Raw genomic sequence first — 72,089 nt, forward strand, 5'->3', positions numbered from 1 at the left:
TCGGATGAGGGGCACAAATGTTAGTGCCCCAGGTTTACCTCTGAAGCCACTTGATGTTAATAACTGAAAGTAGAAATGCAGAGTATTAACTAATTTTTAGTTTTGTGAGGTACAAACTGTACATTTACTAGACTAAGATGAGCTTTTGTTTGCTATGCAATAGTGACAAATGTGCAGTACTAATTGGCCTCACACTGTAGGGTTCTCTGACACATAGGTATCATTATCTTGCATAATTTAGGGTCTGTTTTTCATATACGTAGCTGGGCCTTGATTATGAATGTTGCTGAAATCAGGTAATCTTGTAGAATGAGAATTTGGAGAATTTTTAATTGCAGAAATAATTGCACTAAATTAGTTGTAGGTTGAACAAATCAATCAGATTAAAGTTCTTGAATTTCAGCTAATGGGTTGTGGTAGCTATAGTAATACTAATGTTTAGATACCAGACCTACTTCTTTACTGGAAGTGAAAATATGTACAATGAAATGACTTGTGCAATAATGGCCCACTGGAGAGTATTGTCACCTCACAGCAAGAGGTACTCTAGTTCAAGTCTCTGTTGGGGTGCCTTTTGTGTGGAAATGCATGTCCTCCTTGTGTTCACATGGGGTTTCCTCTAGTTCTCGCATTTCCTGCCACATTCCAAAGTCATGCAGTAGATGGATTGGACACTGTAAATTGGCCATAGATGTGAGTTTGTGTGTGAGTGTGAGGTTTAGAAGAACTATCGCGGCAGGGCTAGCCACCCGGCGGTGTAACCTTGGCTCTAGGTGAATGTCATTGTTGAAGGTACACCCCAATCCCATGTCCAAAAATAGGAAAAAGGGGTTGTACATGGATGGATAGCTCTGTTGGGTACTGTGACTCAGAATGCGGTGAAATAATGTGATTCTGACGGACAGATACAATAGTGCTGAGATATGAGAAAATTAAAAAGGGGATTGATGTTGGGGAGGATAGGAATGGGAGTCAGTGAACAGGACACAGTCAGATAACATATATATGTTCAAAAATATGGCTTGTTTAGCATGTATCTACACTTGTGAACTCTGATAAAGATTACATCCTCATGCCCCAGTGTCTGTTTCAAGAGACATTGTCCTTAAAATAGTGGTTGTATATTTTCAGCCTATAGAGATACAAAGAGATAAAATAAAAAAACTTAGAACACTTTTCAGCAGATAAAGTATAAAAGATCATTTCACAATGTTTTAATTACAAAACATTTCAAGTGAAAAGAAAATCACAACGTGAGAATACTGCACCACTGTAATAAAAAGAACACCCAATAATTTTTCTTTGTGCAACCATTTGTGAATAGCTGCTTGAGATGCTACATGCTAAGGTCACCACACTACAGTTATAGTTATTGCTAGTACGTAGCAGTGTAAAAATACAGATAAACTTTGCAGACATTAACTAACTATAAAAACAAGCCTCTACACATACTGAATAGCACAGCAGTGCAACTTGCCCTATGCAGTTATGCAGCAATGCTCTGCCATTAAGGAATTCATAACTACGCACATTCTCTCAAGCGCAGTACCTCATTACCCTGAAATCTGTGTGTCTATGAACAGCACCACTGACTAGCAGAACATCCATGCAATGAAGTGCTATACCACATGCAGGTGGTGATATGTCCCAGACAGTCACACACAAACACACACACACACACACACACACACACACGCATAGTAAGTATACATGCACTAGCAGTAACAGACCTACGCTACTCACCATACTCTCCCAGGACTCCACATACATGCACATGGTGATACACACACACACACACACACACACACACACACACACACACACACACACACACACACACACACACACACACACACAACTTATCCACATGGGTAACTAACCACACTGAAGTGACTCTGCTTCACTTGGTGTAGACAACAGTGCCAGGGAAGACTATATTGCACACTTACAAATTCTGTAGCCCTGTTCTGCACAGACCTTGTGATACAAATGTGACATGTCTGGTGAGAGATATGCTTGAAGGATATCTTCACTGAATCCAGTCATGAAAACAGTCCAGTTATGAATTAGTTAAAACAGCTATATGTGCAATCTTACATGTCTATGCAGTAACAGATGTCAGGGTGCTAAAAGGTTATGGGAACAGAATCTTGTATTAAGCTTGGAATGTGCTGTGCATGGTGTCTGTTTATCCAGTAACAGATGTTAGGGTACTAATGTGTGCAATTTCACATGTGTATGCAGTAACAGATGTCAGGGTGTTATGGGAACAGAATGTTGTATTAAGTTTGGAATGTGCATGGTGTCTGGTTGTCTGGCCAACACCCAGTTACTATGCCACATCAGCTTAAGGGATGCATGACTAAAGTCATGTACAGTTGTTTACACTACAGTCCTGCCTGTATAAAAGAAGTTTTCCAAACAGCAGCTTGAAATCTCACCTGCGGATGGATGCACCGCGTAGGATTTATGCTTCCAGATTAACTAATCTTTGGTCTGACTATTCTGGAATTTCCCAGGCATTGAAAGACTCGAATGAAGTTTCATAGTTTAACTGGTGATGTTCTTTCTTTTTCTTTTATTGTATTGTATTGTATGATGGCATGCATTTTGATATCTAAGTAAAGGATTGAAAGTAACTGAAGTGTTGAGCCTCTTCTTTATCCTTGGTAAACTTTAAGTTAGAACATTTGCGGAATAGAAGGACAATAAAATAAAACAGACCTAGTATAGACATCTATGAATCCCACATTGCACAAGTCTCCTAACAGGGCTGCATAATGTGACCACATGAATCCAATTCACATATACTAGAATATATCAGATGGATTTTTTTTCTGTCAGAATATTGTTGGATTCAGCAACTTCACTGAACACTGTCCTTTAATCTTTTTAATCACTTGGTGGTACTTTAAAAGGCACCATCTATCACTAGTTGTAGTTACAGGGTGATGCACTTTTCCTTCAAATAACTACTTCCACATACCGAGCTCTCTCTCTTACCAGTTCAGTCTATCTAGATGGCGACATAATATAACTAGTCCTCTTTTTTTTCTATTTAATCACATAGCTGGCAGCAAACAGGACATTTTCCTATAATTACCTTCAAGTTAAATGGTGACAACTGTCAGTTATGGCAATGAATTTTACTCCAGTCTAAGATTCAGCATAAAATAAGCTGTTGCAATCACACCATATATACTGGGGAATGTAAAAACAAACAATATTGGTGGAATGCAACATTAATAAGTTATATGATTACAGTATTTATTTTGATTTTTATTATTTTTATTTTACATTTGTTAACCGGGGAAAGTCCAATTGGACACATATCTATTTTCAGCGGAGGCCCGGGGAGAAAAGCTCCAATAGCATGTCATAAAGAAATTACACAAGAATATCATACAGAGATAAAGGTTCCATAGAAACATAAGTTATGTATAGATTAACAATTCCTTTAGTAAAGTCAGCATACAGCATTCTAGTAGTAGGGTTTATATAGAATATAAAATATAAACACAAGAAACATTTTTTTTTGTCTTTCTAAATTATGAGTACTCTCAATATTTTGTTACAGAAATAACCAGTGATTATTAAGCTTTACAATGAAAGGAATTAGGGGACCTTTAGTAGAATCCTTGAACATGGTATTGGTGCAAATTAACCTGGGGAGTAGCATGAACAAAGCCAATTGTTTGAGAAGTGGCTTCTCAGGAATTTCTTAAATTGAATAGTGGCGGTAGTGGAGGTTATTTGGCTAGGTAGTGAGTTCCAGATTTTGGCATTAGTGCAGGCAAAGAGAGATTTGCCAACATCATTTTTGTGTCTGATAATGCTTATTAGGTTCTGAGAACTAGATCGTAAGGCTCTGGTAGGGATGTGGGGGTTAATTATATTTTGAAGTGCAGGTTTTTTTTCTGGAAGGTAGAAGAGATTATGTGCTATTGTGAGTTGATTAAACAGAAGTAGTTGAGGTAGCTTGAGCCAATTAAGTTGGTTAAGGGCGAGACATTGGTGGAATTTGTATGAGGTTTCAGTAGCCAACTTGGCTATTTTGTTATAACAAGATTCCATTTTGTTCATATCACTCTGGCAGAGATTAGTAAGGATGGGAGAGGCATAGAGAAGGATGGATAAGAGATGAGCTCTTGCAATAGTAGCTTTGGTTTGTTTAGTTATAAAGTGTTTGTTCCTATAGAGAAGCCCTAGTTGTTTATTAACTTTCTTAATGGTTTGTGTTATATGCATGTCAAATCTGAGGTTACTGTCTATTTCTACACCTAAGAGTTTAGTGTGTGCAGTTGGAGTGATTTGAATGTTATCTTTGGAATGAATGGTGAAAGTGTTGTTGAGGGGGGGAGCATGACCTGGGCTGAAAATAATTAATTTAGTTTTTTGTGGTTAAGAATAAGTTTGATGTTTGTGAACCATGTTTTGGCTAGAGTAAAAGTGTTTTGGGTGAAGATTTGCAGTTCCTTTAAGGTGGGGGCAGCACTTATAAGGGTGTTGTCATCTGCGTATTGCACTACTGATGCTGTGAGTGAGGAGGAACTGATTTGGTTGGTGAAGAGTGAGAACAATAGTGGGCCACGGATGGATCCTTGAGGGACACCTATGGATACTGGTAGCAAGGGGGACAGCTGGTAATGCCACAGGACTGCTTGCTGTTGACCAGATAAGTAGCTAGTAAACCATGATATAGTGGAGGGGCTGAGGCATAGGGTAGATAAAGTTTGGAGAAGAATGTTATGGTCTACCATGTCAAAGGCTTTAGATAAGTCTAAGAAAATGGAAGATACAAACAGTCCCTTGTTTCTATTGTGGTTAACTATATCTGTAAATGATAGTAATGCTGTGGTGGTGCTGTGGGATTGTCTAAAGCCATGCTGAGTTTTGGAAATTAAGTTGTTTTGTAAGAGGTACCGAAGTAGTTCGGAATGTACAACTCTCTCTAATATCTTGGATAGAGGTGAGAGTATTGTGATTGGGCGGTAGTTGGTGAGTTCTAAGGAGTTGTCCCCTTTGTGCAGTGGAATAATGTGTGATGTTTTCCACAGGGTGGGGACTTTGAATTCTGCAAGTGACCTGTTTATGAGGATGGACACGGGATAGGCTATGACATCTGCTGATATCTGAAGGAATTCGACTGGTAGGGTGTCAGCAGCTAGTGTGGTTGGTTTGAGTTTCTTAAGGAGCTTTGAAATAATTTTAGTGGGCACAGGGTGTAGGGAAAGGTTAGTGGTACTGTTCTGAGTAGTAGGGTGGGTTTTGCTAGCACCTGGTATAGGGCTGCTAGTGGTATTGAGGGCATTGGTAAGGGTTTGGACTGTTTTGGTAAAGAACTTGTTAAATTGTGTGGGAATGTTGTCATGGTTGTTTGGTAGTACTGGGGTTGGGGTAGTGGCTTTACCTGGATGGATTATGCCATTTATTGTAGCCCAAAATTTCTTAGGGTTGTTGGCATATTTTTCCTACATGTTTTTTGTAGTAGTTACTTTTGTCTATTTGATTTCTTTTTTGGCTTTGTTTTGAAGTTCTTGGTAGGTTTGCCTCAGATTACTGGTTTTGTTCTTTTGATATTGACTCCAGGCCAGATCCTTCTCTTTCATTGTAGTCTTAGTATCTTTAGTTAGCCACGGAGCATAGTTAGCTTTTAGTCTTATAGTTCTGGAGGGGGCATGACAGTTTAGGATTTGCAGGAAAGTGGAGTTAAAGTACTGTATGGCATCATCTAGAGATAGTAGTTTTAGGGGTGTCCAATTACAGCTTTGTAGTAAATTGATGACATCAGTTGTTTTAAAGGTCTTTTAGTTACATATAACTCTGAGGCTGGGTTGGCTTATGTAATGGGGTCTGCTCTGAATTAGGTAGGTTGGTTGGTTGGTTGATGATCACTTAGACTGTCAGGTAGACAGCCAGAGTGCCATGCTAGAATGGAGTCAGATAACAGAATCCAGTCTAAGATGGATTCACGTTTTGAGGTTTTGTCTGTTCTGGTTGTGGTGGATATAATTTGGGCAAATCTATGGAGGTTAATGTGGGTAGTTGGAGTGTGACTAGAGCAGTTCAGCCAGTCAATATTAAAGTCACCTAATAGTACAGTTTCTTGTGGCATGAAGTTTGAGATCCAGTTTAGCAGGTTTTCCATTATAGTAGTGTTATTGCCTGGTGGAATGTAGCCACTTGCAATAATGATATGTTTGTTTGAGTTTAGTTTTAATTTGGCAAGGATTAGTTCAACATCTTTGATTTCTTGGGTGTTATAATCAATTTGTTCAATGGTGAGATGATTTTAGAACAATATCACTACACCAACTCCCTTTTTCTCTACTCTATCTCTGCATATTATGTTATAGCCAGGGACTATAATCTCATTATTATGATGTTCTCGTTTAAGCCATGTTTCATTTAGCACTGCTATTTCTGGTTTATATACAGCTAGAAGGGCGTGAAGGTCCTGGATTTTGTTAAGTATACTTCTTGCATTTATGTTAATGAAGAGGAGAGAGGAGGTAGGTCTATAGTATAACAGGTTTGGCTGATTAGAGTCTGTGTAGGGTGTTGTGGTGGGCCCTGGATTAGGGTGAATGTCACCACAGCGAATGAGTTTGTGGAGTAGGTTAAGATACAGTTTAGTTAGTTTGTGTAGTAATTTAGTATGTCTTAATGAGGAGTGAGGGTTCTGACTTACAGTTTGTAGTGGGAATAAGAGACTGATCTAAAGGAGGTGAGGTCTAGTGGTGTGAAAGGGAAGTTACAAAGTTTCAGGGGAGTGGATAGAAGTTCAGTTTGCCATTGTGGGGGGGTATTGATATATAGTTGAGTGTGGAAAGAGGAGAGGTAGGAGAGCAGGAGAGAGGTGATGATAGTACATAGGTAGAGTAGTGATTTTATTAAGTGGGACTGTTGTTTATAGTTCATCATATCTGGTGAAGAGTGTTTAAGGGTAGTAACTTAAAGTAAGTGGATTTGATATACTAATAATGAGTGATAGTAAGGGTGTGGTGAAGGGTGTTGGCTTGTAAGTGATATGTGTGGTGTGAAACTCTAATCGGGTGGGAGGGAACTGATAGAGGGTGTGGTGTATAACTATAAATGTAATTTATATGGGGTGGGTGGGAATGGGGGTAGGGTAAGGGAGCAGAGTGAGCGTAGTGAGCGGAGTGGGGCAGAGCCAGTAGTCGAAGACACTGGAGAGTTTGGGAGACTATCAGTGTTATGTGAAAGAGAGCCTATTACTGCAATATGTATCCTATATGGGTGGAAGGTAGGTATGTGGCAGTTAAGTAACCTTAGACTAAATTCAAACAAAATAGTCAATAGTAAAAAAGTGAATTAAGGAATATAATAAATATACTCTACCCACATTAAAGAGTCTGTCAAAAAGTTCAGCAAAAATTTGAAAGTTGCTATAAGGAAGATCATAGTGGAACACAAAATAAAATTAGCATCTGCAGTCAAAGCTAATCATAAATCTTTCTTTAACTGCATCAGATGGTTAAGAAATAAAACTCTAATGCTCTGCATTACTACAGAAGGGTACCACCCAGTCTGAGCCAAAAGATACTGCTGTCATATTTATAAATAAATGTGTTAACACCAGAAACTGAAGCCATAGCTAGGGAGGGACAAAGGGGATGCAGCCTCAGATGGAAGCTCTTAGACTGTAAAACCAGTAGTGGAGAAAATATGCCAATTGGTCCCTGCAAGTCAACGATGCAATGACTTTTGCTGTTTATCTGGGCATGACAGCAGTACCTGTAGTCATTTAACCAGTCTTGACCAAGATTGCAGCCATTTAGATGATTTTTGTTGCAGGCATGTGCTCTAAATAGCATTTCTCCTCCTGTAATCGGAAGCTCCTTTGCAGGCATTTGTCTGCACTGGTACAGAGGTAGCAGGTTAAATATGTACTTTGCCAAGCCCTGCTTGTAGTGATCCTTAATGGCTTTGACTGACTTCCATAAAGAGGAAGCATGTTTCACTGTAAAGTATCTAGGAGGGTTAAAACTGTCTACTACTACTGAACATCAGTCGTCTCCTTTAAACTTGTTTGCAAGCCCCCCCCCCATACCTTCTCCCCAAACTTATCACCATTCCTCACAGAAAAGAGAATAATATGACAAATTGCCATCTCAGACTTGGTGTATGCAAGGACATTTTTTCAACCATTCAGTCTCCGTATTTCAGAATTCACTGAAATATGTCCAAACAATTCAGAATGTCTACTGAATATTCACATTTATTTGTATTTGACCAAATTATATCATTGGAAAAGGAAAAGAAAGGTTAATTTTCTTAGATGGGAGATTAATGCTTGGGATTGTAAAGGTAATATTGACAGTCAGAATTTCTTTCCCTGGGCTAGGACTTGGATGTACATCCCCTGATAAACTTCAGAAGCTTCTGACCCATGATATCTGGGAGGCAGATTTAGTCTGAGTTTTACTTTTTTTGCAGTGCAACTGGGTCCAATACACTGGTTAACCCACTACATGGCACTTTTTTACATAATATTCACATGACCTTTCTAATTTATCCACAAAACCTTTCTAATTTAACATACTGATTACCCAGTCTAAGAGATATGAGGTGCCTATTACATTTGTTTGTTATGGGGAGAAAAAAACATTTCATGTCTCAGACACTGATGGCACTTGTCTAATGGCATTTTGTTGTCTGTTGCTCACCATTTTCAGGAAGTAGCAAATTTATTAAAATAGAAATGAAGATCCTTAAAAGAGAAATTGGGTTTAAAGAAATGTAATGGAGTAGACTCCCCCAGACCATCTATCCATATGTCTATTGATCTTTAATTTATACATATAAGCATACACAAATCATTTAAGTAGCTGAACTGTTATAAACTGTTACAAGACAGATAAAACAATGCGCAAAGCATTCTGACCACAACACACATACATGCTCATATTTTAAAGACTATGGCTTGACTTAACTTTGCTTTATGGAAAAAAGCCATTAAGGGTACAGGCAATAAGTGCACACTGGGGCCTCATTGCCTGTACCCTTTTAGTCAATACATAACCTTCTCAAGTGGCACACAACCTTAGGGGATATGTTCACAAATGTGTACAACTGCATTTGTTCAATAACATGGATTTGAAGGATTGGGTTTTGCTTTAACATGCAGTGAAACCACAAACATAAATAAATAACCTTTAGCAGCAGGATAAACTGTATGCTTTGCTAAAGTATTACCTGCAACCTGCTATGTCTCTGGAGATTTCTATTGGAACAGGACTATCCGCACTACTGATCTTGCTACACTGAAGTGGATTTGCTGGAGTATGTTCCATTTCATAGTTTTGAATAATTAAGTATATGGAATGTTGCAAAGTACCTAAAAATAAATGTCATTTTCTTCTGCCTGATATCTACAAACTGTAGTCAGGAAATGAGCACACATTCATCTGAGCTGCTATGAGGAGAACCATTCTTGAATCATTTACAAAGTAGCAGAAAAAGGAACTCTATAAATAACAGAAGACAGATTATATATAGATAATTCTATTAAAGCATAACTAGAACTGTCAAATGCGTTGATAATCTGCCATGTTGCTTTGCAAACTAACTGCCTGCACTACCGTGCTACCTTTTGTTTAAGTTTATGAAGCATGCATGTTGAGTGACTTGTGTCTTAAAACATTTGACATTTCTGAAAAAGATAACAGTCCTTCCTACTGCAGTACATCTAAAAGAGATCAGCTGCAAGAAATTTAGCTTACAGTAACATTAGCTATGGACTATTCTAAGAATTCATGCAAGTCTCTTGTAATTATTTGTTTTTGAAGGCTGGACACAGGTTAAAAGAAAACATAATTCAGAAACAATACAAGAAATTGCATTTGGCACTTCTTGTTATTGTCTTTCAGCTTTTCCCGGTTAGGGGTCACTAAAATGTGTAAATCAGGAGCTGGGATATATACCAAGGACAGAAAAGTCTCCTATCAGGCTTATTGTATAATGGATTCTGGAAAAACAAATGTATCGACTATTGTGAATAAAGCAATAAGGCATGACAGGGCACATGTTATTTTGCTTTATTTATGCTTTGTTGACTGAGTTAGTTCCCCTGGGTCATTAGCCTTTTTCAAGGGAGACCCAGTAGTAGTATTTTATACTACTAAAAAACATTGTTGTTGTACCTTCCAAGAACATCCTCTTTGCATGTCTTTAAAAAACAACTAGACACTTGGATGGGTCCCACGGTATATATCTCTATTGAGGAGTCTGCGTTTTGAATGGCCTTTGGCCTTTGCGCAAGAGCAAATGAACTACTGAACCAATTCTTGGAAAAAAGGGAGGGGGGCCTTAGTAAACATTCAAAGGTGTGTACTGACTTCAAAAAGTCCTTGTTTTTTGGAAAATGTACAGATTTCTGAGAGAAGTGGAAACTGGGAAAAAAGGCTGGAATACTGTGAATTGCAATGACAGTTCTTATTAAATGCCTCTTAGAGCCCAGGGTTAAATTCATATATTTCTGTTAGTAGAGTCTTACAATTAAAGGCACTAATTAAACTTGTAACTTATTGTCTACAATTAATTACTTAAGTTTTTTTTTTAAAATACAAGTGTATTTTAATGTCACGAAAAGTGTTTGTATATGTTTTGAATTTTAACCAGTAAGTTAGGATATTTTAGCATTTACCATATGACTGTCTCTTTAAAAATGGATTTGGGAGCTTTTCATTTGATGTCTGATTTCATTTGTCATGTGATTACATTGGTTATTTGAAACAAAACTGAGTGCATGCATGTACTTCTGATGAAGTTCTTAACAAGAGTAGAGCAAAAGTGTTAACTCTAGTAATTAATCTATTTATTTGCAATACATTTGCACTGGGCATGAATTCAAATTGGTTCTTGGAAGGCACAGCAGTTTTTATTGGATTACTTGTTTGATTATGCTGTGAAGCATTTTTTTATGACTAAGGGAAATTTGGCGAGGGTATCGTGGAACTTCCTCTATTCTTTTTGACAGGTGCCATAGGATCTTTCACATACACCTGAGCTACTACCAACACAAGTAGATGGGACCTCATTTTAATATTTTATCCAAATTACAACACATTCATGTTGCACTTCAGTATTTGCAATCCATCTACCTGTTGTGGGAACAGAACCCACAACCCTCTGCACAAAAAAAGCAAGAGTGCTACCTGTTGGACCACTGACACTGATATATAGTTGCATTAGTAAAACATATCAAATGAGTCCTTTACATTCTATACAGGAGTTCTGTGAGCAAATTATAATATTTACCTATACTGAACTATTGTTATACCCACATAGTAATGGCAATTTTTCCAGCTATTAATATTTTCCTCGAACAGTCCTTCAGAAGATGGGTTTTATATCTTTTAAATAATTTAAGGTGGTTCTTTCTTTTGTTCTATAGTTTATTAATAATGGTGGAACACTAGGATAGTTTGTTTTTGAATTTCTCATGATACTTGGTTCTTATAGGGACTGCTAACTCTATACATTTTTCTAACTACGTGTAGAATTCCTTAATAAAGCTTGCTGATATATTATGGTTTAGGGAGGTGCAGTCATAAGTGAATTTTAATATTTAAGTAGTCGAACTGCTATAGAACAGTCAAATCAACATGCAAAACATTTAACAATATCACTCATACGTACTCATATTTGAATATGTATTATAGTAGGTTGAGTTTGGCATGTATGTAACCCTAACATTCAGTGAGGTTTGCTGTTGGAGTTTTGGAGAGTTTAAAATTTACTGGCACACCTTAAGAGGTATAAAATGAATTAAGTGCTATGATGCATATTTCACTGGTTATTTTGTTTTTATTTAGGAATTAAAGGTTTCATTAACTTTTTAGTTAAACCACGGCCCAAAGAAATTTAGAATTTCCCTCAGTGACATCAAGGGTTTGTCCATAGACTTTAATGGATGCATTTCTACATCTGTGGGGAACATATCCATTAAAGTCTGTGAATGCATTTCATGTTTTTACTGAGCTGATGTCACTGAGATTAATGATCTTTAACTTTCAATGGCATCAATGTGGGGGAAATAAATTTAATGAGTGCAAAAATGTAATGATTTCTAAAGGAAAAACATTTGCTGATCAGGCAAAATTGCTAATCGGTGCTCTATGGGTAACATAGGATGGAGCTAAAAGGTAAGTCGTCAAGTATGACAATACACTTTAAAGGAGACATCACTAGTCTATGGTCAGACTTCTCTGGGCAATGAGATATCACAGGAGTAGTGCAAAATGTAGCCATATTTGTAGAATCGAGTCAAGAAAGCTGTGCCCTCCAGCAAGTTTATCTACCAGCTGTTTAAGGGAATTTTTGTTTATTAAGTCTAGGAATTTGTGAACATATTCTACACTGGAGATATAGGTTTATTGAAGGATAGTTAATGTCACTTTGCTAATATGGAGATCATCAGGGTACAAAGGAGGTATTCTGTAACAAGCTATTCGTTGATAATTCCTAATGTGATCTGTATTTCAGTGAGTGCCATTAGTGAGTCCTTAGGGATTTGCCTCAAAGTAACACTTTCACTGACAGATATGGTCACTTCATCGCAGTTGCCACTGAGCCTGAAGGAATGAAACACACAAAACTCTGGTATACAGAGAGTGATCTCTTTACATTTAAACCAAGTTTCATTAACTGCACAGACAGGGATGCTTTCCAAATGCAAGACTGACAAATTATTGTTTAGACATCTGGCATTAAAAAGAGACGCATTAATGCAATTTGATTTTGGGACTGATGTGTTAGCTTCCTTGGAATGTCCATCACTTGGATTCTGCCTAAAAATAGGCAATGAAGGGAAGCAAAGTATTACCAGTATACATATCCTTAAAACAAGAAATGCAGACCATCTTTAATGAAGTAAGTTGGACTGTTGAGCATCTTGTCCCATGCTGATTTTACTGTATCCCCCAGCTATTTGACTAATTACCAAAGCCTATTATCTTTATTTGTATCTAGGTATCATTCAAGGATTCCACTCAGAGCTACTGTCTTATCTGTATTTGTAACACTCCTGGAAGGTCCAACCATATCTCTCTGGATATCCCTCAGTGTTCTACTTTTCAAGTAATTTACTCCCACGTGCACTACTACCATATCATAGTCACGTGCACTACTACCATATCATAGTCATATTTGTCAAGAGTTAGGACTCTTGTAATTAGGGTTGCCACCTTTCATTGTGGCTAAAACTGCAGTAAGGCCACACCCCTCACATCACTAGTAACCCTGCCCAACCCGCCCTCTCTCCCACCCACATTGCGCCCATTTTATGACATCACCGTGACATCGCCTGACGGGAACACCCTCTTTTTTCCGTTCCAGATGCCTTCTTTTGGCTGATTTACTATGCTTTTCTGTAAAAAAGCATAGTAAATCAACCAATTTACAAACTCCGATAGTCTGTTTCCTTTTTTGAAACAGAATACTGGAGTTTGTACAGTGTTTTCCAGAATATCGGAGAATCAATCTGATTTCTGGACAGTCTGGAAAAAAAAAGGAGGGGTGGCAACCCTACTTGTAATGTCAGAGATCCTGACATCTGAAAGACAATTCATTTTAACCTTGTCCAGCCTTGTGACTGGTAAGTCAGTGTGCCTGATGATGCAGCTAGTTTGCACTAAAACATTTCTGTTGGTGCTGTGGTTCAAAGTGATAGATAAGGAATGTTTTTGCTTAGGGTGACTTTATTTCCAAGAGACTTTGGAAGTTATTGTTTTATAGTCTCAACATAACACATCTTGGTGTGATTAGAAAAACATTGTAAGAGAGGTGCATGAAGCTCACAGGAAAAGTTCATAGGTGAGCGGAAAGCCTCCAAACTAGTTAGGTATTTACACCTCTCACAGATGGAATTATTAGAGTTGGGTATAAGTTCATTAACTGTGAGTGGAAGGAGTTTAGGTTGGCAACAGAGGTGAAACTAGCAGGCTGACTTTCAGCACTGTCTGGTTCTTGGGTATTTAGATGAACAAAGAAAATACAGTCAAAGGGGAAGAACTTCCCAATTTGATCCACTTGTGCTCACTACTATGAGCATACAAGATGGGATGGGAAGACTTACCAAAGATAAACTTATAGAAAGAGCAGACAACTCAAAAGCCACAAGTTTAATTAGAAAAGCAATGCAAATTGATGTGGTGTATGTTCTGTATGCTGGTTCTAAGGAATACAATGGGGGAGTATACTAAAATAGTTTAAAGAGAAAGTGTTCAGATAACAGGACATAAATGCTTACTTACAACAGCCAATAAACAAGGAGAGGGAGGAAACTTGCTAAATTATAAGGGGCAGACAACAACAGATAACTATATCAGCGTGAAAGAGTGTGAATATTCTTAGATGCTTAGCTCTGTAACTGACTGGAGTAGAAGTGCCTTAAAACAAACACAAATCCTAAACTAGGCTGTCATTCAGCACATAAGAAAGAAACTAGGGTTTAAGCAACAGTTAGACCACTTAAATAGCAAAATGCATTGCAATTGTTTATTGGAATTACAATATAGACTTACAGACCTTAGTTAAACCGGATACAAACTGTTAAAATGAAATTAAGAACAGATCAACAAATGAAAAACCTTCACTTATCTTTGTTGCTGAAAGTATTGGAATTATCACAAACCAGCAGTACTGCAAAGGAACACAGCATTAATAGTCTGAGATGATGGGAAAATTCTTAGATGCCTAGCTCGGTAACTTACTGGCCTGGAACTACCTTAAAACAAACACAAGTCCTGAACTAGCCTGACTGTCACTCACAACATATGAAAGAAACTAGAGTTTAATACCGACAGTTAAACCACTGAAATGGCAAAATTAAGTGCAATTACTTATTGCAGTTACTAGTATACATTTAAACACTATAGCTAAAGCAGATAAAGACTGTTAAAATTAACTTAAAAGCAGACAAACAAATGAAAAATCTCTACATATTTTTGTTGTTGAATGTGAAACACAAGCACATGAACTCCAGTCACAATGGTGTAGTCATCTTTAGTATAGTTGAAGCCTTTCACGGCAGTTGTACCAAATTTTAAACATCAAGGAGAAAGCAAGGCATCAATAAATAAAACTAAGACCTTGTATGTTTGTGCGTGTATGTAGGTAGGTGTGTTTTGAGTAGATGTTCTAAATTGGTTCAACACTTACATCCTTTTTATATTTTGGATTGAAAATATTTCTTCCAACATGTTTCATATCCTTCACAAACTTGCAAACACTGGGCACAGGAACTATTTTACATATATAGTCATAAAACAAAATAAAAACATCTTAAGCCCATGTTTTCAGCACAGCAATGCTCTCCAGGGGTGTGCTGTAATAAGCAGCCCTTCCAGAGATGCTGAGTTCCTACATCTGTCTCATTGAGTTATGTAATTCTTCTCCTGTAATGTCCACCCTATTTAGTATGACTGTATGCTTCATCCAGGCCATAAAAGAATTCTGCTTCAGCCTTCAGAATAAAAAATCTCAGTAGCCCAATAAGTATCCGAAAATTTATCAACAAACTAACCCTCACAGATGTCAACAATAAAGATAATCACTGGGACTGATATTATCTGTGAAGAACAGAAATCGATTTGTAGGCTACGGTGTGGATACTTTACTATAAATAACAAATACAGATGGTCCCGACCGCTGACATCAGCCAGCTTTACCGTGACAATAATTAACTCTCATGCACATCTACATCATTTGGTCCAATTAAAGGAGTTTGAGGGAACGTCGAGGGCCACTGTCCCATATAAGCTGATTAACTGATAACCTTCCATTAGCCTTCATAAAAATGGCATCTTGTTTCACCAAGCCCGTATCCTCATGCATTAGTAAAAGCATTTATGATGGCATCATACAAGAAGCCAGAAAGCTTGCAAAAATAATCACAATATTCAAAAGCGGAGACCCTCATAAAGTTAGGAATAACAGACCACACAATGACACTGCAACACAGATGTAATGTAATACCTTTATATTGGTGGATCAACTTAGGTTTTGCAATTACTTGCGCTTTTGGACAGGCAAGAGCCCATTGCTGGAAATTATTAAGTTAATTATGTTAGAAGTGTGACCACCTGGGTATAACATACACAGGCTGGATCGTGTTTCCAGGAAGGGGGGTGAGTTGAATGTGACCATAGATGTAACACAACCACCTCAGATTAATAACTCTGAAATTCTTGCCACTAGATTGCAAGTTAACAAAAGTAAATGCATTAATATCATCTGCATGTATATTCCTCCAGGTAACAATATAGCCACACCTAAAGATACCCTGCACTGGCTATCATGTCATTACCCCCAAGAAACCCTACTACTCAGAGATTTTAACATAGACTGGGGCACCTGTTCCTCAGAATCCCCATCTACCTATATTAACCTGCATGCATTTACAAAAGTCATAACCACCCCTACCAGGTTAGGTAAACCCAACCAAAAAGAAAGCATACTCGACTGCGTACTCATAAATAGTGACCCCCAACTGTACACTGCTGGTACCCTCCCCGATGACCTAAGCGATCACCTTCTCACTTATATAATTAAGCAAAAAAAGCCATTAATCCCCAACAACCCTTACGCAGAAAAGTTAGAAACAAAAAAGACTTTGACCCTGCCAGATTCCACCAGGAACTTAACTCATGTAACTGGTCTATTCTAAAACACCTCCCCTTAGAGGAGGCAGTTGTATATTTTAACAAGAAATTTCTTGAGATCCTTGATTTGCATGCACCTACCCATTTAAAGAGAACAAAAGCAAAAACTGCACCATGGCTTTCTAAAGAGTCTAGACTCAAAATTACCAGTAGAAACAAATTATGGGCTTTATGGCACTCTACTAAAGACCCCCAAGATCAAGTTAAATACAGGCAATCTAGAAATTAAAATAAAAATCCATTTTACAAGACAAAAAACAATACTACTGCAACTTACAGACAGTAAATCAAAACAATCCTCAGAAGTTTTTGGCAGGTTTGAATAATGTACTTCATCCTGGAAAAACTTCTACCCCTATCCCCACTGCTACTATGTATAAACCCCCCGAGGATGTTTCAGATAGTTTTAACCGATTCTTTACTGAGACAATTCAAGCCCTAGCTAGCCAATTACCTCCTAGCTCCCCTGGTCCTGAAAGTATCACCCGAGTCTATATTAAAATAACAAACGTTTACTTACCCGAATACCTAAATGCCAACATGTCTTCATCGAAACACAAAAACATTGATCGCCCAGAAGTGTGAAATCGGAAATGTTGAATCGTCATGGTTGGCCCTTCTGCGGTATAGCTCCATAAGGTAAGTGTGTGATAGTTACGGACCTTAGAGTTAGGGTGCGGGTTAAGGTAAGTGCATAGATGGTAACGTATGTTAGATTTAGTGTAGGGTTTTGTTAAGTGTATGTGTGTGGATGATTTAGTTTGTTTGGGTATAGCTTTTTAAGGTAAGTGTGCGATAGTTACGGACCTTAGGATTAGGGTGCAGATTAAGTTAAGTGCATGCATGGTGGTGTATGCAAGATTTAGTGTAGGGTTAGAAGTAGGGTTTAGTTTAGGGTTAGAAGTAGGGTTTTGGTTAGTGTATGTATGTGCTTTATTTAGTTTGCTTGTGTAGGTAGTATGTAGTGGGCGGTGGGGTGGGACAACTATGATGGTTCGACTTTTTGAATTTTGCGGTTTAGGGCGTTCGGTGTATTTGCGGTTTGTGGAATATGTGCCGGCGTTTAGGTATTCTGGTAAGTAAATGTTCGTGCTTATAATATAGACCCGTATCACCCCTACAAACCTACTCTCATTCAGCTTCCAACCAGTGTCCACGTCACTTATCCGTACCTTGATCAAAAAATTAAAACCCACCACACTCTCTACTGATCAACTCCCTGCCGAGTACCTTCAAAAATCATCTGATGCTAATGCCTACCCAGTATCAATACTAATTAATTGTACCATAGTATTAGCTAGAATTCCCACCATTTGGAAAACATCCTATGTAATCCCACTTCATAAAGGAGGCAGCTCTACTGCGTTCTCCAATTATAGGCGAATAGCTATACTCTCTCCACTTGCAAAGATTATGGAAAAATGTATACACAAACAACTCATGCACCATCTAATCCAGAATCACCTCATGGCAGATATCCAACATGGCTTCCTTCCATACCACAGCACTACTTCAGCCCGACTAGCCTTAACCAACACCATAAACCATAATCCTAACAACAATACATATCCTCAGCCCTCTTACTGGATCTTTCCAAGGCATTCAACATGGTTGACCACCAACTTTTAATACACAGCTTGCAAACTTTCTGTCTAGATACTAAAGCCCTTCAATGGTTTAAATCCTACCACAATGGGAGACAGTAGGCTGTTCTTTGGCAGGGCAAGCTCTCTAACCAACTACCTAACACCCTTGGAGTACCACAAGGCTCCATACTAGGGCCCCTGTTATTTTCCATCTTCATTAATGACCTGTGTACTCTCATCCCAAATGTCAGCTGTATCCAATATGTTGATGACTCGACCCTGATCTGCTCGGCCACATCTCCTACAGACTTATGGTCTGCTACCCAGTCCACCTTTAGTACTATAGAACACTGGCTCTCCGAACATTGTTTGATACTAAATCCCCAAAAATGCTGTTATTCTCACCAACACAAAGGTCTACTGCTTTTACCTTTACCATAAATGCAAATGATGGAACAATAATCTCCCCTGACCCCTCTACAAAACTATTAGGTGTCATTATAGATAATAATCTAAAATTCGACCTACATGAAAACCAATCGATCAAAACCATCAATAAAAAACTAGGGTCACTTTACAGAATAAAAACTTTCCTAACCCCCTACTCTCTAATCTAAATAAGACTGTACTTAACAATCTTTCAACCTGCTATAACCACATTGCCAGGTTTGCCACTGGGCTACCTTTTAGGACACACCACTGCATCAATCTTAACCAGCTTGGGTGGCTTGAACTACCCAGTCTAATCCAATATAACCTACTGATCATGGCTTATAAAATCCTTTATAATCCAAATAATACTCTAGCACTTAAAATCTTATCACCCCCTATAACAATCTGCAACTGCTTCGATCCTCTAACAGACTACCAATTCAGACAAGCAAAATTAACAATGCAGCTGGGGATTCCCCTCTTTGCAAACTTTGTAAGCAGAGCCTGGAACTCACTTCCAGCTGATATTACTTTGCTCTCCTCCCTTGGTCAATTTTAAACTAGACTCAAACAACATCTGGCACTAAACTGGCTATGCCACTGTATCAAGCCTGGCTAACTCTAATCTAGAATGTGTCAAATCTATTAATCAGCTTACTGTTGAATTTACCTCTGACTTTCACCAGGGAGCAACTCTAACTTGTGGAACTTGTTTATTCATGTTTGATTATGTAATCATTGTCAATATCATATTTGTAACATGTTTTGATAGTTTCTATTGTTTCTGTTTATCTTGGAGCTTTCCTCCCCGGGCCTCAGCTGAAAATGGACATGCATCCAGTTGGACTATCCAGGTCAACAAATGTAAAATAAAATAAATAAATAAATAAATAGATACCATGCTGAAATATCCATTCCTGCCTAGAACTGGAAGTGCTTCATTTACTTCCAATTGGCTAAAAACAGATACTTGAAAAATACTGGTGTGTGACAAAAATGTGTAGTTTGGATGTTTAGTATGACCTTACACCTCAGAGACGGGAGCTGCATAGGGAGCTTAGTTAAATGTAGATAAGGAAAGCAAGAAGTTATAATTAATCATTTGCTAGTCTAAACAATCAGTCTTTGTGAAATGGATGTTTAAAAAAAAGGTCTTCCTTCTACTGGCACCCCCAAGTCTGTTCTGCCCCTGACCCTCCTTTGTTTTATTAAAAAAATAACAACAATGCTTTCTTCTTTTAAACTGTATCAAACTGCTTACAGCTCTCATTTTAGTTAAAAAAATATATTTTTATAAACTGTAGCAAACTGCTTGCTACAAATGTAACAAACAGTTGCTATAGTTTATACTCTACCTGCATCGAGTGCTATGACACTCATGTTTTAATTAAAAAAATTCTTCTTTAAACTGTAGTAACTGTTTGCTATAATTGAACTAAACAGTTGCTATAGCTTATACCCTGTTTGCAGAGAGTGCTATAGTTCTCGGGTTTAAGTTAAAAAGAAATATTTTTTTTTACTTTTAAACTGTAGCAAACTGCTTGCTACAATGTAGAAAGCAGTTGCTACAGTTTTGACTACACATGTAGTGCTAAAGAGCTCAGGTTTGACCTCAGATGCAATAAAACCAGTACTGTACCGGAGATCAGGATCAGCTGATTGTGCCCACCTCATGCTTTGTCCTGCAGCAGTTGCCCTTCTCTCCCCACCCTAGCTACACTGCTGGTTATTGGATTATAATATACAGCTGTTGTGTGCAATTAGTACACCCCTCAACATGTGGTTTAGCTAACTAAAAGAAAGAGGTAGAGAAGAGAGAGAACAAAAAGTGTGTTGTTGAGCTATACTGTTTGAATTGTTTGAACATCATTATCATCATCATAAACTAATTTTTCCCATTTTCTACATTAGGTTGGGGTGTCGTGTTGTTAACTGTTGCCATCTCTCTCAATTCAATACTACACTCCTGCCTTTCTTAGCCCCAGTGGCCTAATGGATAAGGCAGTGGCTTCCTAAGCCAGAGATTGGGGGTTTGAGTCCCATCTGGGATGATATAATCTTGGAGGTTGGGAGGGTGGCCTAATGGTTAAGGTGTTTGCCTTACAAACACAAGGTATAGGGTTTAAATCTCACAGGGGATAACTGGCTAGGCTTAAAAATGGCTCACAAGGGCAGTTAGCCTAGTACTAACCTATGAACCTATTTAGCACTCATGCCTGACTGTCACAGATCTTCTCTCACACAATCCATGCACCTCTTTGTTGGATACCATAATTTCCTCTTATCTTCTTCCTGTCTATCCCAAATCTTCTTCACCAGATTGTCTTCTGCTGTTCTGCACTTCTTCCTGAACCACCATAATCTGTTCTCTTTGATCTTTTCTACAATTGGAGCTACTCTGGCTTTTGCTCTTATGTCTTTGTTTTTTTGTCTGTCCCACAGTGTGCATTCTACCACCCTTCTCAGGCACTTCCTTTCCATCACCTCTAGCTTCCTCATCTGCTCTGCCTTAACTGCCCAGGTTTCTATACCATACAGTACTGGTTGCACCACTGTTTTATATACCTTACTGTTCAGTTTCTTTGTCATTCTTCTGTCATACACTACACCTAAAACTGTGCCAGTTGGTTGCAGCCCCTCCAATTCTAGCTTTCACCTCTTCATTCTGACTTTCCTTCTCCTCAACCACCCTTCTCAGATATATGAAGCTATTAACCTGCTCCACTGTCTTCCTTTCTATCTCAATTCTCAGCTTCTTTTCATTTCCCCAATTTGCTGCCATTACCACTGTCATATCTGTACTTAGTTTTATCCCATGTGCCTTCAGTTTTGCATTCCATTCCCCTATCCTTTGCTCAATTCTTTCGCAGAATCTGCTTATAATGCCACATCATCTGTATATAGCAACTTTGTTGATCTGTCCTCTCCATCCCGTTTGCTAATGTAGTCCATCACCATTATGAACAGCAGTGAGCTCAGAGCTGAACCCTGATCAACACCCACTCCCACTGGAAACCCCTCTATGAGACTGAACACTGTTTGTACTTGAGTCATTGGGTCCTTGTACATAGCCTGCACTAATTCTACCAATCTTTCTGGGACTTTGAACCACCACAGTACTGCCCAAATAGGCTTTCTTGGGACCTTGTCACATGCTTTCTCCAAGTCTAGGAATGCGCATTTGGACCCTTTCCTCACCTTTAGCTTCTTCTGAACTATCTCACTGCAAATATCAGGTCAGTTGTTTAACATCATGATCTGGATCCAAACTGCTGGCCTCCCATCTTACTCTACAACTCTGCGTATCCATTTATCACTCAACCTCTCCAGAACTTTCATGCAGTTTGACAGGAGTTTGATACTTCTGTAATGCTCACAGTTGTGCATGTTCCCTTTGTTCTTGTATGCTTAATCTCCAGTCATCTGGGATACACCTTTCTCTCCACACTGCTATGAGTACTCTCAGGAGCCATTTCTCCCCTTATCTCACCCAGCATCTTTATCATATCTGCTGTGACCTCAATTCAGTTCAGTTCAACTCAATTCAATTCAAATATCTGAACTGTCTGAACATTAAGTCCTTACTCACTGCTAAGTTTATGTTCTGAATAGTATGTTACCTTATGTGAAAATAACAGTTTACCTGTCGCAAATAAAGCACAAGTGCTAAAACAAACTGCAGCAAGCTTACAGCTACTGTTAACTATGAGAGAGTCAGCAGTTTGGATTCAGGATGAATTGATCACAAAATCATACTTTACAAGAAAAACAATCATTTGTTGATGCTCTGTACACCTTTTTTGTGTCTACCATTAGTTGTTAAGGGGCAAAGGTTCTTAAATGATACAGTGTCTCATAAAACCAAGATCCAGGTACAGATCCCTGACCATCCGCTTGAACAACTGAATTAGCTCAATCTCCATTCTTCTTCATGCCAATAATGGCAATGAAAGATAGAACGGTAGGAATCCCAGATGGAGTTCAACAAGTGGGGTGGGGAGGCAACAGGGACACTTATTGAAGGAGAAGGAGTATGGAACGGTTAACTGAAACATAAGAAATAACAGACACCATGAAAAGAGTCAGTCCGAAAAGTGATGGACGACAGAATGGAAGCAGGAGATAATGGACTAATCACCTTAGTAAACACAGATATCCAAGTGCTGGCAAAAGTGTCTGCAATTCTACCACAGGAGGCCAGAATGGCTTTGTAAAAGGAAGAAGGGCAGAAATGAAATGGTGGGCCCTAATGGAGTTTATGGACAGAGAAGAGCAGGGCAGGGGGGCAGGAAGGGATCTTTTTTTTTTATCTACAAAAGGCCTTTGACCTGGTCAGATGGAAAATCTTCTAGGAGATACTAAGAAAAAAAATAAATGGGAGAGATTTTTGTAGGACAGATAAAGTCAATTTACAAGTCAGAAATTGAGGTAAATGTGCTAAAAGTAAGGGAGGGAACCAGAGAAGGGTGCCCTCTGTGCAGTGGTTTCCACCCTAAACACAGAATTTTTGGCAATTGAAATGAGGACAAATTTAGTACAAGTACATGAAAGAACAGCAGTACAAAGGTATGCAGATGACTGTATACTTATGCTGCCAAATGCTGGGATAGTCGTAGAGGAAATTATGCCAGTTTTTGCACAGTTCAAAAGGGCTTAGAGGCAACCAAAAATAAGAGAGTGGTGGTCAGCAGAGCAGAGGGAAAAGGAAAGAGAGGAGTGGAACATATTCAGGAGAGGGAATACCCCAAATACTTGGGAGCATATATAGGACACCATACAAAATAATTTGGAGAAGGGGAGAAAGAAAATAATAACACATGCATGCAAGTAGAATCAATGTGATTAGAATGATTATTCACCCATTTATAGTGAATTTGCCAAGAAACATGCCAGTGTACCTAGTGGACACCAAACTACTAAAATTACAGGAGGACTTGGAAGGATGGATAGAGAATGGACAAGGGAGAAAAGTCTCAAAAACAAACTAAAACTGAGTACGGGAAAAAGAGAGATGGGGAATCCCACATATACCTATGCATTCTTTAGCATATGGCCCACTTAGTTAGATATAATAGTAAGGGAGAGCCCAAAATGCAAGAAATGAAATGGCAAATAGGATGTTGGGGAAACTATAACAGAATGAATGAGGAGGTATTAAAGAGATGGAGCAACATGACGTGAAAAAGAGAAAGGAAGAGATAGATGGGAGGGAGGAGAATAACACACCTTCACAGGGAAGAAATAAGTAGACAAAGTGAAGGAAAAGAGGATAAGGTGAGAGATAGGTAGGTACTAGGCTAAGTGCCCTTGTGAGCCATTTTAAGCCTAGCCAATTATCCCTTGTGAGACTCAAACGCTGCACCTTGTGTTTGCAAGGCAAACACTTTAACCATTAGGCCACCCTCCCAACCTGGAGCAAGAGTTAATCAAGGAAGGAGCAAAAGGACAAGCAATATTCAAAACCCTACATAAACTAATACAAGAATTTGGATTAACACAAATTAAATGCTGGACATATACCAGACAGAAAGAAAAATGGCTAGAGAAGAGGGAAAAAAGAGAAACCTGTGGAAAGAAAAGCAAAATGAGAAAGGAAAGGGGAATGATTGGAAAATGTTGAAAAGGTAAAAGCAGAATGGATTTATAGAAGATCTGAGGGGGGAAAGGAGGAGGTCATGAGGAAAGAGATAAGGAAAACATGAGAAAAAGTTGTCAGAATAACATTAGAAATGCAGAAAATGTATGAGATGGAATCATATATTAAGACTGATGTAGAGATGGTATTTCACACCAAAAACATTAACTAAGGAGAGAAGGAAAACAGACTCACGATGCTGGAGATGCCTGATAGAAGAGGCTGGCATGAAACGTGTTCTGGGAGTTAGTTGTTTTATTTCTTGCTAAAGAACAAGAGGGGCACAGCAAATATCCAGTGGGGCAAGTAGGACATCTGAAGACAAAATAAAAATATAGAATGCATGGTAACAGTTCTTCCTGAATTGCTAAACAAGAAAGACTGTTCCCCTATATTTCCCTTTAAGGATTAAATGCCAGTCTAATAATGTACATATTTTATATATCCTGACCATATGCACAACACAGAGGATAACTAAATTGCTGTGCTCAAGAATTATTGTTTGAATGAAGTGTTAGTAAGCCATTTGTGCCTCAGTGAACAGAGAAAAAGGACATCCTAACACAAATTCAAGAACAACAAGTTGACCCTGTTTTGCACTGACCAGAGATTTAGATTTAATTTAAAACCTGCTTCAAGTTTTACAACAAAAACTCTAATAATCATTTGCAAAACAAAGCAAGTACTTTCACATCAGAAACAAAGTTAGTATGAGCAACGGTAAAATTCTTTTCCCCTTGAACTCGCATGCACTGAAAATGCCTCTGGCAACTGAATAAACTACAAGACACCTGCTGGGATTCATGGTCAGACAGTATACAGTGAAACACTAATTAGCAGCTTAAGGGAAGAGTAGAGAAACTAGAAAGGCAAATGTTTAATGCATTTGCTAACAGCTTCAGACAGACTACTGGACACAGACGTTCCTTTTCATGAGCAGCACAGGAGTACTATGTGGTGAAGTGTCTTGGTCAGAGTCACACAGAAGCCCTAGGATGATGGAATCAAAGCCAGCGCTACAGGCAGCAGCTCATTAGCAGCTTACGGCCTTAGTCATCTGCACTAAGTGCCAGACAAACTGTTGTAATCCAACTACAGTGCATTTCTCTCCTGTGTGTCTGCAAAAACAAGCTAAATTAAAAATGTATTCATAGTTAAAATGTTAGCATTAAACTTGTAGACCTCATAGTCCAAATTATTCATAGCTGCATAAAAAATTATCAAAATTCAATGAAACAAAGAGACCAAGGAGTATACCCAAAGATCACGGATCATATGATGATCCTCCTACCATCAATTCTTCAATTCTTCCTTATACTATAGCTCCACTGGAATGCAGGAACCAAGTATTTATCCACAAACGCAGATGCATATCTATATATATATATATATATATATATATATATATATATATATATAGACACACACACACACACACACACACACACACACACACACACACACACACACACACACACACACACACACACACACACACACACACACTATGGCTGTATACGTATCAGGTGTTTCCTTATGATCAAATGAATTGGCAAATAGTTCAGCTCACTGCTGTGAGAACCATACAGTGCAATCCACTAACCCCCATGCCCTTCCAACCTCTTAGCTCAAAAATTAGACACAAATATCAAAAATCAGGAACAAATTTTATATCTTCATCTAATACACTCAGAAATATATTGGCATAGCTGGTTTTACCATAGCACGTTTTGCACTACTAAGCATTTCCTGAAGGATATAAAGTCTGAAACTTAAATTGTTATTATTTAGTGACTGCAGTCCACTAGATTTTAACAGAAAGCTATGAGGAACAGACCACAACTATGAGGGGAAAAATCAGGGACAGTCAAGAATTATGCACTATGCATGCAAGTATGCATTCGTGCATACACAGTAACACACACACACACACACACACACACACACACACACACACACACACACACACACACACACACACACACACACACACACACACACACACACACACACACACACATACATACACACACACACACACACACACACACACACACACACACACACATACACACAAAAATCACATACATGGACTCACTCATCAGTTACAGCCACTTGTATGACTATACACCTCAAATATTGTTTAAGATCAAGTGAATAGATGAATAAATTCATAAATAATGGCCCAGAAATGTATCTCAGCTCACTGCTCTCAGAACCATAGAGTACAACTCCCCTCTGCCTCTCAACTTTTTTTTTTTCGAACAAAAATATCTTCATTAAATTATCACTTAAGGCATAGGCAATCATACATGTATTTAAATGAAAACAATTAATACTTCCATATTTTTATTTGCAAACATTATACATCACTTATAATCTATGTCCAGGAAATTCGGATTCTGTATCATAGTTCAAAAATATAATTTGCTTAGTTACACCAATTTGCTCACCTAGTATTTCAAAAGAAAAGTCTGCAGGGAATTTAAAGTCTGCCAACTTATTAAACTCCCAAAAATATGTCCCCAATTATCTCTTTCTTTCCCATCACACCTTCAACATTTGCAATCTACCTGAGGAAAACATTTTTGGCATCTACTTGGTGTAAAAAATGCCTATGCAAACACGTCCAAGCAACGATCCTAAATCTTATAAACTTTGTTGTCTATTTGGGAATCATACACATATATCCCCCATTGTTTCTTTGTGAATTACTTATCCAGTTTTTCTTCCCAATCCTTTCTAACTGCCTCTGATTGATTCTTATAGATATGCAATATTTTATATGCCTTACTAATTATTCCTTTTTTAACACCGGCTTCTGTTCTAGAATCTACTATAAACTCTACCAGTGATGGTCTTTCACTTAGGATCCCCCTATTTCTTTCTCTTTGCCTATAGTCCGATATCAATCCTTGATAGGGAAGGCAATCTCTAGTCTGCAGTCCAAATACATTCTTAGCCTCTTCACATTGTATTACCTTTCCCTTTCTAATTATTTGCTCCCAATACCTTGGTTCCCTTGCCAGTTTTCTTCAGTAAATTCCAACCCATCTTGCCTATTGTCTGTATCTCTAATTGCAGTCATCCCTATCAGCAGAATCTCCTTTCTCCATCGCTGTTGGTTTAGTTCTTAGAATACTTTCTGCTACTTTATGAATATAATATTATGTATGGTTATTGTTATTCTCCTTAAGGATTTGCACCTAAAACCCTAGTCTCTTCTTGTTTCTTGAGCTTCCCACCTGTTTCATCATCATCCCTTTCCAGATTGAATTATAGTTTTCTGCTTCTGCTATGTATAGGAGCCTTAGCTGTGTAGCTCTGACATAACCCTTCAAATCAGGTAATCCTAAATACACATTGTTCTGTTGGAAGGATCAGCTTATCTCATTTGACTCTTGCCAGCTTCACCTCCCAGATAAAATACTTCAACTCTTTATTAATTGCTGTTAACTCAGGAATCAGAAACAAATGCACTAAATAAGGAATACATTTAAATATTTATCTTATATCCCTAGAAAGTTATTAGAATAACAAGCTTTGCATTAGTAAGCATTTTTTGAAGGATGCAAAGTTTGAAACCCACATGCCTGTCATTATTTAGAGACTTCAGTCCACAAAAGGATGCCAAAAGGGGCAACTTTTATAAGAAACAAGTTAACATACCTCTCAACTTCATTGCACAAGAATGCAGGAAAAGCCCACCCCCACAAAAAATGTGTGCATGTGCATGGGACAAAGGCCCAAAACAAGAGATATTTTCAAGCATTATTTTCCATTATGTATTTGTTAGCCAGGTAAACACACTGGACAAAGTGGATTTATTCAAGGTTGTTCCAGAAACAGTCTGATTTGCTCAAAGTCACACATTAGGCAAATGAAGGTAGAAGAAACAAAACAGCAGGTATTGCATGGATATCCACCTTCTAGCTAAGAAAAAGTATAAAAGTCTAATGACATTTCAGTGATCTCCAAGAAAAAAATATATATATTTTTTTTTTTATTTGTTGAGCAGGTAAATCCACTAGACAAACTGTCCTTTTAAAGAGTGATCTGGGAAAACTGCTTAGCATACCTCTCAACTTCTTTGGCCAAGAAATCTAAACAAAACCTAAACTAATGGGGGTACAAAGGCCCGAAAATAGGGACAGATTTAAAATATTGCTCTTATAAGCCTTGAAAACTTGCTAGAGTAACAGGATTTGTGTTAACATACAATTAAGTCTGAAACTCAAATGTATGTTATTATTTAGTGACTTTAATCCTCAATATTTTTCCAGAAAACCACAAATTCTTTGAGGAACAGACCAAAAATATGAAGCAAAAATCTGGATATTCTGTGGAAATGTGGACAGTTGAGACATATGATGCATGGTTAAGTTACTTAAGGAGAATCTCTCAGTAGAAAAATGAAGGTGTAGCTAATTAATAATTCAGACCTTTAGACATCTGTGCTAGTTGTCAGAAAAGTTAATAAGGGACAGGGCATAAATATAAGATGCAGTCAGAGATGTTGTCCAAAATCAGACACAGTTAATACTCAAGTACTCTAATTAACTTAAAAAGTTAACAGAACAACAGGTTTTGCATCCACATATATTTTCTGAACAACTAAAACTAAGAAACTTTAATGACAAGCATTATTGACTGACTGTAATCCTCAGTGATTTATCAAAAAATGCAATTAATGAAGGAATGGCAATTAGGCAGGGGATTAAAGCTCTAAGCTCTTAGTGAGCTGCTGCGTGCAGTCATGGGCACATGGATTGATTCCACGTACCTCCATCTGGCCACTGTGTGACTTTGACAAAGTTGATTAACCAGACAGTGCTCTTGGGTTGCCCCCTTACTGAAATCTTCAGTTCTGGTTTATGAATAGCAGACATCTTCAGTGTTTACCTGAAAATGTTTCGGTCTTGGGAAGGTAGCATTGCTGTCATATGGTAGATCTTAATGGCCTCAGGTAGGCAGTGCTGTAATCTGGTAGATTTAGTAACAATGCTGGTAAGTGGTTCAGGATCTGAGGTCTGACGGAAATACAAGGTTAAGACTTTGTGTTCACTGGACGATACTCTCCAAATACTCTCCCTAAACAGAATAATGTCAGCCTGTCACTGTTGCACATGGGCTTTCTCTTTAATAACTTCCACTTCTGTAAAATCTTAGAATGTATATGTATAAATGTAACTATTGTCTGTTTATAAATGTAAATAGAAATGTAACTACTATGTGTTTAACTGGAACTTAGTATAATGCAACGTAAGCAAATGGAGCTTTTCTTCCTAGGCTTCTAATGAAAATGGGTTTTACCCAGTCGGACTTTCCCAGTAAAAAAGACACATAAATAAATAATAGAGCAGCAGCTTGTAATGTGGTAGGTCTCAAAGGCTTTGAGAAGTGTTGGCGGTATCATCTTAAGGGTAAGAAAGTCAGGATAGACATACATTACAGAGGAAAATAAACACATGTGAAGGCAATCTGGTTAAAAACGGAAAAGGGGAACAACCCTCGCTTCCTCCTTTATTATAAAGCACATGGTCATGTGACCTCTCTTGACCTCTCCACACCAACGACGTCAGTGTAAGAACACACATACGATCATTCACTCTCTTTTATTATTATTAGCCAACACCTCCCCACTTGCTCTTATGCTGTATACAAATACATTTTAAGAACATATTTTTGGCTAACTTCTCCTTCACATTCCAAATATGTAATACATGAACTTTTCAATCTTCAATTTTGTAGCAGGTTTAGTAAAAATATCTGCAACCATGTCCGTTGTCGGGCAATATTCAATGCTTATTTTCTCATCATTAAGTGCTGACCTGACAAAATGATACTTAATGTCAACATGTTTACATCTCTGTCGGCTTACTGGATTCTTCGACAAAGCAATTGCTCCTTGATTGTCCTCAAACACTGTTACTGGCACATACTTGCACTCTCCATCCATTCCACTCAACAGCTGCACAAGGTAAAAACTCTCCTGTGTTGTTGCTGCCAATACCATGTACTCTGCCTCACATATAGATAAAGCTACCGTTGGTTGCTTACTTGATTTCCATGAAATAATAGGCCCGTCTCTATTGAGGCTAAAGCAATAACCTGTTGTACTACGTCTATCATTTTGATCTGTTGCCCAATTTGCATCACTGTATGCTATAAGCTGAAGTTTCCCTTCACTTTTCTTGTAACACAGCTCTCTGTCCAATGTACCTTTTAAGTATCTTAACACATTTGTCTAGTGTTAAATGAGATTCACTCGGTTGTGACAAATATTGTGAAAGTTTAATTACAATCCAGCTAAGATCAGGCCTTGTGCTTGTCATAACATATATCAAACTACCCACAAGCTCACAATATTTTCTTGGATCTGTAGATTCACTGTTACATTCAAAGTCTGGATTTTGTTCAGAAGGGGTACTTCTTATTTTACATTTCTAAAGAATTTTCGTGATGTACCTCTTTTGGTTCATCTTTACTTCACCACTATTCTGGGTAAAGTCAATGCCTAGAAAATGTCTTCATTTTCCCAGATCTTTCATTTTAAATTCAGCTTTGAGCATTTCCTTTGCATCGTTTAGTGATTCCTTGTCACTAGCTGCTATAATGAGATTGTCAACCCATATAATTAGAACTGTTTTCTCATTTTCAGCTTGCCTAGTGTATACACAATGGTCTGCAGGATTTTGGATAAAACTATTTTCACAAAGATAACCGTGCAACATTTTTTCCAGTTACGCCCTGATTGTTTCAATCCGTATAATGACTTATTCAATTTACAAACCAATATTTCATCATTATTTGATTTCTTTTCAAAACCTTCAGGTTGCTCCATATACACCTCACAGTCAATAGGAGCATGTAAACAGGCCGTTTGTACATCCATCTGGTGCAATTCTAAATCATACTGAGCTGCCATCTGCATTGGACTGCGTACAGATGTCATACTCACAGTTGGTGCAAATGTTTCATTATAATTACTTATTATATTACTTCTAACCATTACTCTTATAAAAATCTCTTCACTCACACCTAATATCCCAATGGGAATGCTCCTGCTCTCTCCCCACATAACAAATTATATCAAACTCCTGTTACATTCTTCTATGGAAACAAACCCCTTCCTCGCCTCATTCAAGGCCTTAGATTCCTTCTTTCTCTCTTTCTCACTTCTCTCTTGATCTTATTCTCTTCTAAAAACTTTCTCCTTCTATTTATCTCTCCATATACTTTTATTCCAGTACTTATATGTTAGTTATATATTGCATCAGACTGCTGCTACTATATGCATTTTGTAAACAATGAATCAGACTGTAACTATGAACTATTCCTAAGAAGAAATGCCTCTCTGCTGTACAATGCAATGTTCCATTGCCAGTCAGTTTTAACTCCAACCTCATCAATAGTGTGTATTTCTTGCAATGTTTGCAATGTTTGCTGTATAAATTGTAAAGGTCTTGTTCAAAACTGCAACCTTTGTATAAATATAATCTTTAAACTATTGTAACCTATAGTGCTATTGGAGCTTTTCTCCCCAGGACTCCATTGAAAACGGGTTCAAATGGCCCAATGGACTATCCTGGTAAACCAACTGCAAATAAATAAATAAATAAATAAATAAATACATAAAATAATCTATACCAGTGACTTGACTGTAGCCTTTAGCTGCATATCTAGCTTTGTAAGTCTCAGTATTATCTGCATTGTCTTTTACACTGAAAACCCACCTACCCCCAGCCCCCACCCCCCCAAACACACACACACACACACACACACACACACACACACACACACACACACACTGCATTTTTATCTTCTGGCAGTGTGGTGAGTGTAAATGTGTTGCTTTCCTTTAAAGCCTTAAGTTCTTCCTTCATGGCTTTCACCCACTTTTCCGACTTAGACATGGCTTCTTTAAAGCTCTGCAGTGTGTTGCATATTAATCGGTAACAATAGTCAACATTAACTGTCACATAATCGTCGTTTTCATCTTTACACTCATAGTTCTTCAAGTATGCAGGTGGTTTTCTCTCTCTTTTAGAGTAGTGTGTATCCTGCCTTTCCTCTTCTTGTCTTATTTTTGTGTCTCCTTCATTCATTATAGATTGTGTGTGATTCACTTGTATTTCTTTTGTGATTTGACTATCAGCTTTTGATTCTGACTTAACATGCACACTTCTTCTGATATTAAGATCTTCATCCATCACTTCTGGGTCTGCCTGAATCTGGCATTCAGCTACATTCTTAGTAAAGAACTTGACTAACCTGTGTCTAAGCACCCTTCCTGTATCAGAATAATAGACCAGATATGATGGGCTGTTTTTATCATATCCGACAAAAATCCCCTTATCACATCTAGGCTTGCCACCCCTCTGTTTTTTTTCCGGACTATCAGGAAATCAAACTGATTCTCCGGTAGTCCGGAAAACACTGTACAAACTCCGGTATTCTGTTTCAAAAAGGAAACAGACTATCGGAGTTTGTAAATCGGCTGATTTACTATGCTTTTTTTACAGAAAAGCATAGCAAATCAGCCAAAAGCAGGTGGCGGGAACGAAAAAAGAGGGCGTTCCCGTTGAGTGATGCTGTCGTGACATCACAAAATAGGTAGTATGTTGGCGGGAGAGGGGTGGGGCGGGCGGGGTTACTGGTGACGCGAGGGGCGTGGCTTGGCTCCGGTTTTAGCCGTGAACGAAGGTGGCAACCCTAATCACATCTTGGGTCTAACTTCTTTTTATCTTGCCTGTATGCATAAAACACTGATCCAAATTCTCTCATCCTTGAAAGATCAGGTTTCTTTCCTGTTAGCATGAAGAATGGGGTCTGCCCCACACGCCTGTTATAACATCTGTTGCGAATAAAAGCAGCAGTCATTACTGCTTATGTCCACAACTCTTGAGGTAAGTCACTCTCTATCAACATACACCTTGCCATTTCGAACAGTGTTCTCCAGTTTCTCTCTGCTGTCCCATTCTGATGGGGTGAGTAAGGTGCAGATGTTTCATGTCTTATAACATTTTTACTCAATAGTGACTGAAAATCTTTCGACATGAACTCAGTGCCATTATCTGATCTGATACACTTTACCTTCCCATAAGGGGCTGAATCTGCAATAAACTTTTCAGTCGCCTTGACTGTATCACTCTTGGCTTTCAGAAAGTAGACAAATATTACACCCGAGTAGTCATCAGTAAATGCTAAAGTGTACTTAAAGCCATCTTTTGCTACTGGCTCAATAGGGCCTACCAAATCGGTATGGACTAGTTCAAATACAACTTTTGCTCTTGCATCTGGTTCTCTGTTTCTGCTCTGTACAAATTTCCTTTGCATACAGGTTTCACAATCTAGGTTAGGTCTTTCAACTTTACCTTTAATTTATTGTTTATTTATTTTTATTTATTTTACATTTGTTGACCGGGCTAGTCTAGCTGGACATATGTCCATTTTCAGTAGAGGCCCGGGGAGAAAAGCTCCATATAGAAGACGTACACAAACAGAGCATTAAACATTAATTACAAGAATGTTGTTAGACAATAACATGTATTCCATGGTAACAAAAACATTTTTTTTTTACTATGAGAAGAGAGACAAGGATTTAGAAGTATATGGTAGACACCCAAAGGAAAGTGATGAGCAGGAATAAGAGAACAAAGTACTTAAAAATGGGATTGGAAGAATTAGCTGTAGGGTAGAAACTTGTTGATAAGACAGTAAGATGGCCAATTCAGTTGTTCCTAGTTCAGTAAGTTAGCTTAAATGGTTGTGGCCTTAAAGTTGAAGAAAGAGAGATGTAAAAAAGATGTTGGGCAAGACTAACAGTGAGAGATACTCTAGTCAGGGTTAGTACAAGGACATAGCCAGTGGGTTATAAGGTATGATTTAAGTTTATTTTTAAATAGTGAAGTTGGAGAAAGAGATGTAAGTTCACCAGGAGGTAGGTTCCAGCTTTTGCCTACAGTGTTAGCGAAAAGGGATTCTCCTGCTTTATTGTTAGATTTTTGAGTAGTGACGAGTAGTTTGTTTACAGAACGTAGGTTTGTAAGATTTTTATATGGGCAGATTAGACTTCTGAGAATTGGTGTGTTACTTGGATGATAAAGGGTTTTATGGGTAATAGTTAGTTGGTGAAGTAGAATTTGGTTCTGCAGTTCCAGCCAACCCAGTTGTTTCAGATTTTGGCAGTGGTGGGATCTAACAGGGGAGCCGTTAGCAAATCTGGCAATGTTATTGTAGGAGATTGCCAGCTTGTTGAGGTTGCTTTTTGATAGATTTGTGTATATAGGGGATGCATAAAAGAGTGTAAAGATGAGGTGGGTGTGGGAAATAGAAGTTCTAGCTATGGGAGTAAGGAAAGGTTTCATTCTATAGAGGGAGCCTAGTTTTCGGTTAACTGATTTTATTGTGGTGTTAATATGAGTATCAAAGTTAAGGCTGTGGTCAATTGTCACTCCTAAGAGTTTAGTGGTAGTGTCAGGGGATATAACTGTACTATTTTTAGATTTAATAGTGAAGTAAAGTGGGGGGGACTTGAGTGTGGGAGTAAACAGTAGTAGTTTAGTCTTTTTGGGGTTAAGGAGGAGGCAACGCTGTAAAAACCAATCCTCAACAAGTTCAAAGACATTTTGGGTGAGTGACTGCAGTTCAGATGGTTCAGTAGCTGAGGAGATTAAGATAGAGTCATCTGCGTATTGAATGGATAGCATGTGGGATACTAGTAGACAGATCGTTTATAAAGATAGAGAATAGAAGAGGGCCCAGAATAGAACCTTGGGGTACACCAAGAGAGACAGGAAGGTGGGAAGATAGAGTGTTGTCCCAGAGTACTGCCTGTTGCCTGTTGTCTAAGTAGGACTTGAACTACTGCAGAGCTTGACTATCAAGTGAAAGGGATGTAAGTATATTCAGTAGTAGGTGATGGTTAATCATATCAAATGCTTTTGAAAGATCCATAAAGATAGCAGAGGACAGGGTGTTATTGTTACGGTTCTTGTTAATATGGTCAGAGAATGATAGAAGGGCTGTAGTGGTGCTGTGGAAAGGTCGAAAGCCATGTTGCGAGCTAGCTAAAAGGTTATTTTGGAAGAGGGGGTCTAGCAGTTGACGATGGATGCATTCTTCCATGATTTTAGCTATGGGAGAGAGCAGGGCAACTGGACGGTAGTTAGAAAGTTCTGTTGAGTTACCACCTTTGTGTAGGGGAATTATATGTGAGATTTTCCAGATAGATGGGGTGGTGCTTTCAATGATGGCTCTATTAATTAGGATAGAGATAGGGTAAGCAATAAATTTAGCTGCTATTTGAAGATACTTAGCAGGTAAGAGGTCGGCAGAGGGGGTAGAGGGTTTAAGTTTTTGAAGGACAGTAAATATAAGGGATGTAGGCACAGGTTGGAGTTGGAAAGTGGGTGGTGGGTTCTTTAAGGATGAAGAAAGATTAGAGGATACAGGAGGTAGAGAGTTAGCAAGTAACTGGATAGCTTCAGTGAAGAAGGTATTGAAGGAATCAGCAATTAGTTTGGGAGTGTTGTTGGTGATTACAGAGGGGGTTGGAGTTTTGGAGTTGCAATAAAAGCAATAAATTTAGCTGTTATTTGAAGATACTTAGCAGGTAAGAGGTCGGCAGAGGGGGTAGAGGGTTTAAGTTTTTGAAGGACAGTAAAGATAAGGGATGTAGGCACAGGTTGGAGTTGGAAAGTGGGTGGTAGGTTCTTTAAGGATGAAGAAAGATTAGAGGATACAGCAGGTAGAGAGTTAGCAAGTAACTGGATAGCTTCAGTGAAGAAGGTATTGAAGGAATCAGCAATTAGTTTGGGAGTGTTGTTGGTGATTACAGAGGGGGTTGGAGTTTTAGAGTTGCCGGGATGTAGTAGTCTATTGATTCCTGACCAGAATTTTTGTGGACTTTGTTGTTGGAATGTTGGAGTTGAAAGAAGAAGATTTTTTTTTGTCCAGTAGTATTGATGTTTTAGTTGAGTTTCTAAGTTGTTTAAATTTTAGATGATCTGATGGGGTTTTAGAGGTATGCCATTTGGCCCAAAATTAGTTTCTTAGTAGAATCTTTTGCTTAGTTTCCTTCGTAAGCCAAGGTGCAATTTTGGTACTGCTCCTTCGAGTATGAAAAGAGGCATGGAAATCTAAGATTTCAAGGAACTTAGAGTTGAATAATGCCACTGCTTCATCTAGTTGCAGGTGTTTTAAAGGTGACCAGTTGCATACACTCAGTTCATTCTGGAAGTGTTCTGGGTTAAAATGTTTATTGCAACGAGATGTTTTAAAAGTTGAGGGACTGGTAATATTAGTCTTATGTTGAATTATGTAAGTCAGAGAGTGATCACTAATATCTGCTGGTAGGATACCTGTCATATATGACGTGGATAGAGTATTTATAAGGATCCAATCTAGGGTAGTTTCTTTGTTAGTAGGTTTATGGATATGAGTAGGTGAAGTGATAGTTTGGGAGAAGCCATAAAGGTTTATGTGGTTAGATGGGTTATTGGAATTACAGGTATTCCAGTCTATATTAAAGTCGCCTAGGAGAATGGTTTCTTGTGGGTAGTTAGTGGATAGCCAGCTAAGGATATTTTCAAGGGAGGTGATGTTATTACCTGGAGGAAGATATGAGCATATAATGTAGATGGCCTTACTAATATTTAGCTGAAGCTTAGTAATAAGAATTTCAGCATTGCTATCAGAAGGTGGGTGTATATCAAGTGGTGTAACTTGTAGGTCTGCTTTGTATAATAAGGCTACTCCCCCACCCTTCTTGTTAGGGCGATCCATTCTTATAATGCTATACCGAAGAGGGGTAATTTCATAAATTCTGGCACATGAGCTGTAAAGCGTAAGACAATCTGGTGAAGAAGATTTGGGCGAAACAGGAATAAAGCTAGCAGAAATTAAGGCATCCAACAAAGAGGTGGATGGATGGACTGTGTGACAGAAGACATACAACAGTCTGGCAAGACTGTTGAAGGTAGGAGGTTGGCACTAAATTGAGAGAATTGGTGACAGTTGATGTCATATGCTGACTCATGTAGGAAATGGGAAAAAGGGGGTTGATAATAATGAAGAGTCAAAGCCATAACAAGGACATGCTTGCAAAAATATTTTATGTAAACTAGGTTTCTAGCATGCAGGCAAGGTATCTGTCTATACACCACATGAGATCTTGGTTTGGGAAGAATGCTTAATTAATGGGAAGACATAACTAGTGTAGGATGGATCACATGGCCAGACCCTACTGTTTATTACAAGAAAGGGGATCTTTGGTAAGCACACTGGCAATTGGGAAAGTTATAGTCATGTGATTCTGCATTTCTGAACTCCCACACCTGGTAGGTATCTGTGATATATGCAATCGCTGAGTAACACTTACACATATAGATTAACATGTATAATTATTTAATGAACAATGCGGTATGTCAGAGCATATGTTTGGCTTTCACATATGTCTGCACTGGTATTATGGTTTTAAGAATTGTGACATCAGCAGCTGTTTAGCTTATTGGTGTGCAGGTGATGATGCAGAATAAACCTGTAATACTCCAGGAACACCTGGGAAGGATAAAGAATATGTGAAAGTACAGCTTTGCCAGTTTGATCTGCAAATGACATCTTCATTATTTATTATTCCTGTTGGCTCATTCGGTGACACACAGAAAGACTTAGCATGATTGTAAGGGTAAGGGGCTTGTTTTTTAGCTAGGTAACAGAGGACATAAATCTCACAGTCGCAGGCAAGGTATAAAAATATCTGGGTATATAGTGATAAATAGGTCATTAGACCCAGGTCATGTACTTTACTGGGACAAGGCTTGCACCTGTAGATGTTCTTTAAACCAAGAAAAAATTAAAAAGCCACTCTCAAGGAGACAGATCCTATAGACGGCAGATTTTGTGATCACAGTGACTCATGCATTATTCTATTTATCTTCAGATAAACACAAGACATCTATCCTCCAACAGGCTTGTCAGTTACATGCACTTCTTCAGAAAGAAAATGATACTGAAAACACTGGAACATTAAAGCTGCTATTTCATAGATGCACACCTAGGCATTTCCTCTCCCTAACCCTGTTGAATACTCTAAGAATACTGTCATTAAACTCAGAATCCATCTAGTCTGTCTCTAACTGTTTAATAGCAATGCTTTGCAATAGAAAGATACTTATTTGTTGTCTTTGTACAAACTGTGCCCTGCAGCAGCAGGCCAGAATCATCCATATCCCTTTGCCCATAATGGTATATGGCTGTGTAGAATCTGGATATTTTCCCTGTGCCTGCAACAACTTTTGCCAATTGTCGTCCACATCTCTAAATTCCAAACACATGCCAGAAGTGAATTAAAAGTGTTTCAAATTACCCTTCAGTATTTGTGTTGTCACTCTGGTGCGTGTATGTGTGTGCATGTGTGTGTGTGTGTGTGTGTGTGTGTGTGTGTGTGTGTGTGTGTGTGTGTGTGTGTGTGTGCGTGTGTGTGTTTCTGAGTGTGCATGCGTGTTTGTGTGTGTGTGTGTGTGTGTGTGTGCATGTGTGTGTGTGTGTGTGTGTGTGTGTGTGTGTGTGTGTGTGTGTGTGTGTGTGTGTGTGTGTATTTATGTGTGTGCATATGGGTGTGTGTGTCTGTTTATCTGTGTGTGTGTGTACATGTGTGCATGTGTGTGTGTGTTTGTGTGTGTGTGTGTGTGTGTGTGTGTGTGTGTGTGTGTGTGTGTGTGTGTGTGTGTGTGTGTGTGTGTGTGTGTGTGTGTGTGTGTGTGTATGTGTGAGTGTGTGTGTGTGTGTGTGTGTGTGTGTGTGTGTGTGTGTGTGTGTGTGTGTGTGTGTGTGTGTGTGTGTGTTTCCTGGGTGATTCTCATTTGTACTCCATTTGCTTGACAAGAAAGACTCCAGCTCCCCATGAGCCTAAATAGGCTAATGCAGTTATTAAAAATTGATGGCCTGCTCGCCACTGTTCATTATTTCCAATCCAATGGTAGAGTGTTCATTTATTTTATTCCTTAGGAAGTCTGTGAACTTGTATTACACTGCATTTTCTTTAGCTCTTGCAGACTACTGAATTTATGACAGCTTGTTTATTATAAGTCCATTATACCACCTACACTAATCCAAGAAAATAAATAAATATATTAGTCTGAATTGAAATATCTTTAGTGCATGAAAACCACCTTTCATACTTTAGACTGAAGATTGTCTTTCATGAGCAGAGCTGTCTGCTGTGAACAATCCTGGTACTCTGAAATCGCAGCTTAAGATGGATGAACCTCAACAAAATCCTACGCATTGTTTTCTCAAGCAACATTACTAGACTGCATCCTACCAAATTAGTATCATCCTTACGTATTAAAAAAAATCTTAATGCACATTACTATGTATTTCATACAGAACCTGCTTACCACTTTCCTTTGGAAGATACTAAAAATAGTGGCCAGTTACCATCAACTTATCCAGACAGACATTAAATAAATAAATGCATTTAGAAATTGAGAATGTTCTGTACTCATATGATGGGTTTATTTACAGTAAGCTTAAGAAGTATATCTGTGTCAGTGATGCAACAAGTAGCACACTCTCCTTTGGTGCAGAAGGCTGTGAGTTCTATTCGAACATCAGGTAAATTGATTGCTGACACTCCAGTGCAGTATAAGGGGGTGCTGCACTTCTGACTGTCATCCTTTGAATGAGATGTTAAACTGAGGTCCCATCTGCTTGAGTTGGTGGTAGCCCAGGTGAATGCAAACAATCCCACAACACCTATAAGGAATATTCCCTGACGACCTGGTCAAAATTTTCCTAATACTATAAATACTACCTCAGGTCTCCCCTGAAAAAAGGCCATTAGCCTAGTGGGACTAACCTGGTGAACAAAGTATAAATAAATAACAAATAATCAGGCACAGACTACTGTATATATCACCTTGTCAATGTGTCCCAGCTTCACAGCTGATTATTTTTCAATTATTCAGTATTTAATGGCATTCAGCTGTTTTAATCAAGTTTCCATGTGATTACTCAACAAGGTTCAGCAACTTGTTTTAACTGTCTCTTTGCTTACCAAGTACTAGAAAAGCCACATGCCTAACCTAGATCCCTTGAGTATGTCCGCTTTTCAGCTCAAAGCAACTTTATTTCTAATTTACAACTGCATACCTTCAATAAATATAGCTCTCAGAATTTTCTTCATTGTTATCGGTCATTCAAATAGTTATAGCCTGTTGGAATGGTTAAAATTACCTGTCTTTTCTGACAGTTACACGAATCCATGAAAAAAATCTTTGGCCAGGCAGTAATTTTAGCTTAGAAGCATGACTATTGTTACTGGATAGACATAGTGAAATGAAGACTCGGTATGTGATTTTGATTAAATGTGATATATCTGACAAAAGACCATTAAAGATATGTATCACTAAAGACATATCTGAACAAATCCTATACTTTGAAGGAAACTTGAACTAGCAGTTTTCCTTGACCTGAATTTCTATTAATTATTGTTATGAAATCACAGAAAAAAGTATCAAATGCACTGCACTTATTTCTTCTTTAACTCTTGCTTTGTACCAGTACCTTATTCAGCAGTGTGAGAAATAATTTCCTTATAAGCTGGCTACTTACTTGGTATTTTAATAGTTGACACAAACCAAGTAATGGTTCTGAGATGCAAAAAGTTTAAATAGTGAAAAAACAAAACGTATGTATGAAAAGGAGAGAAAAAAGGTGGCCTTAAACTAAAGCAATGACATCTGAGTGGAGAAGCAGAGAGTTATGCATCACTGAAATACTTTTTTTATAAACTCTTAACTTTACTGGGTATTTGCAAGAGTTGTGATCTTGGATCAGTCTAAAAAGGACATTACTCTCAGTAATTCTAAAATCCACTGAACCTGACATTTTGAAGGGTAAACATGATGGTATAGCTATTATGAAATTAAAATCTCAAAATAGTATTGGGTTATTGACAGCAGATCTGAGATAAAGAGTCCACTTCAGAAACCCTTTAACTAGAGCTGGCCCGCTATCCTACCTTCCAACAGTCAGTACATGATAAAAGTACTGAATCATGGCAACTGACAGTGAATTAGATGAGGCCTAAATCAAAGAAATATCTAAAGGAGGAGAGATAGACCTGCAGTGCAGACTTAAAGACTTCAGAGAAAGGGCAAGTCCTACTGGTGAAATGGGGAGAATCTCTTTCCTTTGGCATTATAGGTGGTCTGTACAGGAAAATACGTATGAAGGAAACTGTTAAAGAACTTCTTTCTCATTGATGAATCCATCTGCATCTGCTAACAGGATAACGAATAACTCACATGTTTCAGCTGTATTTCATCCTGACCGAAGTTATACAAGCCTCTCATTGTACTATACATATATTTACGACAAGTGTACTGAATTAAACCAAGGAGTATTGTGTGTAATTTTTTGGGTTGGCGTGTATTATTATGTGGACAGTGCAGTGGTAAAGCGGATAACATTGTCACCTCATAGCAAGAGGTTCTATGGTTCGATTCTTGGCTGGGGTACCTTCTATGTGAAGTCTGCATGTCCTCCCTGTATTTGCATGGGTTTTCTACGGGTGCTCCGATTTCCTCCCACATTCAAAAGACATGCGCCTGCGTTTCTCCCTGAGCCTCAGCTGAAAATAGGCTCTGTCCTAGTCGGGCTTTGCTGTTCAACAAATGTTAAATAAATATTTGTGTAATTAATTTATATATTTGTACTTATACTTTGATTTGAATTTACTATGCCTTGTGCCCAGGCCGTGACTACAAACTGTCAGTAGACCCTATCACTTATGTGGTTTTCAAATAGCAATTAAGCAGTGGTTGGTTTTATTACATTGTTTACTGGTGTCCTCTTAGATTTTCAAAATCTGTGTCAAAAGCTCTGGTGGCTGAAAAAGTCTCATCCTGACAAAATACAAGGATACCATTGCTCATACTGGGATAGTCTCTAGGAAAAATATGGTTTGAAGGTCTAGAAAAACATTCACTAAGGACCGAAGGGACAGTTGAGGAGAATACTGTTTTTTCTTGAAGAGAACTTCCCCAGCAAACATCTGCTTGGTGGGAACATGGAGAATATGTTACCAAATGCCCTCTCCAGTTTACTGAATATTTGTCCAGCATGGAGAAATACTTGTATCTAACAATGCCTTCACTTTGTTGAAGCCTATTGCAATGAATTTGACAATTTCATTAAACAGACATATACAAACACAATACCCATACCAAAAACATCACAGTACCACTGCACACACTCACATTCATATAAATATTATTCAGCTAGCATTGCTAAACACATAAGACAACTCCACAAAATCAAAAAATATACAGATCCCTGTTTCACAATGAGAAATCAGTGCATAATGCACTGGCAGAAAATTGCATGAGTTAAAGAAATCAGGAAATATCTGTTGAAATAGTGGGTGACATCACACATCTCCCACCCATAAAAGAGGCTTTAATGTACTCAATTATATATACTAAATCAAATCAGTTGTTGCACAGCCATGGCCTTCATCCACACAACCCCTCCATAATTCTGCATTCTAACTCAGTGGTTTTGGACCTCCCACATCGCACAGATGGACTGCCAACACTAAATTGGTGTGTGTATGTGTGTGCATGTGAGTGTGTGTGTGCGTGTGTGCGTGTGTGTGTGTGCGTGTGTGCGTGTGTGCATGTGTATGTGTGTGTGTGTGAGTATATGCGTGTGCATGCGCGCGTGTGTGTATGTGTGTGCGCGCGTGTATGTATGTGTGTGAGAGTATGTGCGTGTGCATGCACGTGCGCGCGCACATATATGTTTGCGTGTGTGTGTGTGCGTGTGTATACATGTGTGTGCATGCATGTGCGTGTGTGCGTGCATGTGCGTGCGTGCATGTGCGTGCATGCGTGTGTTTCTGTGTCTTTGAGTGCATGCAGGTGTCTGATGCAGAAAAAAGGCCTGCCAATCGGGTTCCTTTATACATTCCATACTTGCCTACTAAGTTCTGATGATGACAATCGCTGTTCATAGAGTAACAACAGCAGTCAGATAAAACTTAGCAACAACGAATGGATTATTGGACACTTAACAGACTGCATTAATAGGTAGCTCTGTAGTTACCTATAGCTACACATGAATGGTCACTTCACAAACAGTCATTCATTTTTGTCTGATGATTCATAGACTTCAGATTGAAGTCACACCTCAATTAAAATTGCAGTCTTCCACATCAGTGACTACAACGGGTACATTTGTTCTTTTAAGAATTAAACATATTTAAAATCCTACACAAATAAGGTAAAGAATTATTCTTTTAAGAATTAAAAAAGCAGAAAAACTAGTAGTCTTAAAACTTTGTTGATGAACTTGGTCACAATAATAAATAATAAAGTGATCCTCAGTAACAAAAAATCAAAAAATCAGAAATACTTTACAATGTTAAAAATACCAGCTTTTATACACTTAGAAATAGGTGTGGAAAATATATATATTGTTTAATTTTTAAACCAGCCTCTTCCAGGCAAACAATATAAACAGGGTCGTAAAATTGCATTTAAGTACGGCAAGTAGCCCCCCCACACACATACACTACTACTGATTAGATCAAACTAAATCCTAGTTAAGGAAAACACCTATCTATTTGCAACTCACATTCCAAAATCAGGTATTAAGAAAATCATAACATACATATAAAAAGACTGACTTTTAATTAAAATCACTTTCAGCTAACTAATGCAATAAAAGCCTTCATCCGGTTTGTGACAAGAACTAAAATCATATGCATAGGTAGATAAGTAAAAAGAGCTAACTAGATAGATACAAGAAAAAACACACAGCTATCTAAACATAAACATTATCTAATTACTACACTATAGATATAAATATATATCTGTGCAATAATATCTAATAAGCATCCATCCATATGTATTAGTGTGCATAAAAACTAACTTATTTACAGCTCAGAAAAAATGTCAGTGCTTTGCACTTGAGAGAAAAACACCTGTGATGACAGTTTTTATGTTTACAGCCAAAAAAATGTTTATACAATGAAAACCAGTAGAAAAACTACACAAACATGCAGAAAACAGTGGATGAAGTAAACTAGTAATGTAAAAATGTGTGCAGGCGTGTGCATGAGCATCTACCAGTATGGCTAATGGGGGAATTATATCAGTATTACATGGTAATAGCGGCATGAAATCATGTGTGTTTTGAATTTACCATTTAAAACTCTGGTGTGATGCAAGAGTGTACTGAATCTAAACAAATTAGAATTGAAGTTAAAGTAACTAAATAAATATATATATATATATATATATATATATATACATACACATTCTCCACATCATTTTTATTATTTTTTAGTTTGATACCTTTACCACATAAAAATATTTCCTCCCAAAACTCTGCTCTTTTTATATATAAAAGTAGAGTGTTCTCCTAAAACCCCCTACAAGCTGCTGATCATGAGTGAGGATGGCCAACTTCTCCTTAATAATGACTTTAATTGTATTGAAATCACAGGTGTAAGTTAGAATGTAACTGTCCTTACTTTTTTTGGATTAGGGTGGCTACGGTACATAATTCGACCAAAAGGCCTATTCCACATAGGGTCATTGTTAGTTTTAGAATCTCTAATGGGATCCAGGATCACAAGTAACATTGTTTGATTCTTATCCTCTGGTTAAGAAATCATTTTCAAGATCAGTCATATTTTTGAGAAAAGGGGAAATCTGAGGTAATGCGTGCTAATATGCAGCCTTGTGATTTTCTTACACTGTGCTTAGTTTTTAACTGGACGCATACTGTCTCTGTGTAGTAACTAGTTCACTCTTGATAGTTTCCTGTATAAGTTACTAATTAATCTTCCTCTGTCTTTATCAATACTGACAGTCATATCAAGGAACTGCACTGACTCCGAGCTGATGAAAGTGGTAAATTTCAGGAAGGAGGTGGAGTTACTGAAGTAGTGGATAAACTTAGTAAGTTTAGATTTCTCACCTTGCCAGACAATAAATACATCATCAATAAAGCAAAGGTAGCTGATCATAAATCTCCGGCATTTACTTTGCAACACAAATTCCTCCTTTGACTTGACTAAGGCTACATTGGCCAGGCTAGGGCCATAGCTGCACCCACAGCTACCCCCTCATTTGTTTGTAAGTCTGGCCATTGAAATTGAAGAAATTGTAACTCAACACCAAGTCTATTAGCTTTCCCAAGCATTCAGTTTGCAGGTGTGTAACATTGTTCTTTCTGCTATAAGCCTATGTAGCTGCTTCAATACAGTACATGGGTAGTAACACAGTGTATAGGGCTTCAGCATCAATAGTTACCAATATGCTTTGTTCATGCACATATACTTCTTTTATTTTTCTTAAAAAAATTAAGTGAATCTAAAATAAAAGATGAGTTTTTTTCAGCAAAATGCTGTAGAATAAAATCTAAGTGCATGGTGGTGGCCTCTGATAGGGAACTTGCACTTGCAATAACTGGTCTGTAAGGTGTCTTCCCTTTTCTTATGGGGTTTGGGAATCCCCCCAAAAAACAAGGTAACCTGGGATGAGGAGTTTTTAAATACTCAAAAAATAATAATATTAATAAATTCTTCATTAAACATTGTGGCTAGCTTATCTTTCCATCCTACATATGCAGTTTTAACCTCCTGAAAGGAATGTTTAGAATAAATCTCAGGTGTGTTCAGCATGCTTTCTATTTTCGTTATATAACTGTCAGTATCTGTAACTAGTATGACCCCTCCCTTATCAGCCATCATAACTTGTCTAGTTCTATCATTGCTCTTTTGCTCTTTTAAGAACTGAAACATATATATAATCCCACACAAATAAAGTAAGGATTAATTTGAATTCACAGATCCATCCATTCATCTACAACCCCTTTTTTCCAATTTTTGCACATGGGTATGGGATGTCACTTCAACAGTGACAATCATCTAAAGTCAGGTGTTTCAATGCAATTTCCTCTTCTTTTCACAAATGCTGGAAACATAAAAAATACGAATGCCTCAACTAAGCACTTTGCACATTTATAGGCTTTTAAACTTAGGATATGCCACACCTCAAAAATGTATTTTGCCAAATACTTCTGAAATGAATATTTTCAACAAATAGGGTCCCTCACCCTAAAGCCGTCAGGGTAGTTAATATGCAGACAGTTCATTATCTAGTGTGTGTATCACCAAACTGAAATACTGAATCCCTTCAGTTATACTGCTCCAGTTGCATTACTTAAGAAGAGGTTTCTTTTTCTGTTTAACTCTTCTCCGCCTCCAATGAATGTACAGATTACCTCTAATAAGAAACACCCACATAGTCCACATCAGCCTTTCTGTACCTGCATAGGTAGCTATTTTATAACCATTACCTCAGCACTTGTAAATGTGCAGCAGGAAAGATTAGTCTGTATTTCAGCCTTCATCTATTACACTCTCTGTTGCCAGTACAAACTGCAATCACTGTTGAAATGTGTCCTTCAAATAATATATTTCAGATAAATAGGTCACCTAGCCACTGAGAATTACCTGTTCAGTTGCCAAAACTGCCACAAAGCTAAACTTGCTCCTTGTCATAAAAAGACACACACTAAATCAATAAACATTTTTGGCTTGCCGCATTTATTGGATTCAGTCATCGGCAATCCCATCATCTAATAAACTTTTTAAAAGCATCTCCAGTATGTTTTCTTTATTTTAACCTCAGCCAGTAAATCCATTTCCTCCTCACCTTCTAATTATCTGCTAAGGCTCTTTTTTCTCCAAATTTCATTTTCCATCGAAATTAACTGCTGCTCCGTGTATTCCACTTAAACAACTGTTTGAAATGCTTCATCTCAAGCCTCACCAACTTGTTGCTTAACTGGCATTGTGCTGACTTGTTCAACAGCTCATTATTTTCAGTTTCTGCCCTTTCCAAGCCTGCCTTGTTTGCTGCCACAACACTCTCATTTTTTACATTAAGTCAAATTAACTTCTTATATCAGAATTCCACATTTACATTTTGGCTTAGACCCTCCAATGCACATCATTTCTCATCTCCTCCTCCATACTTATATGACATTTTCCATACTTTCCATCATCACCCAGCGCATGACATTGTCACATGACTGTTTCAAATCTTGCTCCAAATGACCTGGAATAACTCAAATGATATGACCTTATCAAAATATACAGAGTGACCCAGGAAGACAGCTTGACTTCATGAAATGCAACCAGGCCAGGAGTTTTCTGATATCTTCATAATTAATTGATGGTTTCCAAAAGAAAGTTTGTGTTTTTGCAAATGGCACAATTGTTTGAAACAGACTTAACAGACAAGGTAGCCTGAATCAATTACCTTGTCAAAGTGAGAGTTATAGAGTCTCAGCTCAGTCAAGGGAGTTCAGCAAAAGCAGTCTTCAAAGCAGATGGCTTCCTTTGAAAAAAAAAAAAGGAAAATGATATATATATATATATATATATATATATATATATATACATATATATATATATATATATATATATGTATATATATATTTTTTTTAAATTTAACAACCTGATGGAATACAGTTTTCTTGTGTGAGTGCATGTGTGCACGCACACACACACCCCCGCGCGCGCATGTTTGTAAAAAAATATCACCGACTTTTAACTGTGGATATACAATATTGTTAGAACATATATAACTGTTCTGAGTAGCAGTAATAAATAAATAAGAACAGTTAACAAGTCATTTTCAAAGATAAAGCTTAGACTGCATCAGTGAACATCCAGACACTCAGAGCTCCTGAGGGCCTGACAGTCCCCTAATCTCAGGCCATACCTCTCAACCTGTTAGCACAAGAAATCTGGAAAAAGGCAAAAATTATGGAGGTACATGGAGATACAAAGGCTCAAAATAGGGAAAGATTTTAAATATTGCTCTTATAAACTTAGAAAGTTGCTAGAATAATAGGTTTTGTATTGTCATACATTTTACGAAGATTGTGAAGTCTGAAACTTGAATGTCTCTTATTGTTCAGTGACTTCAATCCTCAAATAGTTTTCATAAAACCACAAATTTTATGAGGAACAGACCAACATAAGACAAAAATCGCGACATTCTGCGAAAATCAGGACAGTTGAGAGGTATGTGTGGATTTTGACACAGGCTATTAGTACCCTTTGGCCTGAATCTCACCTAGTCTAAAATCAGCCCTGCTCATAGATGCAAAAAGGTTGCTGTAGCTAATATGGGGGGTGAGGATGGTATGATCATTTCTTTTTAAATTTTCCTCACAAACAAACATCAAAGGTATGCACAGAAAGTCACTACAGCTTATGTGGGAGTATGAGGATGGTGTAGTATATATTTTTTTAATTTTCCTCACAATAACACCTCAGGACTATGCGTAGAAAGTTATTATAGCTAATGTGGAGGACAGTGTAGTCATTTCTTTAATTTTCCACACAAACCTCAGAAGTGCGCCCAGATAGTCACTATAGCTTATCTAGAGACAGTGTATTTTCTAGGAGAAACAAGTCTGAATACACTACAGTACTTGTTTTTTTTCCTTTGACTTTCCTCACAATTCACCATCAGACTCATGCATTTGTTTACTTCTTAGGTTTAGGAGTAAGGAGGCATAATATTCACCAGCCACAGGTTGAAATATGTTACTGCATTCCCCTTGTTCTTTCAGTCATAACGCAGTCTGACTTCAGAGGTGTACACAGAAATTGGCCATCTTTTGGGGGTAAGAGGTGATGAGGCAAGCTGCACATATATATGTATGACAGCATACCCTCACTTTCACCCTAATCTAACAGGTGGATACACAGACGGTGAATGTCTTTTGTTTTCTTTTGGGGTTAGAGAGGCACACACTATTCCCAGATATGATTTATGTATCTTCTGAAGCATTTGTCTTCTTAATTTATTGGAACTGTAGTTTTCTCAGCTTTGAACATTAAGTGTAGAACACAACTTATTTCTTCCTTGAAGAAATATAAGAATGATTCCTTTCTTTACTCATGACATTTGTTCATGCCAACACAGGATTAAAAGGTTGGGGAAAAGCTCTAAAACACACTTCAGAACAGCTAAAACGTTATTGGTAATGGGGTCAATAGACCCGAAGCCCTCTGTCTTAATTCAGTTATTTTCTCAACAGTCATTAAGTACAGTTTTGGCCAGTTCATACATATGCAAACGGTGCAGCTCTCAGTATCTGCCCTGTGAGTCAACTGAAGATCAAATAACAACCCCTAATTTACAGTCATCTCCTAACTTAGTTAACCATGCTTGCCTGAAGGTCTGAAAAATACATACCAAATAGGAGAGGGCTCACAACTGAGCTCTGTGGTACAATACTGGTAACTGTAATGCCAAATTAACACCAGAGGGGAAGACAGAAAATGGCCACATATTTTGAGGTGGAGGGGTAGGTGTTGGGTATTATTCCCAAACATGATATATTTGTATTTACAATCATTTGCCTTGTTAATTTATTGTGAACTGATATTTGGTCAGCTTTGAAAGTTGGATACAACTTATTTCTTTCTTGAAATAAAAAAGTAAGATTGAATATCTTTTTTTTTTCTGTATGCATGATTTTTGTTCAGGTCATCATTAGATCAAAAGATTGGAAAAAAAAGCTCTAAAATGCACCTGAGAAAATGTATAACCCCATGACTTTCAGGGTGCCTAGTAGTTCCCAAACCACCAGCTTAATTAATTATTACAGGGTAGTCTTTGTCTGTCAGGGTGTTGAAATGATGTCAAAGAGTAAGAGTGAATTTCATTCCTTAATAATGCTTTTAATTCAGTGCACAGTTGAATGAAAAAGATTGTTCAAAAAACCTAAAATGCACCTCAGAATATCCAGAAATGTAATGATTTCCCTGGGTTAATGCAGTTATTTCCACTGCAGTTATTACACTGTAGTCCTGATCAGTTGGAAAGTGCTGAAAGGAACAAGACAAAAGCAAACTTGAAAAGTAAGACTAAATTTCTTACTTTGATCATGGCGTTTGTTCAGGCAATCCCTGGCGGTTTCATTCACAGTTGTCAGTGTGCACTCTTACTTAGAGTGGCAAAATACATTGTTAATGCTATCAAAATCAGTCTTAACTTCATATACTGGTAGACAGGCAAGTAATTATTTATAAATTACCACTGTAACAGCTGGGTTTAGTAGAAGCAGAAAAAAATATTGAAAGCATAGTGCTGAATGACTGCCACAACAATCTGCAGACTCAGAATTTAAGCAGTGCAGCATTAATCACATTAACTGGTCTATAGACATGCAATAAATTAGTAATGATAGTTTCAGTTTGTCATTTTGCACTGCAACCGTAAAGGTGTGTGTGTGCGGGTGTGCATGTGCGTGTGTGCATGGGTGCGTGGATGTGTGGGTGTGTTTGTGCGTGTGTGTGTGTGTGTGTGTGTGTGTGTGTGTGTGTGTGTGTGTGTGTGTGTGTGTGTGTGGGTATACATATATAAAAACAGATATATATGTATGTGTACATATATACATATATAAATACAGATATATATATATATGCAGAAACATCCTTCAGTGAAATGGCACCCTTGGCAAACAGTTCTATGGTGCCCTCCTCTGGTGCCTTCCCCTTCTTTTCTCCTGAAGAAAACAAATAAAGCTCCCAAGCTGCTACCTGTGTACCTGTATTATACCATAAAGTTCAAATAATTTATTAATTTTAGTATTTCACTGGAAAGATAACATTCTGTCTCATTTGCATGAAAGTTATTCTCATTATCGGACCAAACCTTTTTCTTTTGCTACACAAGCCAACATAAAAATGAGTTTGCTGACATGGGCTTCAAAGTGTTCTGACATGTAAATGTAACTGAAATGCTTCATGTACATTTTGCATGCATTGTGACCACAAGAAATGGAAAAGTATAGTTTATGCAGTTTTATATAGCTACTACTTCCTTACTTTAAAGCTGTTTTTATTAAATGACAGCTACATAAAAATGCAACATTTCCTGTCCTTTCCACAGAGTACATTTCCATCACTAGAAGATAATTCTCATACTTTCACATATTAGAAAAGCATGATTTAGCAGTTTTCCCCACTCTGTGGCATTTATTCCCTACTCATTCTCTTCAATGCAGACCATATTCGGGCCGAATGAAATCCTATGATATTTTCAACAAGAACTTGTCTCCCTTGTTATTACATTACTATCTATCACATTGTAAAGTACTTTGCTAAGGAAACCAAACACAGGAATGTAATTTAAATATGAATAACCCAGAGCCAGGCAGAACATTTACATGTACCGACAATTGGTTTGTTATTTATACAGAGTGAGGTCATAAAACTATTCAGACTTAAAATTCACAGCTCTATTGACACCATGCAGTTTTTCAAAGCTGCACTAGTTCCCTTTCCTAGGGCCATAAACATGTTAAACCTTTTATACTCTTAATGCAAATAAACATGATAATCGCCAGGAACAACTTCACTAATTAGATGAGGTTTGCAAGGCAAGAAACATAACACTCAGGCTGACTCAAGGAAGGGAGGATAGGACCTGAAACTCACAAAACATAACTTTTTAAAACATAAACTCACCCTTGTTTATTTATTCTTTTCAGTAACTTTTCATAAAAGGTGTAACACATATACAGGAAACAGATAATAAGTCTCTACAAAGAGTCATTGATATTTTCTTAGTATTCTCAGTCTTAACAGAATTTCTCACTAATCCCATTTTAAGTACATGGGACTGTCTGTGATCTAATAACACAGAGCAGGGCACTATAATCTAATCAGCGGCACCCTCACATTGCACTGTGGGCAGGAAATAGCTTTCCAAGAAAACAAGATCATATCAGAATGTCTGCCCAATGAAGACATTTAGGGTTAAAAAAATAATAAAAATTAGTGATGAGTGGTTGTTGTAATGCTGGTGGGTTTGGATTGTGTAGAACATCACTGTAAGATAAAATATACATACTTTTACTATTATGCTGTGCTTCTGCAGAATGTTGAATATGGGATTTGTTTCTCCTGTATTTCTCTCATTCTGCATTCTTTGTTTAATACTGTAGTATGGAGAATGTAGAAGCATCTCTATCATAATAACTTTGTAATTTACTGTTCTCTATGCATATGTAATGGCTGGTCAACACATAATAAATACATTTAGATACATAGATGGATAGATAGAGAGATAGACAGATAGATAAACAATCAGGTAAATAGATAAATAGATAATAAGTGTTTGCTTCACCAATGGATACCTCTCTGAACACCAAAAATCAAAAGCATGGGGCTCAAAAAATGTGCTGACAAACTAACAAACCAACCAACCAAATCAACATCAAATTAACAACACATCAATAAATACACAATTACATACAATGCAATAAATTAAATCACACAACAGATATCAAACTACGACACCTGATAACAATGCAACTATTCAAATCTTCCTTAAAAAAATAAAAAATGTGTTTAGCCAGTGCCATATGTGAAAAGCTCTGAAGTTGTCAAACCACAGACAATGGAAAAAGTGACAACCTAAACAGCACCGAAGACAATATTGTGTTTTCTAGCATTTTTTTACCTTTGCTTTTTTTTCTCCACAATTTCCCAAACAGCACTATGACAGTACAAAATTCAGGGCCCTTACATATTTTGCAGTCAATATACTGTACATCAGCAAAAAACATTATCGTCTGGAAATAATGAAGTAAACCATCCAGCCTCACCATTTCAATATTTTGTTTCTTAATACTCTTGCAACATTTGCTTTCATTCATGACATTGCATACATTAACATAATACATTGCAAATGACATTTGTGATATACCTGACATTCATCTTACTAAGACCTGCCTGGCATGAAAATTCAGTGACACATGAATGATATAGGCACACATTCTGGTGTTCTATAAACTCATACAGTGTCCTTCCATAAGCTCTCCTTCTCCTATAACAACTATGATCTCTTTTCCCTTCCATAGCATTACAGGAACTGGACTAGTTTAGAGAAGCCTCCATGAGAAACTGGATTACTTGTGTGCCTCATAAGCACATTAATGAAATTATTTATTCATTTGTTGTCCAGGTAAGTGAACTGAATAACTGTTTCTCTCATACGCACATTTATTTACTTATTTACTTATTAATCTGTTGTCCATATAAGTAAACTTGGTCCTCATACCCTTTACCCTTTTCAACCACAACAGGCAGACATGGGAAGACCTTGCAAACTCCACACAGAATCACCAAAGGTCAGCACTGAACCACAGACCCTTGTAGTGTGAGACAGATCTCTTAACCAATTAAGCATCCAGATCAGTATCAGCTGAAGATTTCCACTGTAGTTGACCAATGCACAGCTTGGTTCCTTGACAATGATCCCAGTATTTTCTGCATCCTTTCTAGCTTAATTTTCTTTCATTCTCCAAGTGCTGTTTTTCAAACCACAAGTAACCCTTTCTTATGTTGTTCTCATTTCAAGAAAGCACACCATAAACCACTGCCAGGCAAGCTACCTACTTGGCTGATCTAAAGCAAGCAGCCTCATGACGTGTTGCTCTTTTTTATGTACACTGTTTTTACACCGAGTTATACAAAAGAATAAACCGCTTTACAGTGGGGCAATAAAATAAACAATTGCAAATTTTCTTGCAGTTTAATATATCAAGAAAACTCTAAATGAGATTTAATTTCATCAGTTTTCAAAGCTGAATGTAAAAACTGACAAACATGCACAGCCCTCATAGGTTCATTGGTAGGTATTAGGCTATTGGCCCTAGGGCCTATATAAACCTAGCCAAACGGTACCCTGGCTTTTGCCACCCGAGAAAATTATTTTCCTGTGCCCCTGTCAAACAGAACCACAGAAGTGATCCCTGGGGTGAATTTCCTATCTCCCATCCAATCATCAAGATTTTTCTTGAAGAGTGCTAATGAGGAGCTTTGTTTGATATAGATAGGTAGTTTGTTCCAGAGTATGGGAAGTCTCTGGGACAGGAATCTATCCCTCCAGCATGTTCTGTTTATTGTGGTGACAAGGTTTTAGGTCCCTAGAGCATGTAGCTCGGAGGGATATGGATTTCTTTACGTGGAGCATGTCCAACAGCTCTGGGTTTGGCATAGCTTTGTATGTTAGCCAGAGATCACCTCTGAGTAGGCGATATGCGACAGAGTAAAGCTGGAGTTTTTTGAGACAGTCTGCGTAGGGCATCTGCTTGAGGCCGGTAATCCTCTTTGTGAGGTATTTCTGTGGCCTTTTCAGTTGTTGTAGATGTCTTGTGAGGTACATACCAAAAGGGGCGTTGTACTCTATAATGGGTCTAATGAGTAATGAGTAGAGGGGAACAGTGACCTCTTTTTTCCTGGATGAGAAACCTTTTGTGATGAGGTGTGCCATGTAGAAGGATTTCCTGACTACTGTGGTGATGTGATTATCAAAGAAGAGACTACTGTCCATCTGTGTCCCAAGGTCTCTTATCACAATTTTGGTGTTAAGTAGACTACCGCCTATGTGGTAGTTCATGGGTACAGAGTTTTTACCAAACGGGATGACAATGCACTTTTTGGCATTGAGCTTGAGGCCATGGCTTTGACACCAGGCATCTGTCTCAGTGAGACCCTTTTGTAGGATGTCCACATCATTAGGAGTTTTGATTATGGCTCCTAGTTTGCAGTCATCTGCAAACTTTGTTATCCAAAGACATTTTGTGTTAGCCTGTATTTCAGAGAAGTAGATACCAAACAGGAGAGGACCTAGGACTGAACTCTGTGGTGCTCCACTTGTCACTGATCTGAAGTTGGATTTAGAGTCTGCTACTTTCACAGTGTGGGTTCTGTCAGTGAGCCAGTTGGCAACCCATCTTGTGACATAGGGATTACCTAGTTTAGTGAGTTTGTCTATAATTCCAGAGTGGGGGGTGATGTCAAAAGCCTTGGTGAGATCTAGATAGGCTGTGTGAACCACCTTACCCTCGTCTACGTCTTTGGTGACCACTTCAAAGAAGTCTGTTAGGTTTAGGAGACATGAGTGCCTTTTACAAACCCGAACTGGGTAGGGTCCAGAGTTTGGAGATTACCAATGTCATTGTTTATAAGTTCCATGGTGATACACTCTATAGCCTTGCAGACCAGGCTCGTCAGGCTAATGGGGCTAATGGGGTGGTAGTTCCCAGGGTCCGTGGTGGCTCCCCCTTTGTGGAGTGGGATAACCGTTGCTGTGCACCATTCAGTGGGCACAAAGCCTGAGGTTATGATTGAACATGGTACTTAGGTGGGGTGCCAGTTCGTTCTGTAGTTCATGTAGAACGCAGCCTGGGATGTTGTCAGGTCCCATGGATGCTGTGTTCTTGGCTTTGGAGAGTGTGTTTTTTATCTGTGCAGCCATGTTTACAGGTACTTTGCATTCTTCTGGTATAGAGATGGGCACTTTAGGGGATGAGAGAAGGGGTAAAGTTAGCACTGAACCTATCTGTCAGGATGTTGGCAATATCAGTTGGTTCTGTATATTTAGTGCCATTGTGCTGTAACTCAGAGCAGATCTGAGTGTTGCCATTGAGATTCTTGACATAGCTATAGAATGCTTCGTGGTTGTCTTGAGAATCAGTGGTGATTTTGTTTAAGTAACTAGCTTTGGAACTGGTTATTGTGTATTTCTATAAGAGGTTAGGTTGATTTATGTCATTAGAACAACAAACATCTTTTTAACACTGTGTTGGGGGTATTAGCTTGGTTTCCTAACCACAGACCTTCTTTATTCTTAGGAAGTGATGGTTTTCTCTTTATAAGCATGCAAGCAAAATTGTTCAGCATGCAAGGCTGACCATTAGCAAGTGACTCCATACAGCGGCTAACAGTCACAAAATTACTTTCTTCATACTCCAGTATATCCTGTCACCTTGAGACATCCTTTAAGCCAAGGCAGCACTGCTGAGACACAGCACGAATGTTTATATATTAGTCTTGTATGACTATAATACCTGGAACTTCCTCAATAGGTGACAACATGCCTCACAGTATGTCTGCTTTCTCACAGTACTGTCCCGTTCATACACCATTGTATCACTATGCATTGCCCTATTTAATGCTTTACTGCTCTTACAGAAAATGTACATATTTTACTTATGCCTTAGACACAGTGATGATAACCTTGAGCATTACAGCAGTGGGGCATGGGGTTAATGCTATAACCTTCATCCTGAAGACCTTGGGTCAATTCCATCAGTAAACATTTACATAATTTATTCCTGAGAAAATAATTAAACAAACGATGCTTGTAGACTGTCAGTTTAAAAAGGCAATTGTCTGTAGTGAGATTTATTTACTTATTTATTTATTTTATATGTTAAGTGATTTGATCCTTCGCAGACCCTTTTAAGTTGTAACCTGGGTTATAGCAGCAGGGGTAAATACAAGACACACATTATGCACAATAGAGCTTTGTGAATTAGATGGCATATTTTAGGAAGGTGGGTGGACACTGGTGTAATAGAAGAAAACTCTTACAGATATCAGGGGAACATGTAAAACTCCAAAGAGACAGTGACTTAGTCAGGACTAAATCCTGGACACTGGAGCCATGAGGCAGAGATCTTAACACTAAGCATCCAACCCAATATTGGCTTGCTCAACTAACAAACAAAAAGTACAAAATAAAAACAAACATTTAACAAAAGATTGGATTTCCATCCACCCCCATTACTGGCCATTGCTTGACCCACTAATCCATCTTCTCCATAACACATAAGGTCAAAAATATCTTCAAATTAAGTTGAGACACTCGGCTTTGACAACTGACCCCATTTCAGTTTGAGTCCAACCATCCAACCGTAGCAAGGTTATATTCTGTGAATGACCTCATAAATGACAAGCCCAACAGCAGCAGCACTGGAATTAATAAAGGATTTTCACATCTGAAATGGATGGCCTGTCAGCCCAACTTATAAGGAGATGCTCACATTAATAACTATCTGCACCTCAGAGCAGGTCAGCCTTGATCTTGCATGATCCATGCATAACCTCCGGTGTAGTCCTGGCAATGCATTCAACAAACATTATTAACTGACTGTATTTCAGTCTAACTGAGCTCATCTTTAAGCTGCTGCTGTTCTATTGTCTGTGGTTTCTGTAATTTTCCAGAAGATCATAAGAAGAAAATGAACAAAGTGACTGTAAGTTCAATGCCTGAAGTGTGCATTGGTGAGATGGGTACTGCAATCTATAAAAGTGCTCTGACATATGCAGACTAACCATAATTACATTATGGTAGTGATCTTCAGTTAATAGAAGACTTTGCTTTGTCTAGAATATGGAACATTCATGGAGCAGTACTGTTACAAATAGCAAGTGGGTCCCCAGTTTCATGAAAGTTGTCTTGCTGCTGCATTTTCTGTTTCTCCAACTTCTCACTCCAACAGCTGCCACACTTAAATTGGTTGATTATGATTTTGTTTGTGAACGACAGTCCATGCGAGCTACCTGACACATTAGTACTCTTGGCAGTTTAGTGCATATGCTAATATGGTACATAATGATACATCTTTAGAGATCTGACCTTGAAGTACTGTATTTGATGATCAGTCATAATTGGATGCTTTCCAGTACTGTAATCATATGGGACCCCTGCCCCTCTCCACCACCCACAGCATCACTTGATCTCACCTGGTGGGGAATAACATTAGGAATGCACATGAACTAACCATCCACAACTCTAATATAGCATGTTGGATGAATCCCAGCCTCTGAAATCTGAAAAGCAATTCATATGCCAGGAAAGACGATATTATATTTTTAAAGAGAATCGTGGACTGTAGTGTGATTCATGTAACTAGGTTTTATATGCTCATGTATTCTCTATCTCTTTGTGCTATCCTGAACCACGAACCTATAAATACCAGAAGTAAAGCTGCTTTAAACACACTGTAAGAAATTACACCATAAATAAACAATTTCATACACTGAAGATTCAGTTTTAAGTTTTGCAACACTGAAGATTAATTTTTCAGCTCTGCACTTGTCTTGCTGTATTGTAGCTGAAATTTCTGTACCAGCCATGTATTGTGATTAGAATTGAGAAGCAAGCCATTTGTTGCATTAACTCCACAACTTATCTAGCCTTTTTGAATTTCAGCAAAAAACATTAAACAGACTGCTTAAAGTGTAGTGGGATCATTTTTTGTGTTCACAGAAATTTACTTGATTTATATCCCTCTGGACCACTAGTGTAGTTTTTTGTAAATGTCTTCATTGTTTGGCTTCATCATGACCCCACCATTACCAATGTCTCAGATGTTGCAGTGAAAACAACCTCTCAGGATTGTAGATCGCTGCATATGGCTATGGAGACGAGGCAGACTTCAGTCCAATATACCATGTTTCACCATGTCACAGGCAAGGAAGCCATGAGACTTGCAGACAAGTGTACTGTAAGCCAAAGAAGAAAGTACCATGTGCATGTCACCATATTTTCACAAGAAATCACAGACTGTAGAAGATTATTGAGGTACTGCTGCATAGTGTAACCAGATTAAAACACACAGCATACGGCTATGAAATATAGTGAGCTATATGAGCCATTGATAAGAAATACAGTAGTCTGTAGCATCAGAAATAATCACTTAAGCACAGCTTAGAGAGACTGATTTAACATTAAAAAATCTACATATGTAAATTGTGTGAGCACACTGTCAAACGTGCAACTCAGAGGAGAGATGGAGATATAGAAAACTGAGCTGTTATATAAAACTAAAGTGAAACCATATCCTAAAAGCTGAAAAATCATTAATAATAATAATAATAATAATAATAATAATAATAATAATAGCCACATGTTGAACAGGTTGACGTCTGATAACAAGTTAGTAGGTAAAGCCATATTCTGTGTAAATTATTAGAACACATTATTAGAACACAGGCAGTTCTAAACACAATTCTGAGATCTATGAGGTGGCACTAATCATTTCAGCAGAATGCATCTGAACTGGGGAAATATTAATACTGGGAAATCTGATGTGCAATCAAAACATAAAATCTTTCTGAGGAAACTGAAGGACAGGCTGTCAATATTGTCCATTCAAAACACAAAAAGAATGTGTTCAGAGATGGCAAATCACAGTGTGAAAGTATGATACAGAATGGCATTAACAGATCACAACTTTCAGTGATAATAGTGCCACTAACAAAGCTGCTATGGCTTGGTACAGACTGGTGTTATCATATCAAGAAAAAAGCACTGTTATTGCAAAAACTGTTAATTATTACTCCTGCACTGAAGTAATACGATGCAGCATTACCTCCTACACTACAAGTTAACAGCAGTTAGCAAGCATTAGGAGCATTCTTACAGAAAGGTAGACCAATTACTTATGCATCAATACTATAGACAAATGCACAGATTAAGCATCCCCAGACAGAAAAAGAAATGTTTGCTTGCATGTGTCAAAAGTTCCATAACTATATATATGGCACAACTACTAATGAAGAGTTAGAATCTTCAGGAATTATAAGCTGCTACTAGATATGACCTAGGTATGCAACTCCAAGGGGATGACATTATGACATGATAGCCAGATGGTGATATGAGAGTGCAACCATTGCATAAACCATATGTTCCATTCAGGGATGAGTTGTCATGCATCCAAGAACTTATGTTCAAAGCAATAAGTAATACATAGTGAGTATATCAATGTAACTACAAAATAGTACAGTTGTGTAAAATTTACCATAACGGTAGATGTCCTTGCCTTTACCTCTGCATTATTTATGACTTATGGAATTCCCTGCCGTGGAAGCTCCTCGTCGGCCAGTCTACCAAAGCCTACCATTTCTTTAAGGTATGTTGAACATCACCCAAACACTCCTCGTGTAGACTAGGGCATAAAGGTGACGTTCAGGTGTACCATCCTCAGAACTGATTGCCCCGGTAGGAACACCAGTCCAAGGAAAACCAAAGAGAACCTGCACACCTAGGAAGGACAAAGACTAGGGAATAGAGGGAGGGAGTGAATACTGTAGCAGTGAAGGCAAAGACATCTACCATTATGGTAACATTTTACACAACTGTACTATGTCCTTACATTCACTGCTGCTGTATTCATCACTTATGAGAGAGTGACAAAGTTCAAGAAGAAACGTGGGAGGAAGCAGCAGCAGAGCCCTCTAAGTCATGAAGAATGGCATTAGCAAAACCAGCTCTAGCTGTGGAGATACCATCCAACTTGTAATGTTTGGTAAAGGTATGCCCAGAAGTCCAGGTATCTGCTTCAAGAACAGAATTAGTGCCCGAACCCTTGAAAAAAGCACCAGGAGAAGCCACAGCTCTAGTAGAATGAGCTTTTACAGAAGAAAACAAGCTCTCACCAAGAAAAGTGTAGCAAAACGAAATAGCCTTTGAAATCTAAGTAGAAACAGTTTTCTTGGAAACAGCCCATCCTAAAGACCTAGAATGAAAGGAAACAAACAACTGATCGGATTTTCTGATAGATTTAGTCTTACAATAAACAAAATCAGAGCTGTCTATGCACATCCAATGTATGCAGCACCCTCTCACTATCAGATTGCGGAGAGAGGGAAAAGTAGGCAAATTGATAGTTTAAGTGACAACTCATTAACCACCTTAGGCATAAAAAAATGATTAGCACTCAAGGACACCCTGTCCTCATGGAATATCAAAAAAGGCATACAAGCCATAAGGGCTTGCAATTCAGACACCCATCTGGCAGAAGTAAGAGCTAATAAAATTTGTCTTCCAAGAACAATGTTACAAGGAAGCTGAAACTGCAGGCTCAAAAGGAGCCTAAATCAATTTCTCCAGAACAAAATTAAGATCCCAGGGAGGAGAAACAGGCTTCCTGGGAGGTCTAATATTAAGGATGCCTTTAAGCAATTCCTGAGCCTCAAATCTAGAAGTTAATGGAGGAGTTAAAGGCAGACATGCTGAAAGAGCTGATAAGTGGGCCTTAACAGAAGAATAGGCCAAACCAGCATTGAGAACCAAAGGAACATCCACAGTAAGTAGGTCCAGGTTAAAAGAGAGACACCAAATAGAAAACCTTTTCCATTTAGATAAGTAGGATTTCCTAGCAGTAGGTTTCCTGGCCCCCTGCAGGACCTGCAGCACATCCTCAGAAAAAAGGCGTCCATGAAGAATCAAAACCCTATCATCCACAGTGTCAGTTGAAGTTTAGACAGGTGGGGATGGATGAGAGATCCCTTGTCTTGTGCAAGTATATCCCCCCGTGAGGTAACTTGTGATGACTGCCCTTGGCTAAATGCAGAAGTAGAGGGAACCAGTGCTGTTGTGGCCAAAAGGGATTCACCAACAAGATTTTGGGAGCATCGTGATGAATCCTGAACAGACTCTCAGAATGACAGGAAGGGGAGGGGAATGCATAAAGAAACATCTCCTTCCAAGAAAATGAGAGGGTGTCCACCTTCCACACCAGAGGACCTGAGACTGTTGCACAAAACAGAGGAAGTTGATTGTTCAGAGGGGAGGCAAAGAGAGCTACTTGAGGAGTACCCCACTGGTGAACAATGTCCAGAAACACATCCCTGTGAAGCATCCATTCGTGGGATTGAGTGAAGGACCTGTTCAGATTGTCTGCCACAACTTTCTGATCTGAAGGAATATAAACTGCCAGAATAGTCATTTGATACTTGACAGCCAGATCCCATACCAGAAGTGCCGACTGGAAAAGAAGGTAAGATCTTGTTCCCCCCATTTGTTGATATACCATATACTGTGGTATTGTCTATGAATACTTTGAGAGGCCCCAGAGAGAAGAGAGGATGAAAGGCTTGAACAGCTGGCATAAGATCCCTCATCTCTTTCAGATTGATTGCTTCTTCTGCTGACAAGGTGACCACATTCCCTGTACCTTCAGGGAGCCAAAGGTTGCTCCCTGTCCCACATGTGAAGCGTCTGTGAACAGATCCTGAGAGGGAAGAGGGGGATGAAAAGAGAGCCCTGAATTCACAGACAACTGCTGAATCCACTACAGAAGTTTCTTCTTGAGACAAGAAAGAATAGGAACCACAAATGCTAGAGGATGTGTATGTTGAAGCCACACTGACTTCAGAAGCCACTGGAACTACCTCATCTGGAGTTTTGCCAGAGGGAGCATTGGAATGGTGGAAGCCATAAAACCCAGAGCTCTCAGAAACTCCCTGGCTGTAATGGAGGCCAGGGGAAAAAGAGTTTGAAAATAAAAAAAGAGAGTTAAGGCCTTTGGAGAAGGCAGGGATGACTGCACTGGCACCATCTGAATCCTGCAACCCAAAAATACATGATCCTGAGAAGGAGTCAGGGAAGACTTTTTGAAGTTTATCATGAACCCCAGGCTCTGAAGAAGAAAAATGGCAAAATGAAGATTTTGCAAGGGACCTCTGGAGAAAATGCCTGAATCAGCAGGTCTTCCAAGTAAGGAAATATTTGGATCCCTTGAAGCCTGTAAAAAGCAGTCACAGGAGCAAGGCATTTGTTGAACACCCTTGGGGCAGTAGAAAGGCCAAAGGGCAAAGCACAGAACTGGAAATGCCTGGAAGCAACAGAGAAATGCAAAAACTTCCTGAAAAGAGGATGGATTGGAATATGGAGATAAGCATCCTTGAGATCCAGAGACACCAGAAAGGCTTTAGGGAGCAAGAGAGGAAACAGAGTTTAAAGGGGACAATGTCCAAAAGGAAGGCACCTTCAGAAAAGTGTTTAGATGATAGAGGTCTAGAATCAGTCACCAAGTACCCTCTTTTCTGGGCACCAGAAACATTCTTGAATAAAACCTCTTCTCCTTTGGGACACAGGCACCTCTTGAATAGTACCCTGAGACAAGTGATCTCAGAGAAGCTCTGGAAAAAAGGAAGTTCTTCCCAAGGAGGTTGAGGAATTCCCATAAAAGAAGGATGGGATATCCACATCGTGAAGTACCCCTGATGAATGATTGACAGAACCCAATAATCCTGAGTGATTCAAAGCCAAATAGGAAGCAAAAGAGAAAGGCGAAGAGAAAGAGGAATGCGGCTGGGAACAGGCAGATAGTCAGACAGCAACTGGTTTGTCAGGAAAGGAAGACTTTTGATTCCCTGCAGTCTGAGTAGCCTTATCAGAAAGAGCCTGTTTACCACCCTTTTTACCTTTAGCAGGAGGGTGAGATTGTCTACAGAAAAAGGCAGGCTTATAAGGATAGTTTCTCTGAAATTTAGGCACAGGAGAACAAACACGTTTAAGCTCTTGTAAGGCCATCTTCTTGTCCTGAAGATGCTTAAACAAACCAGCAGCTGCTTCCCCAAACAAAAGTTTATTATCTAGAGGAGCATCCATCAACTTAGCCTTAATATCATCAGGTAAATGCTAAAGCCTAAGCAAAGAATACCTCCTCATTAGTGAACCAAAAGCAGCAGCCCTAGAAGAGGCACTTGCTACATCATAACTACATTTGACAGAATGACAAACAACTTGAGAGGAAGTCCGTAGCAAGAAAAAAGCAGAAGATTTACTCTCAGAGTCTGGAAAGTCAGAAAAAAGCTGACAAGCCTGAGAAAGAAGAGCCCTAAAAGCTAGGGTAGCTGAAGTATGAACCTTCTTACCCAGCCTGTCCTTGGATCTACTGTCCTTGTCAGAAGGCAGTAACTTGGATGAAGGAAGCAATTGAGATGCTTATCGGAGGCTACGGACACCACAGAGGGGTCAGACGCAGGACAGTTGAACAAAAAGGAACAATCCTCAGGCACCCTATAAAACCTATCAGGCTTCTTGGGAGCAGGGGACAGAGAATCAGGTGTTTAAGAGGCATTGGAAAAAACATCCAGTAAAGCAGCCAAAACAGGAGGAATAGCCATAAGTTTAGGAGATTCTATCTGCAGTAACTTGTAGTAACTCTTATGGATATAAGAGACCTAAGCACAATCCTACTTAAAATATTCCATCATCCTAGAGATTGTGTCCCCAAAGAAAATTTCCTCAGAAGGAGTATCTGGACTATTAGATTCCTCCTCCTCTGACCCATACTCTAAAGGAGAAGAAATCATAGTAGAATAAGTAAGGGATTCTTCATCAGAATCCAATCCTTCCTGAGAAGAATTCAGTTCCCTGGGCCTTTTAAGAAGAGAAGAGGACTAAGGAGGTGCAGGAACTGAAACACCTTGAGGAGGCCTTAACAGTAAAGCATTACATAACCCCTGAGTAAAGGCCTGCCACTCACTTTGTAGATCCCTGGGAGCAGAAGAAACATGTTTAGTTTTCTGTTTCTTTTTTAAGGGAATGTCCACACTAGAAAACTGAGAAGGCTCTGACTCAGGATGGCATTCAACAACCGTAGAAGGAATTTTTTCTCTAAGAAGAATCTGCAGAACCCTCTTTGACCCCTCGGAAACAATCAACTGTGGTTCCCCCTGAACATTCAAACAGATGCCTGCAAAGCCTCATTGGATGTGCTGCCCACCAGATCCTCCAACTTGGATGTGGCAGAGAAATCCAACAACACAGCCAGGTGAGCCTCTGGGTTTGTAACAACCTTTAGAGAAACACCTGGCAGAGGCTGGACAGTGGAATATTCCGGTCTTACCTTTTTCACCTTCTTCTTCTTCCTTGTTAGCTGACCCTTGAGGTGGGATGTTCCTTTCATTGAATCTTTAGCAAGAAGCTTAAGATGCTGGTTCTCAAGATACAATGAACGGGAAGAAAGCCTACTACACAGGGTTTTCAGGAAGAATGCCTGACAAATTGAACAAGACGCATGGTCATGAGAAGCTCCTAGGCAAAAAAGGTACTTATAGTGGCAGTCTTTATGGGGAATCTGTCTCCCACATTAGCATTTATACTTTCTGGATGACATTAAACCCAAACAGTACAAAAAATTGAAGAAAAAGAACAAAATCCGAACTGGACACTTATCTGCAATGGTGAGAACTTCAGCAAACAGGAGCAATCACCAGAATACAAAAATGCAGTAAAAGGGCAGAAAATGGACATAAACAAATAGAGTGATGGTTAGAAACAGCGTTCAAACTGGTGGCAAAGAAGTTCTGAGAATGATAAGACTGAACATCACCTTTATGCCCTACGCCATGTGAGGAGCATTTGGGTGGCATTCAGCATACCTTAAAGCAATGGTAGTCTTTGATAGACTGGTGGAACATGGGGATTCCACAGCAGGGAATCCCATGTTATGAATACTGCAGAGGTGAATGTAAGGACTTCATATGTTACTGAAACTAAACGGGTCTCACTAGAATATGCCAAAATAAGATGGAAAAAGCTGGACATAATGTACTTGTATGGAATGCCGATGCAAATTGAGCAGATGATATAAGACTATAGTTTGTGTGTCATTTTGCAGAATCAAAGACAAAAAGAGTTATTTCCACCTGAATTTTCTTCAGTGCCAAAGCTGAAGTTAGGTATTGCTCTATTCCAATATAAAAACTATCACTTCTTGCTCTGTGGTAGCTGCTACTCAAACTAACCAGAAGTATTTCAACTACATGACACCAGAGATCATTCAGTGATGACTGTACTAAAATCAGTCTTTGTTAGTCATGGTTAACAGAAGAGTTCATGTCCGATGCTGGTCTTCAGTTTACTCATGAGAAGTTTTCAGTGTTTTGACAAATTTATAGCTTTAAAGCTACAAGGTACAGACACAAATCAGAATATTTCACTTACATAGTCAGAGCTCAAAGTAAAGCCTGTTCCTCATATACTGGTCATACATGAATACAATAATAAGAAATACAAAGTGTTATTTCATGTTATGCCTTTGCAAAATATGGTGCAACAGCTAAATATATTGAGTAATTTGGTATGTCAGAAACTTGGTATGAATTCTTACTATAGTAGTATAGTGGCATTTCCAGCTTCATGAAGATGGAATCTCGAAACAAGAGTTTCCTCTGGCAGATTCCAGAACTTTCCTACTAAAGTCAGCTGTACTTCAGCTGTATTAAGATTTAAATACACACGCAGCAAGTCAGGCACTGAGCAGATTAATTGCCAACATTCAGAATCAGATGCACATGATGATATCTTGCAAAACATCTGCAGCATCATTTACTAAGAGTACATTTTGCCAGAAGAATATGAAATCAACCCATCTTCAGAAGCAGTGTCAGTAGTCCATTCTCTTAGAAGTGCATTACAAGCTTTAAATGGGAGAACAATACACAATCATAAAAAGTTTAGACTTCTAGTATGACTGTTGGACAATTTACTGAATGGGGTGAAAGTATGGTGAAATACAACATGCTCAGAATCTGTATGAGCGAAAAGACCTGAATAAGGTGCTTCAGAAAGAACAGTGTCATTCTTGATAGTTTAATGGATTGTACAAGCTATGCCCAGTACTGATAAAAGGTAACCAGGTTTTCTGGTAGATTAAACTTAAAGAAGCAAGCTTGAATTTATGAGACATACACTTTTCGGAGGCTACCCTTTGGCATTTTGTCCATGTCAGAGATCTATGCAGGGGCAGTTCGTGGTACCAGGCTGCTGGGCTGCATCCCCCCCCCCACTTTCCTCATTAAAAAAAAAGTTTATATTTATTTTTTTAAACACTAGTAACAGTTTGAACTGCAAACTAGTCTGCAAATCCAGAAGTGATGTGCTGAGGAACCCAGAGCAGCACATATGCATTCTCACGTTCAGATCTAGAAAAGGGGGATAAAAACTCTATAATTTGTTGCTGAACTGTTTTTAAAACAGTTTGGATTAAGAAGACTATAGGCATCAATGAAGATGCCCAGAAGTCATTGCAGTTTAAACCACAGGATACTGGAGACCAATGGGGCTGTTCAGTCAGCAGCAACGTTACATAATCTAAGTATGTGATATGGCTGCTGATTAGTCCAGTTACCCTTCCATTCTCTTCCCCATGCTTAAACTAGACAGTTAAGTTGTGAGGGATAAAGTGAGAGGGAGGAAATCCATTGATTGGATTTTATTTTGAGTGAGACTCAGAATCAAACTTTAAGGTAAGAGAAGCCATGGAAGGCTATTTATAAATTAACCCCCCCTCCCCAAAAAAATGATTAAGTTCTCATTTTTTTCTGTGCAGTGCCAACCAGATACTTTTGGCATTATTTTCCTGGCAGGGGTCAACCTGATACTAGTGGTCTGTGTGTTTTGGGGCTGTTGATGACTTGTTTTTTTTTAATATAATATCCTGGTGGGGCTAACCAGATTCTAGACAGGTAATGTGTTTCATGGACTGCTGATGCTTTTCTGCTTTTTTAATATAATACACTGGCTAGGTCAACCAGATATAAGTGGTCTGTGTGTTTTGGGGGATGTTGATGACTTACATGCTTAACCCTGCCAGGATATTGTATTAAAATAAAATATCCACAGTCTCCAAAACATACTGCTTAGATAGTACCGGACTGACTCTGACAGTGTATTACATTAAAAAAAGAAAAACATCTTTTTTTAATATAATACACTGTCAGAATCAGCCCGGTACTATGGAGGCAGGGTGTTTTGGAGACTGTTGTGGATATTTTTTTTTAAATAGTGTCATGGCAGGGTTAACCATATACTAAGGAGGCAGTATTCTTTGGAGGTTGCTTGTCTATGGATGCCTTTTTTCTAATAAAATATCTTGGCAGGGGTCACACAGATACTCAGTACGTAGTGTGTTTTGGGGGCTGCTTGTGGATTAAATGTTTTTTTTTTTAACCTAATATCTTTTTTCAGGGTCAATCTAGATAGATTAGGATGTTGTGTGGATGTTATGTTATTGAAACTCTGGCCTTGCATGACTAAAGTGTGGTGAACTGCAGTAAGAGTACATGCAAACTCTTGACTATGTGATGCAAAAGAAGTACAGTAATGTAGCCATTGTCTTCTCTTTTCATTATTTTAAACCTTGTAGGCTCAAGGCAGATACTGTGGGTAGTCAATCAGGCTGGGGGCTATGCCTAGTATGTGTGCATGAAATGACTGGCCTTACTGTTGTACTTCTGACTTGCTTTGCAAGAATAATGTGCATCTGAATAAAGTAAGATCAACCACAGGCTATGAACTCTGGCTATTGTTTATGTGAAAAAATACATATTGTAATAACAATGTTGTCTTTTATCTTTTTTCTTTTAACCTCACAAGATCAAATCAGATACTGTGGATGGGGTGAGAAATAGAGACTGGAGCTATGTGTGAATGAAACAATTGGCCCTGCTTTTTACTGCTGTTGTAATTCTGGCTTTGCAAGATTAATAGTTATCTGTACTTTCAGATGAATGTAATCTAATTATCAAATGTATGAATCATTCTTAATGTATGTTATTTTATATCTGTTCATGTATATACTGAATGCCTGTTTAAAATGTTTGTAATATGTTAGAGCTTTCCTCCCCAGACATATGCTGAAAAAGGTTTTTTTTTTTTTACTAAAGACAGTTGAACAAACCTGGGTAAACAGAAGTAAAATAAAATTAAATTTATATTTGTGTAAGGCGAGCTGGCACACATAAGTTGTGACTAATGTTTCTGTCAAATAAAATTAATGCAAGTATGTAACCTGTTTCTATTATTTCTACGTTACTCCTAGCAGGGTCAATGCAGATACTTTTATTCGGTAATGGGGAGGGAGTGATGTTTGTGAATGAAATGGGTTGACTGGCCCTGCTGTTTACTGTTGTAATTCTGGCTTTGCAAGATTAATGTGTATTTTGGTAAAGTTAATTGTCATACAAGCCTGTGCCACTTCTCTCAGAACCACTGGTACAAACTGGTATAAATTAAGATAGTACAGTGGGATTTCCAAGTCTCCTTACTTTTCACTTGGCATTGTACAAAATGCAGATTACCTGATACAGTACAATGTATGTTTACTTTTACTATATCATGTGTACTCAATAGTTCCCACTATAACATAGCTCTGCCCTGTGATGTTAACCCTACCCCTTTCTAGTTGGCCCCATCTCATTGAGGTATCTCCTGCAGCCCCCCTTTGATTTGAAGTCACCAACTGCCACTGGATATATCAGAGCACTGTAGCCCAGACTGTGGAAGGTTTGTGTAGTGTAGTCAATATTATGGGTGATCTGACAACACTGGGTGAGACAAACAAGAGCGTGACTCAAGCTTGGTTTAGTTGCTTGACAAACGAAATCAATACAATCTGAGATTAAACAGTATTAAATGTTACAATTCTGTAACCATTCTGAAATGCATGGGTCATACTCTTAATATCAGAAGGCCTGAAGCTAGCTACAGGTTTAACTTAAGAACCATAGCCCTTATATAGAAGCTAGATGATAGACACAATTTCATGAAATTTCTAGGAGTGGTAGAATATGTATCTAAATTCGGAATGGACATATTAGAAATTGCATTGCCTTTAAATAAAAAAAACATTTACTGTTTTTCAAATAAAAAAAAACTTAGTGATGTAATAACCAGCAATGAAAATAACTTTAAATAACAATGTCATATACAAGCATCCTACAAATAACAGGTTTGAACAATAACCCTTAATCCTCATTATGATTTCTAACATGTTCTGAAGAAATATAAATTTACAGTCACACATCAGTCCTTAGAGGACAGAATATATGATAAAGCTTATATAGCACAATAGCCTATAGCTTGGAAAAAGGGGACACCGAGCTTAGCTTTGAAAAGACGATATTATTCTTAATGGGCTAAGTGTCATATCGCATAGAGTTTTGGACCTTGAAAAGTTAACGTTTATCTTGCCTCATGCCTCAGTACTCATTATGTTACAATTAGAAACTATTTTTTAGAAGTTCTAATCTTTAGTATACAGTTGGATTCAACTTCTAACTTTATGAAAAGCAAGCCTTTTGATACTCATAGATGTAAAGTGATTTTTGACTTTAATGAATGGATTCGTCTTCCAGTATGACTGGCATGAAGGATTAATGTTGTGAAATGAAGTTTCCTTAATTAACTCTTTATGTACCATATTATCTTCCTACCTTCCTTACTAATCATTAACTCTCTCCCATAAGTAAAAAAATTCAACAGTTACTCTGGAAAAATTGCTACCCCACATTTGCTTATATAAGCCATGTCTTTCAGTCATAGAAACAGAAGGTTTTCCTCCCAACTTGCTGTTACAATGTAACCACCCTCAAAGCTATTCTTAAATACACAATAATAATTCCACACCCATCTCGTCCAAAACTGAGAAAGCTGTCTTGTTTCACAGTAATATTACAATGAAATCTAACATATCTGTTTGTGCTTTCAATTCTGATGTTTTTTTTAATTGGTGCTACAATGTAGTCACCCACTGACCTACATTTTATTCTAAGAAAATTTTTTTCATATCCATCTAGTTCAAAAATGAGACATCTGTCTTATTTTAGTGTAATATTAATAAGGAAGAAATTTTCCAATGTAATCCTCATGAACTAATTAGTAATCTGAAGTATTCTCAAATTAGAATCTCAGTCAGTGACTTCTCCTTGCAATCTACTACGTCAAATATAGGACTGACGAGGAAGAACCAAATTATTAACAACCCTAATGTTAAGTTCATTTACACTCTTAGGATTGTTGCTTTCATTTATAATTTGCAAATGCATAAAATATCTGACTTAGGCATGAATTGAAAGCTCAGGGCTGGCTGAGTTGGAATTCTACTTCGGTTTAAGGAAGGGGGATTTCTTGTACCTCGCCAACTAAGACTGGCCAAAACATCTGGTATGTCAAAAAGTGAATGGTCAGTTGAACGATTTGGCTGGATTGCAGGAGAAGAAAGAAAAATCTGTGTTGGTTTAAAGTCTTGAGGTCTGTGTGATACAATTTATCATTCAGTACACCTGAAAAAAAATGGGAAAAACTTACTTATTGATTTACCAGTACTGGCTTAAGTGGCACTGGCAGTATTCTTAGCATGTGGCAGTCCCAGGACAATTGTTTCACCTTGCTTAAAATCTGCAGTCACTCAGACATCAATCATCTCTGTGACTGATGCTATAGACATGCTGTGCATATGCTGGCTCAATGGCCAGAGCTTGTCAGTGATGCAACTTGACTAGTCACATCAGAAAGTGCTCCACCATGCTAAGTCAAACATCTGGCAGTTGGTGCACTTTGTTGACACTAAGAGACCAGCTCTACAATTGCCTGCAAAGTGGCCAAGGAGACCATCAGCAACATCTCAGTTCACCTTGAGCAGCATAACTACCAGTCCATTAATGAGACATGGTGACCACTGGCACCCCAGGTCCAGAATCATCAGACAGCTCATGCCAAAGTCACAGTGAGAATTCCACTATCTGCAGAAGGATGAAAACAAGATAACACATTAGTATGTACATTTCACACATACAGTGGCAGGTGCACTCTGATTTTCCATGAAAAGCATAAACATCCTGCGACCAGAAGAATCACACTAGACTCCTGTGCCACCCTGTCATGTTTAACTCACAGTGCTCAGCTGCTGTAAAAGAAAGTATGCACTCCTGCATGCACAAGTACAACACAATAGTAGGAGGAAAAAAGTGCTTATTTGTTTGCTGCTCTCTCTTTAACCTCTGCTTACCACCGCTGAAGCAGGTCTGGGTGGCACAAATGCATGTCATTGTACCAATGCTGGTACTGCCCCCCAGAATGGGTAATAGGAATGGCATCAATTACCATCCTGGCAAGCTTATACCAGGACCAACATACCTCTCCAGCAGGCATTTAAAACTCCCTGTACAGAAAGCAAAAAAAAAAAAAATTCTCTCACTAGTAAAACCAGGTAAGAGTCCTGCAGTTCAAAACACCTGCGGAAGCTACGACTGCTACACAG

This window comes from Protopterus annectens, chromosome 6.part0, assembly GCF_019279795.1.
Source record: "Protopterus annectens isolate FY-2018-M chromosome 6.part0, PAN1.0, whole genome shotgun sequence".
In the NCBI taxonomy this organism is placed as follows: Eukaryota; Metazoa; Chordata; order Ceratodontiformes; family Protopteridae; genus Protopterus; species Protopterus annectens.